The sequence below is a fragment of the Callospermophilus lateralis genome, unplaced genomic scaffold (genome assembly GCF_048772815.1).
Source record: "Callospermophilus lateralis isolate mCalLat2 unplaced genomic scaffold, mCalLat2.hap1 Scaffold_79, whole genome shotgun sequence".
NCBI classification, from domain to species: Eukaryota; Metazoa; Chordata; class Mammalia; order Rodentia; family Sciuridae; genus Callospermophilus; species Callospermophilus lateralis.
The window spans coordinates 583,466-655,554 of NW_027515935.1; positions in this window are offsets into that span (position 1 = coordinate 583,466).

Sequence of the window (72,089 nt, forward strand, 5' to 3'; positions counted from 1 at the left end):
AAGGACACAGGAAGTCAGAGAAATCCAGTAAGAAGACTTGCTCTTTTTGTAACAATCTGCTTTAATAGGAACTATTTTGTGTCCCATGAAAATTTCATTAACTCTTTCAAGGGCATCTCCCCCAATGATCTAACCACAATCTACTAGATCTCACTTTTTACACATTCTACTATTTTCCAACTCTCTCCCCTAGGAAACCAAGTTCCCAACACATGAGTACTTGAGGGACATACTCAATTCATAATGAAAGTTATATGAGAAAGACAATGGTAAAAATGAGACATAGAATGTCATTTCTTTGTACTTATAAAGATTCTATATACTACAATAAAATGCTTTAAAATATAGAAATTACTTTAGGTGGAGAATTTATTTTAAAGACAATAGGGAATTCAATTAAACTACTTCTTGAAGAATGAATAAATTTAAATATGACAAGACTAATGGGCTAAGTATATTAAAAGAAGGGAAAAGTCTGTGCAAAAACTCAGTGGATGTATAGTAAACCATGCCTAGGTTTATAAAGAAAATGGTGGGCTTTCTGAATATGCTATATCAAGCCAAATGTGTACTGGCTAGATGTGGTGACCCTCAAAACCAGAGCAAATATTCATAAGAAAGATGCAGTGGACATCAGTCTTAAGAGCTTCCTATTAAAATATCTGCTTCCAAAGACTACATGATTATTAGTAAATCTTGGGAGTATTATCTTTCTTTCAATTTTAATTTTAAGCTTTCTATATAGTTGCTGCACCATCTCTTGACCAGACCAATATTTTCTTGAACATCTTCATATATTAATCTACACACTGTCTCACATGTTTGTTTCTAAGTTGTCATGGATCCCTCCTAGTAAATTCTGAGATATATGAGAGGTTTAACAAGTATAAAAATTTGCTTATGAAAATTAAGCCATGTTGTATGTGGGAAGTAAAAGGAGAAAAGATGCAAAAGTCCTCATCCAAACTTGTATATGCTGATACTACACAAGGTTATTTCAATGATGTCTGGTTTGTGGTAGAGAAGCATCTTTTCTTATACACTATGCCACAAATTTCATCAAATATGGTTGTTATAGACATTGAGAACACCCAGAGTTATCTTAGTAATATCTACATTGAAAAACTACTGCTACATTTAAGCAAAACTATTCATTGCAATAAATCTGAAATAGTTCTTTAATATTGCAGAACAGAAAATTGGTGGCATTATTCACTAAATGCCAATATTTTCCAATAACACCTATAGGGGTACTTAACAAAATGGATCGATAATTAAAGTAAAGAGTGAAATGAGACCCAGAAACAACTAATTATGGTAAAAATTATTATTACCTTATTTCAAATACTAGTGCACACTTTTGCTTTTTTCCCAAAAGTTAATTTTTTTAACATTTTGGTATGATATTTCACTTCATTTATGTAACATGATAAATACTATGGTTTTTTCATATGCACTCTCTGATGCATCACAAATATATTTGCATACCCCAAGACCTTAACAGATTTCTATACACATTATTCACTAGAGAGACAGTAGTTACTTCTGAAATCTATATTGCCCTTTTTAAATGAGGTCTTGCATTTTTTTCAAATTTCTGAAATAATTAGGATGATCTTAGTTCTAATTATCATATAGTTAATTCCTGATAAATATTTGTGAAAAGGATGAAGAAATAATAAGAGCATTTATATAATCTGTACAATAGGTTATGTGGTATTTCATGTTTTTAGCTACAACTTATTGAATATTATAGCAATCTTACTATGTGGGTAAGATATGGGTATGATGAACCAATAATAAATAAAAATTGCATGCTGCATTGTTAGTAATTTACCAAGAAATTTTTTTTTCAAAAAGAGACACTCTGATGTGTGGTATTTATCAACTATGATATTATGAATGAATGAAGTAAAGTAAATGAATAATTGGAACTACATACTTGCTTAGGGTGCCTATAATTCATTGTTAAAAAACCTTTAGCTATGTAAGATTTTAATACTGTATCTCAAATTGTGACTTAATGGAATTTTGATAAAATGTGCATTAATAATGCTGAAGTCATTCATTGAATCTTATATCAGTTTATGAAATAAATATGCTATAAGTGATTTCCTCAATTCTAAGTGTCTTATGTTTTAAGAAACTGTATGGACAATTCAAATTAAAGTTAACATAACTAATATCAAGAGCAGAAGCACCACAGGAAAAATGAAAACAAAGAAATGGGAGATTCCACCATTATAGATGTAATTTTCTCAACATCTTTTCAATGTACCTAAGCCAGTATTGATACCAAAATTAATGAGCAACCTCTTCTCATGCTGGGTGTGCATGATGCTGTTATATAAAATGAAAATAACTGCAGATGTTTCAGAGTTACATCTTACAACAGTATCTCACTGTGTTTGACCGCAGCAAATAGCTTCTCAGTGTTCAAATGGGTAAAAATTAAAAAAAAAAATTCAAGTAAAATCCATGTTAAACAATAAAAACTGTTTTTTCATAAGAAAACTGTAAATGATTTTTTTTGAAACAACATGACAATAAACTGTGTCCTACCACATAAAGGAAAGCAACAATTCTTCATTTTATTCTTTGAATATGCCAAATATTCTTTGGCAAAATGTCATGTTTTAATTTCACAGGTGTGAATTATATCTGTTTTTCTTTAAATTGCTACTTATTTAATATAAATTTGTTAAAAAATTATTTTTGCATGTGCTAATTAGTGAAATATAGTGAGGAATGAAAGTCATTTAAAGCTCTATGAATTGCAATCTCAGAATGGTAGGAGGAAGCTGTATATAATCATCAGAAACATATTGAGTACTATTAATTTGTTCCAGATATTTATTTCCCTTAGTATCCAGATTTCACATAAACTAGTTCTTTTAAATTGAGCTGACTACTATATATCATAGGAAAAGCCATCAAAGCAATCAGAATAAGAAATTTAAAAGGGAAACAATCAAATCATAAACATCTGGTTGAAACAACTAGCCAACTGTTGGATCTTACCTTTTGACTTTACTAAATTCCCTTCTTTTTTTTTTTTTTTTTGATAATGACTAAGAGTAAGGTACTTCTATTATGAGCATAACCAGGACAATTTATGGCAATTTGTTTTTCTGAAACATATAAAATTGACTTACTAACTCAGAATACAATCTACTGAGTATACCTTTTGGGGTAAAAAAAATGTACAACTACACAACATGAATATTGGCCTTTTGAAAAAAAATGTGATGGTGAAAACCAATTTGGAAAGTTAGTATTGAATATTTTATATCAAAGAAAAAGCAGAAATATTTAAAATACTTTTGATTATTAGATTCGTGTAAAAAAATAAAAGGAAGTGTCCAGGTTGATGTGGTGGTACATACCTGTAATCTCAAAAATCATAGAGTATGAGGCTGAATGATCACAACTTCAAGGCCAGGCTTGGTAACTGAGACCAGGTCTCAAAATAAAATATTGAAGAATTGTGAATATATATGAGTAATAAAGCACCCCTGGGTTCAAACCCCAGGACTATATAAAACTGTAGTTTCCAAAATTTACACCCAAATCAGCAGCCTCCACTCTATCTGCAACTATGTAAATTTCTGAAAGGAAACTAAATTTAGCCATACCTACTATTAGTTGTCTGATATTGACCATAATTTTGAAATAAATACATGGAAGACCCTTCACAAAGTATTAGGGGTTCCCATTATTTTTTGAATGGCAATGAGAGAGGGAAGAAAACCAATTTGGCTTATGGGGCCACTTCTTTCTCTTAAGGCCAATGAGTCAAATATTAAAAGGCTTTAGTGTTTAATTGATTATCATTTATGTAATCATTATTATGTGATTTTCTGCTTTATCTGCATTGGGCAGTTTATTATTTCTGAGTATGAGCATCTGTACAGACCACTACACCCCAGTCTATTATTTAATAGTTACAAGTCCTTGTGTTCATTCATCATCAGTTAGTTATTCTATTTTAAAAATAATTATGTGTTGCATTCTTTGTCTACAGAAAATTTATGAAGGTTAAAAACCAGTAATCATTTTCACAAATTTGATTCTAAACTAGTTTTCATCGCAAAACACACACCAGAAGTAAGAATGATTTCTTTCTCTAATTTATTAGCCTTTCTGACATCCAATATCAGGACATGAATGCTGCTCATGGAGGGATGTTCTTACCATCAAGAACAATCAATACTACTTTCTTCTATCGCATCAAATGCTACAAAAAGTGCACATTTTACTGTGTTTCATACGAAAAACTTGACTTTCTATTATTTGTGTTTAGTGGGTTTTTACTTTCTTTTTCATCACTTTGTTTTTCTATATATTTTGTAATATTCAATTTTTTTGTGTGTGTGTGGTGAAGAAAATAGACCACTAGAATCTTCTAACTTTTGCTACATTCAATCACTTGACTACTCACTAGCTAATATTTCTATTAAAGCATCATTTTAAAGGTAAGACTGAGGTATGCTAACAAAACTATTTTCAAGGTCTACTGCAGAATCAGCATAACTTTCTTCAGCTCTGTAGTTAGAGCCACTGTTTCATCCACAAACTCTGCTTCCTTTGTGTGATTTTTCTTCTATATTGAGTAACTCTCTTTGAAATGAGGCACAGAATACAGCTTTTTAGAATTTTATCATTAATGAAAATCTATTAATATTTATCATTAATGGACAGTCTGCTTCAGTTAAGAATACCAGGTTGAATACTAGTTTTCCTTTAAATCTTGAGGTAATTCTGTATTTATCATCTATAATCCATCATTAGTGATAAGTACTTGGGGTCTATTCATGCTTTCTTGAAGCTGACCATGGTTTTTCTTTTCAGGATATTCTCTTTGTTTTAAGCATAGCTACTTGAGAAATTCTGGAGATATATTTAGCATATTTAAATTTTATTTTCTTGATTATAGCATTCAATCAAAATGGAATATTTTCAGACCATATTTTCTTTCCAGTATATACATGTAGGAAACTGGGTAAAATATTGAAAATACAATGTTGGTTTTTTAGACACCAAAAAAAGGCATAGCAGATGAGTGAAACCATAAGCAATAAGTGCAGACTGGTGAAGTGAACTATAACAATATTTTTAAAATTGTTCTTAATAAGTGCAGTTTGATAAAGTGCTGTTACCATAAATTTTAACTTATGGGTAAAGGGGAAGTAAGAAGAATCAAAGTATACCAGTGAAAGAAAAACTTGAAGTCTGGCACCTGGGAGCAGACTGTGTGGGAAAGTTCATGTTATGATACAAAAGAATCCCCCACTTTCCCTTCTCCCTCTCACCCACTTAACCTCACAAGAAACCACAAAGACACTTAGAATAAAATGTTTCAATTCAATAGTCACACTCTATACAAATACAAAAAGAAGTTAAAATTCAACTGAACACAGAATCTTGTGTGCAAAGTTACGGGGATCTGAAACATCATATAAAATGTTAGGTTAAAGATGATTTTGTGTTTTATTTTTGTGTGTGCGTATGTGTGTGTTCTGTTTTTTTTCTTAGGGTGTGGCTATTCCTTGGTCACCTGAACTCAGCAAAGAAACTTTTTTTTGATGAAGTATCAGTGGCTGACCTACATTAAATACAGACAAATATTAAAAAAATTTAAAATGCCTAATTATGAAAAAATATATTGCTGCTTTCTCCCTGCACATTTTTCTTTTTAAAGTATTTTTTAAAGTTTTTGATTTTTTTTAATCTTGAAAAATAGTGAAAAAATTTGGCAGAATTTACAACCAACTGCATAAGGGTCTGGGAAGCTGACAGGCTGGATCAGGGCTGAGAGGAGCAGACAGAAAGGGATCTTTCCCTTTGTTACTGGAGGCCAACTATAACTAAAAAGAGGCAAATATCAATAAGTGTGTGTAAACCAGGAATTGATACAGATTATCAAGTTATTATCAGTTATAAAAAATTCATATAATCAAGAAAATAGAGAAATCATGAACAGGATTAGAAAAAAATAGGTGTAAATTTTATTTTTAGAAATTTATTGATGATACATAAAAAATAAAGATGAATTTTATATTTTCACTTTAAATGGATGGCAGAGAGATATGTAAGTCATATAGTAGTTCAAAAACCCTACTTAAGTTTCAAAAGCATAATCAATTGATAGCTTCTACTTATTTTACTCTCTATCTTTCTTGGCGTTTCCCCTGAGGTCACACTTGTAGAGTGTGACCAATCACTAAGCAAAAAACTAACCAAGAAGTTAGTCACTGAACCTACACTCTTTCTCAGAAGACCCCAATCAATTTCAGAGCAAAGGTGTGATACAACACCTTTTTATTTCCTTGTTTGGGAAAAGGTCCCTTTTGCAAATCATATAGAAAAGTAAATTGGCCAACCTCTATCAAAATATTACTAGAAATAAATATGAGTTATCTTCATTTAAAGTAAACTGAAATAAAATAACACCATTGTACAGCATCTTTCAGGGTTAGCCATTAAAAAAATGGAAAAAAAAAACTCTTTCTAAAGAGCAGAATACGTGGCAGCACACTTCATCCACACTTTCATGTAGAAAAAGAAGTTACCTCAGGTAAGAAGGTACATAAACTAATAGAAAGAAATCAAGACTTGGTCAAGGGTCTAGAAGGAACTTTTGATGACTATAAAATTTGGGGGGTACAGTAATAAGGATGCATCTCTGAGAGAGTCAATGCAGTGTTAATATCATGGAATTTGATGCTATCACATACCAAAGCACATACATCATGGACAATGTACAAGACAACCAAGTTGACAACTGGACTTGGCTAGTTGTTTTTATCCAGCCTCGGATGCTGCACAGGATGAATGAGGACTGAGTACCATAATGGTTTCCATCACCACATTTTATCTATCAAATTCCTCTTCCAAATATCCACCAGCTAGGAGGAAAGGTCTATCTCTAGGTTCTTGTTAGAGCATAATTCTTTTCATCATTCTCTCATAATAAATTAACAAGTGGACCTCAGAAATAATTTTAACCAGAAAACCCCAAACATTTTTTTTTACCTTTTGCTTTTACAGATAATTAATGCTAAGCAAGCATCACTAATAAAGTATCAATAGATCATGCCTAAAATTGAATCAGACCACATTTAACAAAAATAAAGATATTACTATTGTCTATGACCATGGTTTCCACTGTGTTGTCATCTACAAAAGAAGCAAAAAGCTACTGGCATGGTAGGATATTGGAAAATGTGATGGTGTTGCTAACACTTGTTAAATTTCACATCATTATATCAGATTGTGCTACCAAGAGATAGACTACATAGATCCAGGAATCAGTGTGTCAAAGTTGAAGAGTCTTCACTCATGATCACTTTGATAAATTGGCAATTATATTTTCTTACACCATTCCTCTGCAGCCTGCAGTTTTAGAAATTCTAATTATTTAAGAGGACACTTTTCCAACAGGATGTTGAACAAGATTCCAAATAAAATTTAAACTGCACCTGAGAACTTTAAATTCTATGTACTTAGAAAACACAAAGGAACAGAAATTACAATCCTAGCTAGGTCACTTCACTCTCCTTACCAGAAGGAAATTTATTCCATGTTGCAATAAAGACAAAAATCAGATGATTCAATCTGAAAACAGATGATCCTATTTTCTACTTTTTAGTACTCACTTGCCCTACAGGAATTGTTAAAAAAACAGTGTTGTAGTTGTTTCTTGAGAAAATTATGGTGAGCAGGCTCAAATGATTTGGGGAAGAGTATGAGTTTCACTCACTCAGCTAAGTTATAAAGATCAAAAGAAGTATTTTTAAGGGATTTAAAATGAACAGCAGAAAAGACATAAGATGACCATTAATTTGATATTCAGTTTACACAGGTGTCAAAACTGTAATTAATTGCACTGTCTTCCCTTTTTATAAGGAATACAGTCTCACTAGTACCATAAACTACGTACAGAACTTAGACTGAACAGTAAATTTTTGTGGTGTCACTATAGGGAACTGTTTTTTTATGGCACAATTAGGACTGAAGAATTCATTTCCCAGACAATTGTTGAAAGTGGTCTTTTCAAAATACTTTCATCAGTAGAAGAGAGTTTTTCTGGCTATGACCATTCAAGGCTTTCTACACTAAAGACTGTTTGAGACTCATGTAAATCACAGTCCATGTCTCATGTAGAAATAAAAATGAGAGTGCAAGACAGCCCCAAAATTTCACTTTGAGTAAGCAGAAGCCTCCTTTGAGATAAGACTGCAAACCCAGATTCTGTGATGCTTCCTTCTCTTTATTTCCATTGTGCTGATCTGAAGCACACTCACTTATGGACTTCCAAGATGCCTAGTCATGGTCTTAATCTCCCTCCGGGGGAGACCTAATTAGAACTCAAATGCATCCTTCATCTGCTCCCAGACTTTCTGTTTTCCAAAGTTCTTTGAAGTCTTTTGTCACTGGAGATCACCTCCTTTTTTCATTGTGAATGTTTATCTCATTTTATGTTTCTCTTTGACTGTTACTTTAATTCATTGTGGGTAAAATAGACTTGTATATTTGAAAATCCAGATCTCTAGGTAAAATAGTTAGCTGAGTTTATAGGCTTATAGTCAAAAATATTTAATACATTTTATTATGAATTTAAATCCATGATTAAAATTGGAGGAAATAAAATACTTTATAAGGATGTAATTCTGCACTACAAAGTTATCATTGTTTTTCACAAAGGATAAGAATTTTGGAAGATAACATAGCACCAAGAAAGAGAATCACTATTTTTTATCTATAGTTGTGCTTGAAAGAGAATAATAATGTCACCATAAATTGATGATATAATATAAAAGAAAAACCTTTATGACCAATTCTGTTTATTTTTGTCAAAATATATTTGAAGCAAAAATTCAAAATCCATGAATCTCCTCAAAATACTATAAAGATACAGTTAATAGCATTTCTTCACAAATCATGTAATTTTTTTGATATTGTCTAAATTTTCTAGACATAGATATAGAAGCTAAATACATTAATATTCTTTCTCAAGGCACATTTATTTTGAAGCATATTTCCTTAAATCTACAAATACAATTAAATTTTATTTATCATACACAGATCAGTGCATCAAAAATGACCAAATACCTGGAAAGAATTCCATTGGCATATTTCTATCTTTTAAACAATAAGGTCTAATATATCTTCTACGTTTTCAGTGACACATAATTTATAAATTTTAAGTAAACTTCTCCTTTAGGATCAAAATGCACATTCGGCATCCTGTAGGCTTCTAGGATTTGGGATTCTGTTTCATTCTTCAAGTCTGGGAAGTTTTCTCGTATTATTTCATGGAATAGATTGCTCATTCCTTTGGTTTGGAGCTCTATACCTTCCCGTATCCCAATGACTCTTAAGTTTGGTCTCTTAATGTTATCCCATATTTCTTGGATGTTCTGCTCATGGTTTCTTAACAGTCTTGCTGAGCTGTCTATGTTCTTTTCGAGGTGAAATACTTTGTCTTCATTGTCTGATGTTCTATCTTCTAAGTGTTCTACTCTGATGGTAGTATTCTCAATTGAGTTTTTAAGTTGGTTTATTGCTTCCTGCATTTCTAGGATTCCTGTTTGTTTGTTTTTTATAACCTCTATCTCCCTGTATAGTTGATCTTTTGCTGCCTGGATTTGTTTGTGTAATTCATTGTCGAAGTAATCTTTCATTATCTGATTTTGCTGTCTAATGTCTTCCTTGAGACTCCAGATCATCTGCAGCATGTATATCCTGAATTCTTTATCTGACATTCCATCTGCTGCAGCTGTTACCTCTTCTAAAGTTGAGTTGACCTGCATTGCTTGTGGTCCTTTCTTTCCTTGTCTTTTCATATTGCTTGCGTTTCTTTCTGCTTGGTGAAACTGTTGAGTTTTTGAAATTTTTTTCCCCCTATATATTTATATTGCTCTTGTATAGTTGAAAAGTCTCCCTTGCAGGGTTGGGCGGCGGTCTGCCTACCTTGCAGGCGTGGGCGGTGCTTCTGCTCTGCCCATACTCCAATTGGGGTGATGTGACTACCGCTCCGGCGGGCCGCTGGGCCTGTCTCGGGCGCGGGCGAAAGCTCTGCTCTGCCCCTCCTCCAATTGGTGTACCACTCCAGCAGGCCGTTGGGCCTGATCCGCCTGTCTGTCGCAGGTCTGCCTACCTTGCAGGCATAGGCGGCAGCTCTGCCCTGCCCCTCGTACCACACCCGAGGACCGCTGGGCCTTTTCTGCCGGTCGGTCGCAGGTCTGCCTACCTTGCAGGTGTGGATGGTGGCTCTGCTCTGCCCCTACTCAAATTGGGATTACATGACTACCACACCACCAGGCCGCTGGGCCTGATCCGGGCGTGGGCGAAGGCTCTGCTCTACCCCTACTCAAGTTGGGGTGACGTGTGTACCACGCTGGCAGGTCGCTGGGCCTGATCTGGCGGTCTGTCGCAGACCTGCCTACCTTGCAGGTGCAGGCGGCGGCTCTGTCCTGCCACTCCTACCACGCCCGCGACCACTGGTCCTGTTTTGCCAGACGATCGCAGGTCTGCCTACCTTGCGGGCACGGGTGGCGGCTCTGCTCTGCCCCTCCTCCAATTGGTGTGACTTGTCTACCACACCCGCAGACCCCTGGGCCTGTTCCAGGCGCGGGCAAAGGCTCTGCTCTGCTCCTACAATAATTGGGGTGACGTGCCAACCACCCCGGCCGGCCGCTGGGCCTGTTCCACCGGTCAGTCGCAGGTCTGCCTACCTTGCGGGAATGGGCGGTGGCTCTGCTCTGCCCCTACTCCAAGTGGGGTGACGTGTCTTTTTTTCATGCCGGCAGGCCACTGGACCTGGTTGGTCGCTGGTCTGCCTACTTTTGGGCCCGGGAGGCGGCTCTGCTCTGCCCCTACTCCAATGGGATGTCGTGAATACCACTCCGGCAGGTCACTGGGCCTGTTCTGAGTGTGGGCGGTGGCTCTGCTCTGCCCCTACTCCAATTGGGGTGACGTGTGTACCACACTGGCAGGCCGCTGGGCCTGATCTGCCCATCTGTCGCAGGTCTGCCTACCTTGTGGGTGCGTGTGGTGGCTCTGCTCTGACCCTACTCCAATTGGGGTTACGTGACTACCACACCAGCAGGCCGCTGGGCCTGATCTGGGCACGAAGGCTCTGCTCTACCCCTACTCCAGTTGGGGTGACGTGTGTACCATGCTGGCAGGTCTCTGGGCCTGATCCACTGGTCTGTCGCAGGCCTGCCTACATTGCGGGCGCGGGTGGTGGCTCTGCTCTGTCCCTACTCAATTTGGGGTCATGCCGGTGGGCCGCTGGGCCTGTTCCAGGAGCGGGCAGCAGCTCTGCTCTGCCCCTCTGGCTTGATGACAAAGTGAGAGAGACTTGGGTGTTTGTGACTCACTTTCTTTACCAGGAGACCAACTGTTTGTGTCGCCGCTGGTATCGATGAAGTTCTCTCCTCCGCCGCTTTCTGATGACATCAGATCTCTGCCGTGTTGGTATCCCACGCGAATGGCAGCATTTCGTCTCCTTTGCCGGCTGACCAAAGCAACGGGTGAGTCCTGACTCGTCCTCACAAGCCCCGTCTTCTGCGATGGAAATCCTTCCTCTAGCTTTTGGAACACCCCAATTTTGCTGGAAATTCCTAACAAGATAGCTTTTAGCCTTTCTAACTCATCATTCTCCCAGCACAAAGATGCGATACATGGAGGTAATGCACTCCCTTCGCCGCCATCTTCTATTCTGTCAAGTATTGATATTGTGATATCTCCTGTAGTTTTATTGCATGGAGTAGCTGATTTTTTCTTAACTGGATCTTTAGTTCTTTGTATGTATTTTTAATATGATTTTTAAAAAGTGGTTTATAGACTTGTGTACATGTTCTAAGTAATATCACCCTTCTTTCTCAGTTATTTTTGCATGGATCAGGAATCAATAAGTCCTTACTGTTCTAGTTTTATCTTCTTGACAAAATACAAATGCGCTTATAGGAAATGTTTCTCTTGAAACTGAAATAGCAATCAATTCATCACCTCTTCATGTGTTCCAAATGGTAACAAGATATCTGCATTGGTAGCAAATCATAATTGATTATATAAATTTAATTTAGAGTAACATGTTTACATAAACTTTGTGAGAATAGCCAAGCTTTCTGTGTTTATTAATTTCTCCTACAATAACAGTAAGGGTGGTGATTAATGCATAGGAAGAAAAACTCTGATATTCAATCATTCTTTTGGGTGATAACATACAACTGAATTTTTAACATGTTGTAATTTCCCCACAGGATAACAAAGAAGAAATAAATTTATTACCTGCACTTTATTGAAGGTAAAGCTGTTCTACAAGGGGTGAAACATTTCATTTTGTTTTTATTTACTTAAAATGGCATAGACTAATTCTGAGAAAGTAATTAAGCACTTTATTTATTTATATATATTTTTGGATGTTGATGGGTCTTTATTTTGTTTATTTTGTTTATAGGCAGTGCTTAGATGAAACCCTGTGCCTCAAACATGCTAAGCAAGTGTTCTACCATTGAGTCACAATCCCACATCCAGGCACAGACACAGGTCTTTCAGCTCTTTCTTGATGTGTAGAATTTCTCACCCATGCCTCTGCTATCTTGATCTAAGTATCCATACATTTACTTCACACTGATACAGTGATTTGATGCACATACAGAATACCATTTACTGCAACAATACAGCATGGTTTACAACTTAAATCAATTTTAAGCATTTAAGCTAATTAGAGTCATAAAGCTGTAAGAATAGGGCCTTTTAATCCACTGGTATATTAAACTATTTAAGATGGTTGGGCTTTTTATACAAAAAATCCTGAAGTAGTCCTGAAGAATATTTGGATTGAAACAGGTGAAAAATAATGGTTGAGGCCCACTGCTCTTTTGTGTTTCACTAATATTAATTCAGAGACCATTAGGAGCAGCACACTAGCTGAGCTGAATAAAGATGGCCAATTTCGAAGAAAATCATATTTTATATAATACAGGACCTTTTAGATCACATCAGGTTGACTCTTTTGGAAAGCAAATGTGTAAGCCATGCAGTTCACAAGACATGACATGGATCATCCAAATTCCACATGGCTTTTGAGGCCTCTGTTTGGCAGCAGAAGACCCTCAACACTGGCTCCCACAAAAGAGATTCCTGCAGTCCAATATTGGGATTACAAAATTGTAGTAAACTATGGTGAAAGTAATTTTGAAGACAGATGCATTCTGTTTGTTTCCAGAAAAAAGAGTAAGAAAAATATGAGTTAAAAACTCCTTTTCCATGAAATCCGATTTGTTTTGCTTTGTGAGCATACCCTATAGAAGAAAATAGAATTCTGACTTTGAGGGGAAATCTGGACCTCCAGTGATTGTTATAGAAGAATAGGAAATGTTGACACCAAGGGTATGCTATCAAATACTTTGCATAGGACTGCCTACTTCTTTGAGAGAAGGCTCTGTGGTAAATAGAAAATGCTGATAAAATCTTTTCTTTTGGTTTCATTAAGCCAAAAGTTTTATTTGATGTTTGAGATCCATTGTGCTTTGAAATATAATCTTCTTAGCATCCCTGCCATAGGTTTTTATGAAAGGTGATTTAGCGTACTGTGGTGGGCTAACATCCATTTCTTCTTTTTATGGGAAACATTTTCTACTTAAAAAAAATGATAATGGCCAATACTCTTTAATAGGGAATTTTATTCATCATTGAGTGGAGGCTTTCTTAAAATATTTTTATTCAAACACATTTTTTTTGAGAGAGAGAGAGAGAGAGATAGAGAAAGAGAGAGAGATTTTTAATATTTATTTTTTTAGTTTTTGGTGGATACAACATTTTTATTTGTATGTGGTGCTGAGGATCGAACTCAGAGGCGTGCGCATGACAGGTGAGCACACTACTGCTTGAGACATATCCCCAGCCTCCTCAAACACACCTTTTATTTAAAATATAGAAATGACTGGCTTTACAAAGCCAGTTATGTAAAAAAAATTCAGACACTTTAAAATAAACAAATCACTCACATTATGTTTTCTACAAAAATAGTTTATTTACTATTATATTTAGAAAAATATAAAAGAATCAAATTATTTCACATACATATAAAAGTTAACCTCAGATAAAAAATATATACATTTATACATAGTGTTCTAGAGTGCACATGCAAATACATATTCTAAAATATATATAAGATTTCATCGACTTGGAGAAAAATTTCAGGAAGTATCTAGTATTGATATTATTTAATACACATTCATGAATAAGTAATTACAAAATCGTGTCTAAACTTGTGAGAAATAGTTTCATATGTTATCTTTATCCAAAAAAAAATAAGTATTCATATATTTATCAGAGGATACATAATCTGTCATTCCTCACTGTCTTATCATGCATTCACTTCTTTTCTTATTTTTAGCATGGATTCTCTAGGACGTTAAGACTTCTTTCTTCATTTGTATATTTAGTTGTTCACTTTTACCTATTTTGTTTTACTTTCTTAATCACTCTTTGTATTCTGTCTTTCTGCATCTCACTCAAAGAATAGATTTAAATGAGACAATATATTATTTTTAATAAATGAATATATTTTTGTTGCTTCAAAAGTATTTGCTTTTCTTCATAATATGTTAGTTATTCTTGAGTATTACAAACTCCACAATGGAATATATACAACATTTCAACATATATAAACATGCTTTTTTATTTTTGTATTTAAATATTTGATTTCCTCTGAATTTGCTCACAATCTTTTATGACATAATTTTTAGGTTTTATTCTAATTTATTATAAAAGACAGTTGAATGCATTGTAATTCATATTACCCAAATAGAGTACAATTTTTCAAATCTCTTGTACACAACAGAGTCACACCATTCATGTCTTCATACATGTACTTAGGATAATGACATCCATCTCATTTCATCACTTTCCTATCCCCATGCTCCCTTTCTTTCCCTTCCTCCACGCTCCCTTATCTATAGTTTTTTCTGTTCCTCCCATGCTTCTCACTCCTTTCCATTATGTATCAGAAATTTTATGTCAGAGAAAACATTCAGTATTTGGTTTGGGGGATTGGCTTACTTCACTTAGCATAATATTCTTCAGCTCCATCCATTTACTTGCATATGCCATGATTTCATTCTCTTAAATGAAGAGCATTATTCCATTTTGAATAAAAAAACATTTTCTTTATCAATTCATATACTGAAGGGCATCACAGCACACTACATTAATGCAGCTACAACAATGTTTATACTACCACAATTTAAAAAAATGATTTTAACTATCAGATTATAAATGCTTTTTCTAAAAATCTGATATAAAGGTATGAAAACTCTACATGGTTTCTATTGAACATTGTAGATGTTGAAGGTTTTGAATATTTTCTTATATATGTATCATCAGAAATACTATGATTTCTACTAATAAAATATTTCTAAAATAAAAATATTAAATGTAGAAGCCAATAAATTAATAGCCTTGCCTCATAATGTATTAGGTGTAAGACTTTGTGAATATTATAGTATTTTTTAGGTGTAAAACCTTAACTAGATTTCATTAGAATCTTAGCTTTTCTCATTTTGTAACTTTATAAACTATGATATATCACTTAACTCGGGGATTCTCAGATTGCTTATCTGTCAATCATTAATAATTGCTCTCAGATTTTTCTGGAAAATTTGAACATGTCCAACATTGTTTTCTTTTTCTTTTTTAAAAATATTTATTCATTTATTTATTTTTTAAAGAGAGAGAGAGAGAGAGAAAGAGAGAGAATTTTAATTTTAATATATATTTGTATATATATATATATATATATATATATATATATATATATATATATATATATTTTTTTTTTTTAGTTTTTGGCGGACACAACATCTTTGTTTGTATGTGGTGCTGAGGATCAAACCCAGGCCACACACACTCCAGGCAAGCTCACTACCTCTTGAGCCACATCCCCAGCCCTGTTCTCTTTACTTATATGTTATAAAAGAAATTTTCAGAGTTCTCTAAAGTAAAGTAGCCCTGAAAAAAAGCAAGCGCTCTATACAATGTAGACATGCAGTGGTCATAACTTTTGAGATCAGAACTACATGAACCTTGGTTTCGTATACCCCATCAATTCAAGTTTTGTAAACAAGGGATAATACAATGTTTTTGTACCATGAAGAAGACCTCATAGCAGGACAGGTAGATACTGCAGTCATGTATCCCCATGAAGTCCCAATATCACATCCACTTATCACTTGCACCATATTTTCAAAAAACATCTCATTGCATCAAAACTGGTATATGAGATGTAACCTCACTAAAAGTCTCACAAAGCTCAAAAAAATTTGGACACCATACATCGGAGGGAGGAAGCCAGGACCAGATCAAACAGAAACTGCTTGCATTAAGACCTGTAGCCACCTTGATGATGTAGCTGAACACAAAGAAAAATGAAAGCATGAGTTTTGGGGTTTAGAGATAAGTGTGCAAAAGGCATATTTGTTCTAGGACAAGGAAGCAATGTAAACCATAATTGTAACTATACACTTATAAATCACAATTTTAAACAAAAGGACAGAAAACAGGCAGAAGTATCAAATTAAAGAACAGGATAGAGTTTTTAACTCATAAAAGAAGACTTGACAATCCTTACCAAAGGGGTGAAAATGTCCAGAAATTTTCCTTTATGAAGGTAATTTGTGGAAGGAGTGAGTTTTTCATTTCTGAAGAAAATTTTGGCAGAAAGTATAGAATAATAGAAGGAATAGCAAAAACACAAAAGTCACAGAAGGAAGCTAGATTCTAGTAAGATGTTCAGTTATAGGGTTGGGGATATAACTCAGTTGGTAGAGTGCTGGCCTCACATTCACAAGGCCCTGGGTTTAATCCCCAGTACCACCAAAAAAAAAAGTTCAGTTACAAATTTTTATTGTGTTTATCATGATGTCATTTAGAACTATTATTAGTATTATTATTTAAATCAGGATTTGAACCCACAGGTGATTAACTACTGAGCCAAACCTCAGCTCTTTCTTTTCTTTTTTCTTTCTTTCTTTTTTTGTTTTTGAGACTTAATCTTGCAGAATTTCTGAGACTGGCTTTGAGCTTGCAATTCTCATGCCTTAGTCTCTAGAGCCAACCAAGATTACAGGCATTCGCCACATGCCCAGCTTGGAATTTTTTTAAGTTATTTTATTTTTATATATCAGGACTTCATCTGACAATGATTGTATTTTTTTTTGCTAATGTTTTGAATAGAATCTATGCCTTATACCACAAATAACCTAAAAACTCACTCTTTATGTAAATATGATATCATCTTGGCGTGAGTGGAATGACTCTACAGTTCTTTAAGTGACTCCCTAAGTATCATCAAGCAAAATGTCAAATCTTTGACATTGTTCCATAAGAAATTTGGAAAAGAATGTGGCACATTAAATGTATATTCTAATAAAATTAAAAAGCCTTGAAAAATATGTCCCAGATACTTGTGCTTTAATCTATTAGGACTAATGTTTTAGACTGTATAGCTGAGAAAATAAATGTTGTTTAGAACCCCACATCTCAGTGATTTATTTAATCAATGTTTATTTTTCACTCTAAAAGGTCTAAAGTGAAAAAAATCTAATGGTCAGGAAGGTATACTGTGTGGTTTACATCTGAGATAGTTTTCAGAACTCTGGGGTTCCTGCATTTCATGGGTATTATCAATCATTTTTTCTCTGCAATTTGTTAGTATCACAAGAGTATGTGTTTCCATCAAAAATATCCACCTTAGTCTCCCAGACTTTAGAAATCTTCACTTTGTGATGGTGTGCTGTGGGATAGGCATTAGCTTTCAGAATCAGTTTCAGCCTTCAGCACACTTCTTTGTGCTACTTGCCATCTTGAAGTATTTTTTCCAGCAAAAAGTATGCTTAGAGAGTTATTTTGTGTATGGAGATAAACTTGAATTTTTATTTAACTTGCCTCTTGGCTGACTCATGTCTCTTAACCAGTGATGAATTTCTATTAATAATTTTACATGAATAATAAATGAAAAGGCATATTTAATAGAATAAAATTATAAGTAAAAATAGAATGAGCCATTACGTCTTCATTAGGATTTCCAAATGAGAAAGAAATTTAATGTAGTTAAAATATTTGTAATTTAAAATTATTGTACTTAAAATATTATAGCAAATACGGTAACTTTAAAACTGTTTCTTTATCTTAAAATATATAATTGAAACTTTATAACTTAAAGATTCTTTTTTCAAACCTGAACTCAATGAATCACACCTCACCAGGTGCAAAACTCAAAAATGAAGGCAGATAATTTGTATATTAAGAACAAGTTTAAATTTTTTTAAAAAAAATAGATGGCTATTACAAAACCTGAAAGATAATGTTGAAAAGATCCTTCAGAATGAAAACAGAAGATTAGACAAGGACATTAAATTTTCCTAACATGATTCTAAAATGAGAGAAATTAGATATGGAAAAGGGGAGATAGAACATGAAAAAATAAAATTTGGTTTAATACTAAACACACAAGCCAGTTAAGCTTTCTTTAAACTAGGAGCTAAACATAAAGACCATGGTGTCTACACAGACTTTATATCCTGTGATATTACTGTGTCTGTGTTTTAAACAATTTCATCTGTTGCTTCATGAATTTTTAAAAATGACCGAATTCTGTAATGGAGTCCTTTGTAAATTACCTGATAAATGTTGAATAAGAAAAAGTTATCTACCATATCTAGAAAGGCATTAAAATTAATTAATCTATAGAACTAGAAGTAAAAGTGTCCCAGAAATGAATGTAAATTTGCTAGTTTACATTTAACTTCTGGATTCTTACCATGTATCCATTAAATTATAAGATTTGAAGAAAAATATTTTAAGACAGTTTGTACTAGTTATTTGTCTTGGCTAAGGGAAGTCAGACCTCTTAAGACCAACTCCATTCCTCTTTGATATACCCCTAAATGCTGTGTGGTCCTGCACTGGCTTTGGCCTTGTTTTTCAGTTCCTACTCTTCTGTAGCACTTTTTGTTCTGACATTATTTAAATAGTGCTCTCATTCTGGGTGGTTCTACACATTCTGTATTATCAGCAACAAGCACAGGGTAATCATTAATTCTTGAAGAAATACGAAGGCAAATTACTTCTAAAAATAGATAAAGAGAGCTAATTATTTTCTTTAACTTTTTTAAGACCTAAGTATAATTACTCAAAAACTTGTTCTTCATTTTTTTTGGATGTCACACTGGAAAGACATGAGAGAGACACATGGACAGACACAGGGGATGTATAAAATTTTCTGAGGTTAAACCTTGTTGTGCACACCCATTTCTCATGTATTTGCTTAAAATTCTGACTTCTTTTCTCTAATATATAAAATCATTAAGATTTGGTAAATTAGAATGCTTATTAGTTTTGACTTTACATCAAAATTGATTGATATTTTCTACCAAGAATTTATTTATTTCATGATCCTCAGATTTTTGAGGCTTACTTAATATTCTTATCATCTTTCTCTTATGCTTGCATTACTCACAGACAGAATTGCTGTATTCTTTCATATGTATTTCTTAAGAGCAAAAACTTCAGAGTATTTGTTTGGGTATCAAAGGTATTTTAAATTAATCTCATGGTAAAACAACTCTAAATACTCCTTTCTATGTTTTTACATTTTCAAATTGAGGTTTTCTTCAGAGCATATTTTATTGAATATTTGTGTTTCACATAACAGACTCAGAAATTTCAGTCACTAAATGCCATTTATTTACTGATATATGTACAATTTGGATTTTTAATTTTGTGTAGCTACAATCATATTTGATTATAATATTTATGATGCTTTCATGAATAAAAGTATATTACAAAAATAGATGTATTTCACTATACCTTAATAAAAATGGACATGTATATGTATCATTATTTAAATGTTTATTTTCACCTCTGGGTATATTTTACCAATATTATTATAAAATAAATCATATAACATTTATTAATTTATGTTTATTTGTTTGTACCATATTTATTTATTATGTTATTGTTGTATACTTATTGCTGGTTAATACATTCTGTTTTTTTAAAGAGAGAGAAAGATAATTTTAATATTTATTTTTTAGTTTTCGGCATACACAGTATCTTTGTTTGTATGTGGTGCTGAGGATCGAACCTGGGCTGCATGCATGCCAGGCAAGTGCGCTACTGCTTGAGCCACATCCCCAGCCCCAGGTTAATACATTCTTAAAAAGAAAATGCTATTTAATAACCATAGTAATGGAATATTAAAGAGCTTTTTAAACTACTCTTTTAATACATATTTTCTTTTATCTTTCTAAAATCTTCTAGAATGTGTAAATTAATAAATATAAACATTGAGAAACAATAGATCCTATGGCAATAAGTAATATATCAAAGTGTCAAAACCTGATAAATTCAGTGCTAGAATTAACAGGTTTCCTGAACTGCAGGTCAACGATGTCTCTAATGCAGACAGTAAGCAAAACATTAAAATAACTAAATAATTGTAATTGAAATGATTCAGCAAACTATTTGGCATGGCCATATATGTCATCAATTTTAATCAAATATATATTAGATTTATTTATAATATATAGGTTAATTTATTCCTTTATGATCACTATCTCTTCTTTGAGAAATGACCTCTAGTAAACAGCCTCATTTGGCCTCAGGATATGTGTACAGTAAGAAAAAAAGTCTCAAGAGTTCTATTATATTCATAATATACTCACATATTCCCAAGGCCTTTCACATACTGGTCAGTCACACACAGCAACCAATTTGAAAGTTCATGAAGTTTTGCAATATAACATTGTTATCCTTCCAAGCCATTTCTAAGAATTCTGTGTGATTTATTGAAAACATCAAGGAAAATGAATATGTCTTTTTAAACCCAGAACTTGAAATGACACTGGACTCAAGAGATCAAGTTTATGAAGACAGGAGTTATGTGTTATGGCTTCTGTTTATCTGCAGAAGAGCTGTCAAGGTGAAAGGGGTTGTGTGAGAATGGCCTTAGGTCTGAACCTAAGCAACTCGTGTAATGCCAGATTCATGAGACCCCAATAGACCTCCAGGAGCTGAATCTGATGCAGTCACACAAGAGTGTTTATTGTAAGCTCAAGCCTGGACTCACAACCATTTCAGATTTAGTGGTTCCAAAGAGTGAGTCTTGACCCTTAATTCATTGAGGATTAATAGATTTTGTGGGATATTGTATGCATCACAACATCACACTGCCAATCATTTCACATCACAGAAAAGTCAAACAACAACTCTTAACATTGATTAGCACATTCATTGGCAGAAACAAGTTGTGTAAGGGTGATTGGTTAGTTCAAGTTGTGGATACTTTTGAACCGATTGGTTTAGGCCATGAGAGGTTGCAAGAGTGTATATGATAAACTTGCCTAATCATGTTACCAATCAACAAAACTACTGGGAAGGTCACCTGGTGTTTCAGGTATTTTCTGTGTCTCATGATTTTTGTGGTAGCTAGGGGGTTGCTGTGGGTCCTAACCTAGTGTAACTGAGTCAGGATCACTTGGCATGGAAGATCTCTCCAGTTATTTACAGACAAACAACTCAGCAGGATTGGTATATGCCTAGGAGCACTAGGAGTTTTTCCATGGACAAGGGTAACTCCCCCTTTTGGACAGGCTTTGCTCTGAAGTGGCTGGTTTCTCAAAAATGGAGTCACATCAGTTTCTCACTCCATTTAAAAAACTCCATTTTGAAACCTGAGGTCATTAATAGAGGTCACTTTTCACCAGGCACGCCCACAGAGCCCTCTAATATTCTCTCTAAAGGTGAGAATATCAGGATGGAGACCACCAGACCAGATATTTCTGACCTCAGGGTAAATGAGAATTCTGGTGGCACCTGGTAATTACAAGGTTTGGTAAAAAATAAAAAATAAAAACAAAATTTAGTATAAAAAATAGAGCTAAAAACAGGGATTTAGCCAGCCTAAACGAGTATGTACTCCAGCTGGAGAGCCTGATGAGGACCTACACTGACATGCCATCACTTGCCATCATTTTCCTATTCTCTGTGTGATCCTCACTGCTCTCAAACTCTACCGCCTTGTCTGGACTTTTTTGAGAGCTGCAACTTCTCCCTGTGACCCTCTCCTCAACTGGTCATCCACTCCCCACCAGAATTAGCCTGATTTGGTTTGGGACCTGATTACTGCTGTCTGAGTGAGTGTGCATCTGCAGGACATAAAGCCTAAGGTTTGAGAGTTTTGAACTTAGCATTCAGAGGAAATGTCTGTCACTAGCCTGTCATGATTAAATATATTTTGCAATGTTCAGAATTAATCTAAAATTGCTTTCTGGGAATTAATTAATCTAGAATTGCTTGGTGTTATTTGATTATCTCCACTGCAGAGCCTATCATTAAGGATTGTTTTTTTCGTCATTAGGAACCTATAGAATAAAGTTGTATTAAGAATTTGAGTGAATAAAGAATTGAAAGGGGCAGAAATGCATGGATATTATTTATTTCTCCCCTTGACTGCAATGTCACAAATTTGCTCCCTGGAAACATGTTGTCATTATTTTTAAAGTATTAAATTAAGGAATTCTTATCACTAAAGATTATTATTATCTTCAATTCTAAATGTTGAATTTACTTTTGGCATTATCTCTGTCCTTTGACTGTTATTGTTATGGCTATTTACTGGTAATGAGGCCTTGCTTTTCCAATGCTGAAGTATAACACCAGAGAAGCACATCAAGACAAGTTTAGAGTGGAAAGTTGAAGCTTTATTAAAGGACAGCAGAAAAGACTTCTCCCTGGTGGAAGAGGGGGACCCAATGAAGTGGTACCCCCTTTCTCCACAGAAAAGTCCACTTCACCATGGCTGATTTGGGAGCTGTCAGCCAAAGATTCTCTGCAAAATAGTTCAATGTAGATAAACTTTCTATTTTTGTGTTGCCCTGTTTACTTGGCCACTGGCCAAGGTGCTGGACACCCCCTTACTATTTTCACAAATATATCCAGTATAGTACTATGAAGAAATTGCAAATAAGGCCTCTGGCCTTGAGCTAGGCTTCACAGAGATGTCTACATTTTTAAGATAAGTTACAAATTGACTCCATGGTAACAGCTGGCAGAGGGAGGAAGAAAGGATAGAAGAAGTTCTCCTCTTCTCAAGTGTTGTCCTTGAAGGGTTAACTTGCCCAGACAGTGAAAGAAAAAGCTGCTTTTATGTGAACTTCTGCAGACTGTAAACTTCTGAGCCCCTCTACTTACATGCTGGGTATAAAACTCTGAAATTCCCTGAACTTGGAGGGATTGATTAATAACAGCAAAAGCTGTGCTCTCTGAACCTGGATGTAGCCAAATGAAACTGTTTCTTTCTATCTTCAGTGCCTTGCTTCATTTGTCCCTACAACAAACTGGGAAACAGCACTGGAGGGAGTACTGTCACATGTGATGAGTCAGGTTTTGCAAGAGAAAACACCAACTGGGCTGCTATCCCATACATCTTTCCTTCTTAGAGTAGCAATCTGACTCTGATTATCACCCCCAAACCTCTCCCCACAACAAGAGGCCTTTACATATAAGGGTCTGCTGACTGTCCCATGTCAGTCACATGTTATTTGGAAGCCAATGACAGATCCACATGGCTCCACCACAGATGTTTTATCAGACTCCTGCACTCCACTGCTCCAAGGCCAGTTCCCAGCAGGCTCCAACTCAATGGCATCTCTGTTATACACCATTTTTATGAATTCCAGTCAATAAAGGAACTATCTTGTTCAGTAATGATGAGCAACAGGAGATCGGATGGATCTCCAGTTCAGAAATTCCTGGTCATGAGAATTTCAAATATTTCACTGTATTGGTCTAGACATCATTCAAGGATGAAGTAGGTGGCACTGTGGGTCTTGATTCATTCAGCAACTATTAAGGGATGAGAAAACTCCATTCAAAGCATAATATATATGAGAGAAAGAGAGAGAGACAGAGAGAGAGAGAGAGAAAAAGAGAGAAATATATATATATATATATATATATATATATATATATATATATATATATATATATATATAATACATGTAAAAGTAGCAATAGATATGCAAATCCAAATTCTAAAAAGAACATATATCATTCAAAGATCACAAAAATATTCATTTGACTCATACAAAATAGGGGTAGGAATGTGGCTCAGTGTTAGAGTGCCCCTGACTTCAATCCCTGTTCTCTACCCCGTCAAAAAAAATTGGACTGAGTAAATAGCTCAGCATGTAGAGTGCTTGCCTTCTAAGTATGAGGCCCTGGGGTCAATCCTCAGTACAGAGATTGAGAGAGAGGGGGGGGGGGAGAGGGAGAGAGAGATTGAACTTGCATGTAATTTAAATTCAAGTTAGTCCCACTTCTATTTCTTCCTGCCACACCAGAATAAGAGTTTCCTGAAATGTTTGGAATGTTTCTGTGGTTATTTATTTTATTATTAATTTATTTATTATTTACTTATTTTCATTTGGTGCTGAGGATCGAACCAAAGACCTTGCATGTGATATGTGAGTGCTCTATCAATGAGCCAAAACCACAGCCCCTTCTCTGGGTTATTTTAATGAAATGGTCTGACCATAAATAAGTAAATAAACAAATTAATTAATAAATAAATACACCCTCAATTGATGACCCATTACAGTTTTTAAAAATTTTTTAAATGGGACACATAGACCTCATTTAGGAGAGATTTATTCTTTTTAATGTCACCTAATATTATTCTGCTTTTTTCTCATGTGAAAAATCTCAGAATTATAAAATAAAATAATTTAAAAATGCCCTACAGTTCTTGAAGAAAAACATTATAAATGATGCCTATATTTGAAATAAAAAGTGGGGAAATAATGATTAATAATGCTGAAAGTGGAGTTTTTAGATGAACCAAAATTTCTCAGTTTTCCATGAATCTGGATGCTTGTTTCATAAATTTTGAAGAAAAAAAATATTTAAGCAAGAAGAAATAGAACGGCCACCATGTGTATGAGGATTGATATCAGAAAAAAAAAATCATTTTTGTGTGCCATCTTAGAAGTTTACTGATGGTTTTGGGCAGAACATGGAGCATAATGCATTTAAAATAGGCTTTGGAAAAGGCATCCTGACTACCATATGGGTTCACTTTTATTCTTTCTGTGACCCATCCTTTTTCCTTCAAATTCAATAAGGAATCACTTCTGGGACAAAGGACTTTGTAGAAGGTGTTCCCACAAGAGGGATTCAACGTCTTTTACTTTTGAAATAGGCCTTAATGGTGCTCATTAACATCTTTCAGTTAGCCACCAGGTGTCTTTGAGTGAGGCCCATTATCTGCATTGCATGGTCATTATTAAACTTATTCTCTGTGAACAGAGAACCCTAGTTTTGATATGTGAACAGAGAGTTAGAAAACTAGGGGTTTATTCTGAGACCTATGAGAGATAAGCTGAAGTTCTGGATTTCAGGTTTTTGTTCTGGATTTGAGATACTGCTTCTGCTACATTTAAAAATCTCAGGACTCATGAAGAGAATGAGTTAAAAGCCAGCATCATCAAATGTGTGAGGCCCTAAGAACTTCAAAGTGACCCTGTTTCTAAATAAAAATATCAAAAAAGGATGGGAATGTGAATCAGTGGATGAACACCTCTGGGTTGAATTTCTCGTACCAAAAAGAAAACAACAAACAAACACACACACACACACACACACACACACACACACACAAATAATAAACAAACAAACCAACAAACAAACCCTCATGAGTAACAAGCCCTAAAATCAGCAGCCTCTCTCATGCTTGAATACAACAAATGTAGTTGTGGTTCTCTCCTGGTAATTATCTCAGTCTTCATTATGCATTCTGGAGCCATGCTGGAATCATGGGACATGGAAGCCCACAAAGGGCTTTAGAAAAAAGCTGGAAACACCTTACAATTATGGAACAAAGTGCCCATGTTTTCAACTGTTGATCTAAGCCTCACTAGACTAGTCAGAGGGAGGTGATAGCTAAGTCACCACAGAGAGACCCTCTGGCCACAAGACTCTGGAGAGGACCATGAGGACTCCCTAGCCATGACTACAAGTTTCCACCATTGCCACTTCTGTCAGCTTTAAGCCACCTTCCTACCCAGTCTCAAGATAACAAGGCACACTTAACATTTCCTGGCTCTCAGGGTTCTCAGTGTTCTCCCTGTGATTTGTTTTCAGTTCCTGCATAGCACAGACACCTGTGCTTGGATCCAGGACAGAAGCCAACAAAAAGACTGAAAAAATGGTGGGCTCCAGACACCAAGGGAACAGAAGATTGTGGACGCCCTCCCCCTCATCACTGGCTGCATGAGGGTTGGAAAGTTCTCACCTTAGAGACTGATTGGTCAAGGCTTCATGCCCTGCCTCCAACCTGAGCCAAGTGGGCGCAGAATCAAAGGCTGAATGACTGGTTGCTCCATTGTCACTGTTAAAAGACTATAGATCAGGGCTGAGGATATAGCTTAGTCAGTAGAGTGCCTGTTTTGCTGATTAAGGCAATGGATTCAATCCCTTGCACTACACACACACACTCTACTCCCCCCAAAAAAAATAAGTAAAGGACTATGGGGACTAGGGTTATGGATAAGAGGTAAAGCACTTCTCTAGCATGCGTGAGGTTCTGGGTTGAACACCCAGCACTGTATTAAAAAGCCACCCAAGAGAGGATATGGCTCAAATGATACAGCACTCCCTGGCATGTTGGGGGCCCAGTTTTGATCATCAGCACCCCATGTTGTGTCCGCCAAAAACTAAAAGTAAATATTTTTAAAAAGCCAACAAACAAACTACTAATGACATTTGCCAAAAATGAATGAGAACCAAATCAAGATGAATACTCTGACCTCCGTCTTTATATTCATGTGTCAATAAGCAAGAAGGTAAACTTCTCTGTGTCTAATCACTAAAATAAGGGGATAGTGATCGTTTTCTTCAGTGGGAAGTGATTAAAAATCATTATTATGTATAAAGTACTTTAAATGTGAAAAATCTATTTTGGACATGTATAATGGTATTGGACATGTATAAAAATATTGTATAACTAACCATGATTTGTAATTTTATTATATAGTAGTTAATAAGAACCACAGAGATTCTATACCTATAAAGAACAGTCATTCTTTTCTTTTAATGAAAAAAAAAGACATCACCATAGTTTGAACTTATAGTTATTATGAAGCTAGTCATACTTAAAATTCTTTCTCCATTCAGTATTACTATTTCAACAATGTTTGTTAGATTATGTTCACCACATTATGGTGTTTCTTTTTTTTCTTTCTTTTTTTTTTCTCTTTTTTATTGGTTGTTCAAAACAATAAAAAGTTCTTGACATATCATATTTCATACATTAGTTTCAATTGGGTTATGAACTCCCATTTTTAGCCCAAATACAGATTGCAGAATCACATCAGTTACACATCCACATTTTTACTTAATTCCATTAGTAACTGTTGTATTCTGCTACATTTCCTATCCTCTACTATCCCCCCTCCCCTCTTCTCTCTCTACCTCAGCTACTGTAATTCATTTCTCTCCTTGTTTTTCTCCCATTCCCCTCAAAACCTCTTATATGTAATTTTGTTAAACAATGAGGGTCTCCTTCCATTTGCATGCAATTTCCCTTTTCTCTCCCTTTCTCTCCCACCTCATGTCTCTGTTTAATATTAATCTTTTCCTCCTGCTCTTCCTCCCTGCTCTGTTCTTAGTAGCTCTCATTATATCAATGAAGACATTTGCATTTGATTTTTAGGGATTGGCTAGCTTCACTTAGCATAATCTTCCCTAATGCCATCCATTTCCCTGCAAATTCAATGATTTTGTCATTTTTAGTGCTAGTAATACTCCACTGTGTATTAATGCCATATTTATTTATCCATTCATCTATTGAAGGGCATTTGGGTTGGTTCCACTGTCAAGGTATTGTGAATTGTGATGCTATGAACATTGATGTGGCAATATCCCTGTAGTATGCTCTTCTAAGGTCTTCAGGGAATAGTCCAAGAAGGGCAATAGCTGGGTTAAATGGTGATTTGACCCAGATTTTTTCAATCAACAATTCTAAAGTATAAATCATCTACTATGACTGTTTAGCCTAAAGCAAGATACTCATTGAATACAGTATAAGAAGAAAGCCATAATTTTTGTCAGAAAGATAACACTTGTAAATTCAGGTACTATCTATAGTTATTGGCTTGGTTAGGTATCTAAATGTTACGATCTATATAAACCAATCAATTGAACAAAAGTTTCAGGCAATTAATACCTGAGTAAAATAGTGCTTTTGTTTATGTAGTAATACTAAGTTTATATATCTTTCTTTTCTAACAAGCTGAACATAGCATCAAAACCCCAATGCCTCAATATACAGGAATTTAACCAAGACTTTTTACTGAACAACCAATTTATTCAGTTAAGTGAGTTTAGTGATTGCTGCCTGAGCCAAAATGTTTTTTTCTCTGCATGCAAATCTGGGTCAGCTTCATGTAACATAAGGTCAAATGATTATAGGAATCCTCAAAGTTCAGCACTGCAGAGAAACAGCATGAGTAATTTTCTTTCAAAAATGTTAAAAACTGATGTTACCAATCTACCATTGCATTTATTGAAAATCACAATGTTTTACCCAGGAGACATCTAATTTTCTGCACCACAACTCACTTTAAAAGGCTCCAGTGTAAATTCATTGCAGAATGTATTTCTAGGTAAATAAATAATTTTACCCATGTATGGAATTTTTGAATAGATGCCAATTAAACAGGAGAGAAGAGCTGAAAAAATAAATTGTCATTTTAATTTTAAAGTAGTTGATCTTGAGCTATTACCATTGACAGTAGTTAGAGAGTCGGGCCATTTCTCTATTGAGGGCTCTTAATTTGTGAAAATAGTATCATACTATCAGCACAGTAGAAAACACATCTTTTGAATTCTCTAAGGCAAAAAATGTATTATTTTCTCAAGTTTCTTTGAGTGAATAATTGTCTCAAAAAAAATTTCTTCTCTAAAATAGTGCTATTATATAGTCTTGCTCAATCCACTGTTTTCTCAATAGACTGAAAACCATTACACATTGTTAGCAGTCTTACTTCAAAATTCCTTTGGTGGTATTCCTGAAAAATATGAATACTGAGACCTTTTTCTTCCTACAGGGAAATCCTCTTCCATCATCTTATAATCCTAATAAAGAGTGGAAACAAGTATCTTGTTTTTCAAGTTTTTATACCTATATATGTTTGTATACAATTATATATAAAATTCTTTAAAGTAATTTATATATACCCCCACACATTGCCTACATAAAAATTACTTTAAGGATAATATGTTTAATATACCTGGAGAATTTAACTGCAATGTGTTCTCTTGTACATGAATTCATGTAGCTGGTTTCAGTGGTACACGCCAGAGTCTTGGAATGCTGAGGCAGGATGATTGTGAGTTCAAAGCCAGCCTCAGCAATTTAGCGAGTCCCTCAGCAACTCAACTCAGTGAGATCCTGTTTCTAAATAAAATACAAAAAAAGGGCTGAGTATGTGGATCAGTGGTTAAGCATCACTGGATCCAATCCTTGGTACCAAAATAAATAAATAAATAAATAAATAAATAAATAAATAAATAAATGAATAAATAAGGAATGCATTCCTGCAATCATGTAGGCATGCATTATGCATAAGTACATGGATTCAAGTTAAAACAAAAATAAACATGGTAAAATTTTACTAAACTCCAATAGTTGGTAAAAAAAAAATTAAAGAAATTAAGTGTTAAAATACTTACATATTTACTGGAATACCATGAACTATTATCAATTATGTTGTAAACATTGACAACATGAACATTTAATAAACTGTAATGTTATCAGAAAAAAATATTTTTTAAACATTACACTTAACATTATCACTTGCTATATAATAACAGGGAGGCATCATTTAATCTTAATGCCTTCACATTTTAGGGTCTAAGTTTTAGATAGAAGAAGACCATCACTAGTCTTTGGCTATGTGGGCCTACAGATACCTAATGTTAAAAAATCTACAGAATTTCCAGTTTTTGAATGAATTAATTAGGGAGTATTATGACTATGGGTAATTAATTTTTTCTTTGATTTACCTTTTTTTAATAGACTTCACAGGATGTTCTACTTTTGTAATAAGAATATTCCCTTTCAGAAAATTTTTAATACAATTAAAAGTAAATTAAGACTTGGAGTAGATTTAGTTTTTAGTAATCAAAAAAAAAAAAAAACTTCGGGGCTCAGAAAGAAATATAGTACATGGGTTGAAAGTTTGCATTTTAGAGTTATGCTTTTCTGAGTCTGAATTCTATCTCTGCCTCTCCTACTTAACAAGGAACACAGCTCTCTCGACAATGGTGTTGTAAACCTCAAATACAATAGTGCTTGCATGGTACTTTTCACTCATAGTTAGATTCAAAGGATAGTTGCTTTTATTATTACCTTAACATCTAATTTTAATAAAATGAACAACCTACAAACTATTAGACATTTCACACTTTGTACTCTTTTTGACAATAAAATATTTCTAAACCTTTAACTCATACTTGGACTTGGGCAAATACTCTCTCAATTTATATTGTATTTTCCACTTAACATATTATTCTAGGGTAGTGAAAAAGGCAACCAGTTCTCATGGCAATGACAAACATGTCTACCTGGAAGTCTTCTTTGATACTGGAAACTTGAAACTACTCATTCCTTTAAATAAGAAACACAACCCTTCATTTGAAATACTAGTTATATTATACTCACAAACATATGGACAAAAGTGTTAGGGAATAATTGGTTGTGGTTGTTTTTCCTTTTCTGTGAAGGTGAGGATTAAACCCAAGGCCTTACAATTGCTAGGCAAGTGCTCTACCACTGAGGTATACTCCCAGTCCCAAATATATGTATTGCATACAATCTCTTTAAAAAATCTGTTATGTACGTCATTAGTAACAAAATATGCTTATTACAAGATGAATTTTTTTTTTCAGAGTAGAAATTAGAAATTTATTAAAGGACAGCAGAAAAGACTTCTCCCAGAGGAAGAAGGGGACGCAAAAGGTGGGAATCCGTGGAAGGGCTGTTCTTTCCCCTTTTTATAGTTTTGGTGATGGAATATAGGTTGAAGGGGTTAGGACACAGGTGGACCAAATTATCACTTTTTGGAATGGGCTTATCATTTCTCTAGGATGGGCTATCTCCAAATCTGTTGGGGGCTGTTTCCTGAGCTCCATTTACATTTCTTTGAGGTGGACTTTGGCCTAGGGCCTTTTCAGGACTTCATTAACATTCCATGAATTGTCCTGCGTTTTCCCTGAGTCATTCCCAGCATGGCCTCCATTTTAGATTTCACTCGATATTACACCCGATTTACCTAACTACACTGACTACCTAACTTTAAATCTGGCTTCATTCCCCCCTCTAATTTGGGAACTCCTTACTGCTGTAAGCAAGGGGGCGGAAGAAAATCTTTCTGGCTTCTTCAGGCTGAAAAGGGACGGTGTGGGGCAAGCAGTTTGGAATCTCCCTTTAAAAATCGGGTCTATCGAGTGGGTCCATGATAGAAGTCTGATTGAGAAGTAATAGACTGGAAGGCCACTTGAGTGATGGGTGGTCTATAAGAGAAACAAGAATTCATTAGTACTGGAACCAGATTGATGCAGCAATAAATCCCATAGCACAGGAATATGCCAATGAGTATGATGGCAAAGACAAAGACTAACAATGTTTTCCACCACGAAGTACGAAGAACCAGGAGCTAAGATATTGTTTCCATGACAAATTTGCTGAGGACATGGCTTCTATCTGAGCATGTAAATCTTTAAGGATATTCGTCACATTGCCAGAATTGTCAGGGGTGTAAACACAACATTTAACTTTTAGGGTTACAGATGTCCTTTTCCTTAAGATACAGTTTAATAACTTAATGTCATCTGAACTTGCAAAATCCTTTTACTAGTATGACCTCTGTGTCTAATAGAGAAATATTTAATTCTGTTACTTAGGGCTGGATAACCATAGTAGCAAACATTAAGCCTACCTGAGTAGGTTAGAAATAAAGGCCTTGAACTAAAAACTACTCTGGCAGTTTCTTTTGATAGTAATCAGGCATTCCTGTCTGAGAATCTCTTTTGAAGCCTCCTGTTTACTTATTTATGGAAGTTACATGTAACCATTATTTTATTGAAAATGCCCAGGAATAGCTGTGTTTTGGCTTTGACTGTCTTTACTAAGTGTTTAAGATGAAGCAAGTCAAACTGACTTTTGTTTCTATCGTTAACAGTCAGCTGAGATTCCTTGGGAGTCCTCAGGAACTTGCAGCAGCTTCTCAGATCTGCCAGTGCCATTTGTGCTAGGATGGGTCCAGGCCTTGCTTGATCATGTGGCTTCCCTCGGAAGCATCAGGGATGTCTCCATTTTCTGATGACCCTCCTCTTCACAGCAAATGCACTGATTGGCTTTCTGTCCTCCACTGGTCTCATTAATCTTCCTTATCGGGAGGTTATGTGGCCTAGAGTTGCAAAGCTCTTTGGAAAAGTCCCCTATCCCCTTACTCAGACTGACTCAGAGGGCAAGAGACAAATTTTTAATTTTAAAACTTAATCTTTTCTTAGTTCAATATTTATTTCCAGATAATCATATGAATAAATAAATCATGTATACTAATTTTATGATATGCAATGTAAATAAATTGAATCATCTTCCAGAATAATTAAGATAAAATCCCTTTGCATAATAGCAATTTTTACCATCCAAATATCTAAAATAATAGCTTTCTTCATTTTCATACCTCTTAGTTAATAAGTAAGCTCATGTGTTTTTAAATAATACTTAACCTTACTGATTGAATATAAGTCAAGGAAAAGTAGGATCTTTTAATTTGGCAATAGGAAGGAAACATTTAAAATTAAAAGGAAATTAAGCTTTTTAAAGTATTTCTTCAAAATCTCCCAAAATCAATATTACATAAGGTAAAATTTTTATCTTTCTGTTCTCCGAAAAAAATACTAGTTCATCCTTAGTTACATTATACCCTAAAACAAAATCCTGATTCAATGAAATATGTATTTTTATCTTTAAGGGTTCTAAAATGGTAAGATATTTCTTACTGTTCATATAACTGGAAATATAATAATTATGCTTAAACATTTTCACTTTAGATTCTAGATTATAATATCTTGTATTTTCAAAAACTCTCCTAGTAATTGAATTTCTACATTTATCTCAGTTTTTAAATACACATATTAATTAGTAATTCATACTTTAATATGTAGCATGTTATAATGAATTAAATGCTTAAAAATTACAAGACAATGATAGCGAGGGTATTTTAAATGTTCTAAAGATTAGTATCTCCCATTTATATTGCTTTGCTACATAATTTAAAAAATGGAATTGGAGACTCAATATAGCAGAGTGAATCTGTGCTACCTCATCATGCACAGATTTTTCTAGCTTCATAAATGACATTATGATCTTGGATTTGGATTTCACCTTTCTGTGTGCTAAAGAACTACATCTTGGATTAACTGAATCTATTTCACAAGACTGTTGGAAAAAAAAATTTCAAAGTGGCTTTATAGAAATATACTAGACAAATTTAAGATATAATCTATTAGAACTTAATTTTGTTTATTTCACAATGTTACATTACTGAAACTCATATGCCAAAATGCCCCAAGACAATTGATACAAATCCACTGAGAATATCACATTCAGAGAACTGTAATTACTGGTTTATGTAATTACTGGTTTATAAAGTTTACGGAAATAATATCATCTCATGGGAAGGCTGGAATATTTTAATATCTGTCTGACTTTTGTTGTGTGTTTTCCGCATCTGCAAAGGTAAATGTAACTCAATAGTTTTTGTTTTATAAGCTAGCAATGAATTTGTAAAATTGGAGAGACCATTAAGTGTATTTCATACAAAAAAAATAGTTTTAGATCCCTACATATTCTGGACCCTTTATCATGTAGTTTTTGTACTTTGGACTTTTCAGATATTTTCTATTTCATATGATGGTTCAGTCAAATGTGAAATTTCTTTGAAATTAAGGTATTACATGATTTCTTCTATATAAAATATTTTCTTTAGAAAATTTTACATACCCTTATCAAGTCTGAAACCAAGGTTGTAATTTTAAAATGGGAATGAATACTTTATGTTGAATTTATTATCCCACAAAAATAATAATGCATAAATATCATGTTTAAACAATCATGGATAAACCTTCTGTAAAGGCAAATCTTAATGTGTCTATTCATTGGGAGCACACTCTCTCTCTTATAAGAAACAATAGAGCAAATGCAGAGATTTTCCTATACAAATCGAAACATGCCTGATTGAACAGTGAGAAAGTCTCAGGAGATGTCTTCCTAAAATATCTTCTGTCAAGAAACTTTAGCTTTAAAGACTGGAATTGAAAGATCTCAGGCCCACCCGTGAGGAACTCATGTTTACATAGATCTGTGCCTGACAGTTGGCTGGGTGTAAGAGCCAGAATTCAAAATAGGCCCAAAGAGGAGCAGATTCATATTTCTGAAATCTCCTCTCTCCTTTACAGAAAAATATTTAACTGTAACTTGATATTGTGTATAATGTAATTTCCATATACCTTTTGAAAAAGATACCACCAGGAAACAACTAAACATTCTATAATACATTTCTCTGTTTTTTTGCAACAAGGTTAATTCACCTTCCCATGGATTTCTCAAGATCATAAATAAAAAGCACTGCATGAGGATACACAAAGAAAGCAAAGTAAACTAAGGACAAGATAAATTTCCTGTCTATATTCTTCATGGTGGTAATTTCTTAAAATATAATGATGGAATTGTTTAGTTTCATCTTTAAGTATTGAAATTGATGAAAAGAATTTGACAACACATAAAAATATGTAAGCTAGTATGTGACTAGAGATTGCCATGTAAACTAAATGAAATGATTAAATGTAAAAATGAAAATGTAACAGGATTTATGTAGTCTTTGTGTTTTAACAAATTACAGTTTTCATTTTGGGTATATGTGGATATTATTGTACGTGTACCTTAAAAACATTAATTTTCTGATGGCAGACCATTAATTGGGTCCAATTCACTCTTAACATGAATTGTAAACTCTCTATTATTCAATCTTCCCTCAGTCTGATAGCTGTGAACTCCCAGGTTATCATGAGTATGGCTAAGATGTACTGTGCAGTGCTCATTCAACAATTTGCTGCTGTGGTGCTTGAGTTCCTGTGGTTCTTGATACCTGAGGTAGTTTTTATTCTTTTGCCCAGCTTGCATTCCATACTTTCATCAAAGTTTTAGAGATGTATCTCAATGCCACCTAGAAAATATCTATTTTCTTAGTAATGGACCCCAACAACACATTGCAGTAATATGTTAAATTTATAAATCCTTCAAAGCTTTTAGCAAGTCTTACTAAGAAGGACTAGACATTTGTAAACTCACAGAAATGCAATAATGTATTATTGATTTTAGTTAATGATATGCTCATACTGATTACAAATTTCATAATGTTATAATTGAATATGACATGTAGTAACAATACAGTTACATAGAAAATGACAAGTAAATCAGTACTATGTATAACTATTTCTAATTTACATGGCAAGTTTGAGGCTAAATTTATTTGAATTTGCATTTGTCTATCCAATAGATAACCAAATTGTTTTTTCAAGCTTTGTGTGTATGTGTGTATGTGTGATGTGTGAATGTGTGATGTGTGTATGTGTGTGTGTGTGTGTGTGTGTGTGTGTATATATATATATATTTTGTTTTTTCATTTCCTCTTCCTGTAATGTTTTGCCAAGGATGTTTTGAAGAGCTGGTTTTCTAGCTGCAAATTCTTTTAAATTTTGCTTATCGTGGAAGATTTTTATTTCATCTTCAATCCTGAAGCTTAATTTTGCCGGATACATGATTCTTGGTTGGAACCCTTTTTCTTTCAGCATTTGAAATATGTTGTTCCAGGATCTTCTAGCTTTCAGAGTCAGTGTTGAAAGATCAGCAGTTATCCTGATTGGCTTACCCTTAAATGTAATCTGCTTCCTCTCTCTTGTGGCTTTTAAGATTCTCTCCTTATTCTGTAGGTTGGGCATCTTCATTATTATATGTCTTGGTGTGGATCTCTTATGATTTTGTATATTCGGTGTCCTGTAGGCTTCTAGTATTTGGATTTCTTTTTCATTCTTTAAGTCTGGGAAGTTTTCTAGTATTATTTCATTCAATAGATTACTCATTCCCTTGGTTTGGACCTCTGTACCCTCTTGTATCCCAATAACTCTTAGGTTTGGTTTCTTGATGTTATCCCATAATTCTTGGATGTTCAGCTCATGATTTCTTAACATTCTCGCTGAGCTGTCTATGTTCTTTTCAAGTTGAAAAACTTTGTCTTTGTTGTCTGAAGTTCTATCTTCCAAGTGTTCTACTCTGCTGGTAATACTCTCATTTGAGTTTTTAATTTGGTTTATTGTTTCCTGCATTTCCAGGATTTCTGTTTGTTTGTTTTTTATATCCTCTATCTCCCTATAGAGTTGATCTTTTGCTTCTTGTATTTGTTTATGTAATTCATTGTCAAAGTGATTTTTCATTGTCTGAATTTGATGAATAGTGTCTTCCTTGATACTCCTGATCATCTGAAGCATGTATATCCTGAACTCTTTGTCTGACAGTCCATCAGCTGCAGATATTACCTCATCTAATGTTGAATTGACCTGTATTGTTTGTGGTCCTTTCTTTCCTTGTCTTTTCATACTGCTCATGATTCTTTCTAGCTTTGTGAAACTGTTGAGCTAATGTTTTTCCCCTTATATATTTGTATTGTTCTTGAATAGCTCCAATATCCCTCTTTTTCGGAGAAAGACAATGTTAACAGATCCCAATAGCAACAGTACATTATCTATGGACAAGTTTTCATTATTAATACATTTATAGTTAGATTTTAAGACTATAGATATTGGATTTAATTATTACTTAAGAATATATTCCTTAGTTTCATAAAAGGCGTACCATATCTGGTGGCATATAGAAAACTTAATTTCAGACGAAGGATGTTATACTTAAAGAGAAAGTAGTGAGGGAATGAGGTTAAACTAACTTAGCACCTTTGGAGAACTCTAACCACTCGACTGGTAATTTATGGAAGAATGTATAGACTCAACCTCCTATTTAGATAGTTACCCTATGTATAGATAGCAAAATTTAGGAGATTGAAAGTGGTATAGAGAGAATATGAATTAAAAAAAGAAAAGAAAAGAAAAGAAATAACAAGGAAGAAAAGAGAAATAAGAGAAGGGAAAGGGAAGTAAGATAGAAATACAGAAAAAAAAATGGGGGGGAGGTGGGATATATGCAATTCCTCTATATTATATTACTTTGGTAATTCAGTTGTTCATGCTCAGTTCTTGGTTTCACATATGCTGAAGTTGTGGAAGAGAGAGAAGAAAAGAGAAAGAGAGGGAAAAAAAAGTCTCTCAGAAAACTGTTTTCCTTGCTTCCAGTAGGTGGCGTTGTCTATTCCTAGTTTGAGCCTCTGTATTCAGGGTGGTGGGTATAGCCAGTGTGAAGGGAAATGAGCTTCCACCTGCATCTTCCCTACTCTAGTCTCTGAGGTAGAAACCAGGTGCCTCTACAGTTGTTGTTTTGTGTTGATAGCTACAATCCCCAAAAGCTTGTGGGAAATATTTTGAGTTATCGCAGCTAAGGGCGGGGGAATTGGAAACTGGGTACCTGGATCAGCCGCAACTGTGCTGGTAGCCACACCCACTTTGATGGGTTTTAAGGGTTGATGGGCTTCCTGGAGACTAGCGCTCGGGGCGGGACCGGACTTCCTCCTCCGGTCTGGCTGAGCGGCTGGCACCTTCCTGCTCTGGTCTGGCTGGCGGCTGGTGTGGCTTCCTGTTCCAGTCTGGCTGGGCGGCTGTCGTGGCTTCCTGCTCCAGTCTGGCTGGGCGGCTGTCGCGGCTTCCTGCTCCGGTCTGGCTGGGCGGCTGTCGCGGCTTCCTCACACTTCAGATAGAGCCCTAATATCCAGAGTATACAAAGAACTCAAAAAATTAAACAATAAGAAAACAAATAACCCAATCAACAAATGGGCCAAAGACCTGAACAGACACTTCTCAGAGGAGGACATACAATCAATCAACAAGTACATGAAAAAATGCTCACCATCTCTAGCAGTCAGAGAAATGGAAATCTAAACCACCCTAAGATACCATCTCACTCCAGTAAGATTGGCAGCCATTATGAAGTCGAACAATAACAAGTGCTGGCGAGGATGTGAGGAAAAGGGTACTCTTATACATTGCTGGTGGGACTGCAAAATGGTGAGGCCAATATGGAAAGCAGTATGGAGATTCCTGGGAAAGCTGGGAATGGAACCACCATTTGACCCAGCTATTGCCCTTCTCGGACTATTCCCTGAAGACCTCAAAAGAGTGTACTACAGGGATACTGCCACATCGATGTTCATAGCAGCACAATTCACAATAGCTAGACAGTGGAACCAACCCCGATGCCCCTCAATAGATGAACGGATAAAAAAAATGTGGCATTTATACACAATGGAGTACTATGCAGCACTAAGAAATGACAAAATCATGGAATTTGAAGGGAAATGGATGGCACTAGAGCAGATTATGCTAAGTGAAGCTAGCCAATCCCTAAAAAAAAATGCCAAATGTCTTCTTTTATATAATGAGAGCAACCAAGAACAGAGCCGGGAGGAAGAGCAGGAGGAAAAGATTAACATTAAGCAGAGTCATGAAGTGGGAGGGAAAGGGAGAGAAAAGGGAAATTACTTGGAAATGAAAGGAGACCCTCATTGTTATACAAAATTACATATAAGAGTTTGTGAGGGGAATGGGAAAAAAATAAGGAGAGAAATGAATTACAGTAGATGGGGTAGAGAGAGAAGATGGGAGGGGAGGGGAGGGGGGATAGTAGAGGATAGGAAAGGTAGCAGAATACAACAGTTACTATCATGGTATTATGTAAAAATGTGGATGTGTAACTGATGTGATTCTCCAATCTTTGTAATGTTTTGAATAACCAATAATATATATATATATATATATATATATATATATATATATATATATATATATTTAAAAATATTTCTATATACTCTCACACTCTAAATAATATTACATAATATTATTGTGGTAATATTTCCTTACAAATGAATTCTTAACAACACATATGATTTATATCAGAATATATTCTTGAAAATGTTCTGTAAAATATTTTAGCTGGATAATTTAAGTGTATAAGCAAAGCTGAAATTTAAAATTTAAATTCCAGGTAAGATTATGATACAGTAATTAAAAAAAATACTATGTTAACAAAAAAAAATAAAATGGCCCAGGAATTTTTAATGATTTGTGTGCAGACCTTTGTAGTTAACCTCAGAAACACAAATCTGAGCTAGATGTTTTTAAATAGCAGATGATTATTAACCAACTTAAAAGTCTAATGGAAATTTGTTCATAATTGTCTATTATTTAAAAGCAGTGCTCTTTATAGTTTGAATCTGGTGCTACCAGAATCATTACACTAGGAAAAATACTAACAAGCATGAGCTTCTTCTAACCTATAGATATTTTCTGACATGTTGCTCACCATCTCTAGCAGTCAGAGAAATGCAAAGCAAAAAAACCCTAAGATTGGCAGCCATTAGGAAGTCAAACAACAACAGGTGCTGGCGAGGATGTGGGAAAAAGGGTACTCTTGTACATTGCTGGTGGGACTGCAAATTGGTGCGGCCAATTTGGAAAGCAGTATGGAGATTCCTGGGAAAGCTGGGAATGGAATCACCATTTGACCCAGGTATTGCCCTTCTCGGACTATACCCTGAAGACCTTAAAAGAGCGTACTACAGGGATACTGCCACATCGATGTTCATAGCAGCACAATTCACAATAGCTAGACTGTGGAACCAACCCAGATGCCCTTCAATAGATGAATGGATAAAAAAAATGTGGCATTTATGCACAATGGAGTATTATGCAGCACTAAAAAATGACAAAATCATGGAATTTGCAGGGAAAAGGATGGCATTAGAGCAGATTATGCTAAGTGAAACTAGCCAATCCCTAAAAAACAAATGCCAAATGTCTTCTTTGATATAATGAGAGCAACTAAGAACAGAGCAGGGAGGAAGAGCAGGAGGAAAAGATTAACATTAAACAGAGACATGAGGTCGGAGGGAAAGCGAGAGAAAAGGGAAATTGCATGCAAATGCAAGGAGACCCTCATTGTTATACAAAATTACATATCAGAGGTTGAGAGGAAAATGGGAAAAAACTTATTCTAACCTATAGATATTTTATGACATGTTGCTAGAATAAACATGGTGGTTACTTATTGCATGAGAATCAGAAAAAATTGGCAAGCAGTTACATTAACTGTTATTATTATTTGCAAAAAGTTAAATACAAATGTCAATACACACACATATATTCTGTGATAAAATTTCTTTGATCTTACATTTATTTTTATTTTGTTTATAATGACATTTATTTTAACATCTTCTATAAATCAGGCAACAGTAAGAACCACTTACCCCCTCGCACGTATGAAAACACTTGCCTGTTAACTGCTAAATACCTGGCACTTAGAATGTGCCTCATTCATTTAATGAGCTCAAAAATAACCTTTGCAAGAAATAACTGGTGGGGCTATGGTATTCAGTGATAGTGTTTTAATCCTCAGCACCACATTAAAAGAAATAAATAAAAGAAAGGTATTGTGCACATCTGTAACTAAAAATATTTTTAAAAAATAACTGATGATTACATTATAACACTACTTTTCAACTTTATTTTGTTCAACAACCTGAGTTACCATGCCCTTATCAACCTTCCTGCCTATATCAATATAGTGTTTCACAGATAAACTTTCTTTCTCACATGAAGTTCCCTTTCAGAAGCAAAATGCATCCTATTCCCTGGTTCCTACACTCATTGACTTTTTTTTCTTCACGAAATCTAAAATTACTGCCAATATAAGTTTTAGAAAGCCACATGAACCCTGAGAACTGAAATTGTAGCAGTCTTGAACTCAGACAGTTAGCATGAAAACCAAAGAAGGCACTGACCTCCTGGTGGACTCCCCAGAAGCACCCAGTTAGGAAAAATGAGCTCTGCTTGACATCACTGACCATCCAGTGTTCCTAGCTAAGTTCTTGAAACCTTCTATTCAATGCCAATAAAACTCCAGAAATTATTCCTTCTAACTATAAAACTATTCCCATTGACAACTTCCCTACCCCTTCTAAATCTGGCCTAACCACTGTTCTACTCTCAACTTTTAGGCGATCAACAGGTTTAGAGTTTATTGTTTCTCACTGAGTCTTTTTACTGAAAGTAATGCTTTTACATTGTATTTGAAATAGAGATAATAGATAATAAATCTCGAGAGCTTCTGAATTAGATCATTTAAATAAACAACTCATTTTAAAAACCTAAAAAATGGGTAACAAACAAACAATCTTAGAGAAGATATTACTTTAGATGTGGATATAAATGTGCATGTCCAAGTGTGTACACATGTTCATGTACACAGTAAAAAAAAAGAATTGCAGGGGCTGGGGTTGTGGCCAGTGGTAGTATGCTTGCCTAGCACATATGAAGCACCAGGTTCAGACCTCAGCACAACATAAAAATACATAAAACAAAGGCATTTTGTCCAACTACAACTAAAAAATATTTAAAATAAATACATGAATAAATACATAAATAAATAAAGAGAATTGCAATTCAATAAAAAGAAGAGGATTTTTTCAATGAACAAATTTGCTTCATTTGAAAATCAAATTGGATCTTGATAACATACCATAATTAATCCCAGATGGATTCAACATTTTTGGGGGGTCACCCCACCAGCTGTGATTACAGGTGTGTGTCACAGCATCCGGAAGACTCAACACTTAGATGACAAAATTAGAATGAAAGAAGTGAAATCAAAGAAAAAGATGTGGATAACTAACATTGGAATAACTAATTTTGCAATTGAAAAGAAGGTTGTAAGACTAAAAATAGAGGAGGAATTCACAAGTTTATTATATTTTGCAATATAAATAATAAAACATTAGAATCACTGAACAGACTCATATGGAATAAAAGAAATAAAAATTAGATAATATCATATATATATGACATTATCTATAACTTTTCTATATATACAACCTATAAATAAATAAATATTTTATATAAATTTATATTTGCATGTGAATGTATATATATATGTATATATATATCTTACTATTTTAAATTTATATATGTATGTGTATATATATATATATATATATATATATATATATATATATATATATATATATATATATAACTTAGTAATTTGCTTAGGGCCTTACTAAGTCTTTAAGCCTGGCTTTGAACTTGTGATTATTCTGCTTCACCCTCCTGAGCCAGTGAGTAAAACAAGTTAAACTGATATAAGAATTTTCACTTCCTAAACTTTCTGAAGAAAAATTTGCCAAAATTTTGGAGTATGTGTGTACTTTTATTAATCTGTATACTTTTGATCTAGTAATTCCAATTTCAATCATTCTTGATATTCAGGTTAAATATTTATATAAAAATGTGTTCTATAATTTAACTTGTATGAATTATAAATAATAATCTATTGGTTAATATCTTACACCTTATTACTATGATAATATACGGAAAAATAGTTTGAAAATATTTTTGAAGATTATTGATCTGGAGAGACATTTGATTACAAATGTTCAAGTTAATAAAATATAAAATATGTTCATTGGGTGTTTGGTCATATATAGACACTTAAGCATATAAGTTTAAATTTACACTATTTTAGTATTTAAAAAGGAGTCTTCATAAACACACCTTACATACAGATGTATGATAAAACACTAAAATACAAGCCATGTTAAACTTAAAATACAGGTGAATCTATTATCATATTTATGGTTTTTGTTTTTCAAAATGCTAATTGAAGGATATTTAAAAACTTCTCCACTTTTTAATAAAAGTATTGTTGGAAGACTGTATGACAGAGGTTGTCTAAGTAATTCTTTCATGATGAATTGAATATACGTTGGAGGCTATGTATGAAAATGGGTTGTCTCTCTGAACTCATGAAGGAATTTAATTACAAAAATCTTATGTCAATATATTAAAGAAGGTAGAAACTAATTGGACTATGGTGTTTAGTGGTAGGGCCCTTGAAAAATGTTTAGGTTTGATTCCTTCATTAGGATGGAGCCCCTTTGATGAAGTTCTTGTGGTTTTTTAAGGAGAAAGAACTAAGATATAGATTTGAGAGATACACAACATGGCGCCTGCCATGTTGTGATGCATCCAAGAGGGACTCCTCTCAGAGCCTTAAACCTGTAAAGATCTGAAATATCTGAAATATGGGATAAATGGCCATGACCAGAATGCTGATACAAATACAGACAGTAAGGACCATGCTGATGAGAACTCAGATGCAAATGAAGATATTCTACTGGAAACTGGAATCAACAATTGTCACACCTCTGCTGTGAATGTGGCTGAACTGTGTCCATGCTCTGAAGCTTATGGAGGGTCAAATCTAGAAGTGATGGACTATAATATCTAATGGAGAAAATATGTAGTCAAAACAGCATTCAGTCTCCTTCCTGGTTACTTTTAATTGTATTCTATAGAATTTGGAACCAATGGGATAATCTAAAGCTGAAATGCATAATTTTAAAGAAAAATATGGAGAATTTACAGCCTGTTTAGGGAGGGAGTGAGAAAAAGCACATTTGTGACAGAAGGGTAGAGTGGAAAAACCACTTTCTAAATGGCATGTGCTCATTAGTAAGACAATTGGGAAAAAGCCTAATTTCTTGACCACTGAGCCACATTTGCAGCCCTATTTTGTATTTTATTTAAAGACAAGGTCTCACTGAGTTGCTTAGCACCTTTTTTGTAAAAAAAAATATATATTCTTTAGTTTTAGCTGGACATAATATCTTTACTTTTTTATGGTGATGAGGATGGAATCCTGTTCCTCACATGTGCTAGGTGAGTGCTCTGTTACTTGAGCCACAACCCCAACCCTTAGATCCTCGCTTTTGCAGAGGCCAATTTTGAACTCACAATACTTCTGCCTCAGCCTCCCAAGCAGCTGGGATTTCAGGTGGGCATCACCGTGCCTGGGTTTATCTTATGTTTGAGGTGAGGTCTTGCTTATGTTGACCAGGTTGGCTTCCAACTCCTGGGCTCCAGTGATTCTCATTGTCACAGCATCCTGTACAGTGGGGACAGCGGGTACTACAAGGTCATGCCACCATGACTGGCTTCTTATTTTTTAAACAAGGCTGTCCCGGAGCTGGGTCTGGGGCTCAGTGGTAGAGCTGCATGCTTAGCTTGCATGAGGCACTGGGTTCGATCCTCAGCAGCACATAAAAATAAGTAAAAAAAATTAAAAAAAAATACAACAACATGATTTAAAATAGACAAACAAGCAAGATTGTTCTGATGTCCCAATTTAACAGATGAAGCCATGGAGGCTGGGGCTGGGTAACTTGTTGTAGCAGACGCTGTGGGTGCTCCACCCATGACCCCCACCTATCCTGCTCAAGGCTCTGACGGTGCAGGGGGAATAGAGAGCCGGGCCATGTTATTGGTAGAGGCTGGGACACATACACTGGCAGAGGCTAAGCAACTTTCCTAAGTTTCCCCACTTGTCCTGGGGAATCTGTGTCTTGCAGCATGACAGATGAGCCATGTCTTGCAGGCATGGTGGACTGTGTGTGGACAGTCAAGGGGGTGGGACTGGAATGAGGGTGAGCAGGAGAAAATAAGGTCCCTGTGGCCCCCAGTTTTTCCACTGTCATTAATGTGTTTGAGAAGCCAAAGCCATCATGTGTCACAGAATCAGAGCCCCAGGCCTAGCACCCCACTTGCAATCCCAAGCAATCCTCCCTGGGAAATTTCTTGTGGGGTGTGCTGCCTGGGTTTTTTTGTTTTGTTTTGTTTTGGTTTGGGGTTTGGTTTGGTTTTTCAAACACAAAGCAACTAAAACAAACATATAGCAATTAAAACCTCCAAGTGAGGGCAGCCACTGTCCTCGGGCCAAGGGTGGAGCACAGTCGGCCCCTGGGAAGCTTGACCTGTTGTTCCTCATTGGAACATGCTGGTGGCCAGTGGACTTGTCTGTGTTTCGAGTGTCAACAAAAACAAGTTGACTTACAAAGTACTAAAGTCCCAGTTGTGGTGTCACACACCCACAATCCCAGTGACTTGGAAGGCTGAAACTGGGTGATCGCAAGTTCCAGGCTTGCCTGGACAACTCAGTGAGGCCCTGTCTCAAAAACAGTAGGGGCCACACACGTGTGGGAGGCTGAGATGGGAGGATTCCCAGTTCAAAACCAGCCTCAGCCTCGGGGAGGTGCTAAGCAGTCAGTGAGTCTCTGTCTCTAAATAAAATACAAAATAGGGCTGGGGAGGTGGCTCAGTGATGGAGTGCCCCTGAGTTCAATCCCCTCCCAAAATAACAGAAGGGGCTGAGGGTGTGGCTATGTGGTCAAGTGCTTCTCAAGCAGGTGTGGCCCTGGGTTCACATCCAGTACCAAAAAAGAAAGAGGGAAGAGAGAAAGAGAAAGGAAGGAAGGAGGCAGAGAGGAAGGGAAGGAAAGAGAAAGTCCTGAAGTGGTGCTGAATGAACGGGTTTGAAATTGTTACCAACACAGACCACAGCGCGGTGCAGTGAGAGGAGGAAAATGTCTGTGTCTGTCGCACATGTGGTCGAACACGCAATTGACTATTACCAGGCATCAGAAACTAGAATGGCGGTTTCCTCTGGGAAAGGCAGGAGGGTGGCTGAGGGTTGTTTTTAATTTTATCCCGTAAGCACTCATGAGCAGTCAGTGTTTTTAAAAGTGTGTGTGTGTCCTCATTACAACCTCTGCCCCATCCCCACGGTGCCCATATTCCCTTGAGGACAGGGTATTGTGGTGCTCCACCTCGACCCCCTCTCTCCAACCTGTCCCTGCTGGGTGGTGGGGTCCTGGAGAAACTCTTGGCCTCTCTGGACTCCCTTTTCCCTGTGGTACAAGGTGAGACTGGACCAGGTTTCCCCCAAGAGCCCTCCCATCCCAATGTCCCATGTGCTGTGACTTGGTAAACCCAATCCAGGGCCCAAAGCTGGTCTGATGTGCAAAAAACCTCTCCACCCAGCCCACCCCACGACCCCGACCTAGGCCACTGAAGCCTCCCAAGATGTTGGGACAGCACACCAAAACAGCAGCAGTGCTTGGGCAGGTGTCCCCGCCTCCAGGCAGCCTCTGCCCCGCCTCTGCTGCCAGCACCCTGACTGTGCCCTAAGACCCAACTATTCCCTGTGCGGACCTTGAAGGACTCTCCCTTTTAATGCAGGATAGTGCATATGCTTCCCCAAGCCCTTGTTCTGAGGCCCAGGGACACAGCGACACCAGGAAAAGGGCGTCTCCCCACGATGGGGTTCCCTGGAGGGTGGTCCATTCCTTGGTCCCCTAGGGTCTGGAGCAAACCAAGCCCTAGTCCTCCTCCCATTCATCCCAGCAGCTCTCCCCAGCCAGGAAGTCCCTCTTGGGCCTATGTTGTCACCTCTGTCATGTGCACCCTGAACCCTGATGGACAGGAGAGCGCCCTGTTACTAAGACAGCCGTTAAGACCAAGAACATCTCCACACACATCCCACCCAGGAGCCACCTGGGAAGGGTGATCTCAGCAGGCCCGAGAGCCTACAGCCCTCCACTCTGCCCTGGAGAGTCAGGCCCAGGCCCCACCTGGAGGAAGAAAGCAATCTCTTCCTTCCTGGAGGGCTGTTGGGCTCACTGAAAACCCACTTTCTTTCCCTGGAGCCCAGAGCACTCAGGAAGCAGCGAGCACAGGAAGGGCAGCCTGTGCCCAAGGACTGGCTAGAGGCTGCCAGGAGTTCCTGGCAGGTTCCAGGCTCCCCCAGCCATTGGGATCCCAGGCCTGGGATGGACGAGGCCGTGGAAGAAGTCACAAGCTGTCCTCAGCAGTTGAGGACATTGGCCAGAGCCTATAACATTAACCTTTACAGATATCACCTGTAAATGGGAGGATTTAGCCCCTTTCCTGAGAGGAGCTGCAGAAGGGATGAGCTGCAGGGGGAGCCTGGCAGAGGAGGTTATACTTACCCTTTCCATCAAAGGGACACAGGCTGGGAGTGCGAATGGACAGGGGTTCTCCTTTCTCACCTGGGAGAACCAAGACTCAGACAGAACACGCTGGGTCCTGAGAACTACAAGAACCCCCATTCTTCAGGATTCTCGTAAAAACCATAGCAGTTGTCTGGGCTGCAAAATGTGCCTTGTGGAGCTCGGTGAGCAATTGTTACACCTGCAAAGAATCACAAGGGTGTTTTGACTCGATGGGCCTCGTGTGCATCTCCCTATCCCATCCAGGGGCAGCGCAGAGCACCACCGACCCTTGCTGTGCAAGAACTCAGTCCAGGGCTGCCAGATCTCCTGATCACCTGGGGCCCGGGAGCCCAGCCCGGGTCAGCCCTGGGGGAGGGAAGCCTCGTCCTGAGCACAGAGCCTGAAGGGGACTCCCCTGTGTGTGCCTATGGCCTTCAAGGAGGGCTAGTGCAAGAGGTGGCAGGGTCTGCCAGGGCACTGGCCTCCCCTTTGCTGCAGGACACCTCTCTACACCCACCTCCTCCCAAGCCACCTAAGGGACAGAAAAAGTAGTTAGGGCCTCACTGTCTGTAATGACACAAACATGGGCTCTTGGCCACTTGTAGCTGTGTGACTTCTGGCTAGTTACTCAGCCTCTCAAAACTTCACTTTCTGCATCTGTAGAACAGGGGAGGAGAGCCTCTCTTTGTAGGAGAATAATGCTGCTCATCAAATTCCATCATTCCTATCTATAAACACATTATGGTTCCAGAAGCCTTGGCGCATGCCTGTAATCCCAGCAGCTCAGGAAACTGAGGCAGGAAGATCACCAGTTTGAGGCCAGCCTCAGAAACTTAGAACACCTTGTCTCAAAAATAAAGGATGTGGAGTCTGTGGATAGAATTCAGCAGTAAAACACCCTGGGTTCAATCCCCACTACCACAAAAGAAATAAAAATAAAAAAGGTATTGTCCCTTTTCTGTTGTAATACACCTCACGGCCCTGGCTATGGGGTTAACACAAGTAGTTACCTGGGAGTTTTCCAACCCTGGATAAACAGGGAGTCACCTAAGCAAAATCTGATGCCCAGGCCTAATTCATAAAGGAGAGAAGGGAGACAAGGCAGCCCACCTCTCAGCCTTGCCTTGGCTTAAAGTGGGAAACCACTGATCTAGTCTATTGGCCTCCAGACAGATAGGGAAACTGAAGCACAGAGAGGTGGTGTGACTGGAGCAAAGTCACACAGCAAGCAGGAAGCAGGGCTGGACCAGAAGTTCCATGCTGACTCCTGCCTGCTGCCCCAGCTCATCTAACCCTTAGTTTGTTAGCAAAACTCAAGGCCTCCAGGGCCAGACACAAAAGGGGCAAAGAGGACTCGGCTGCACTCTGGAGTCGTGGAAACTGGCAGGACAGTGCCAGCGATCCTTGCTGTGTAAGAACTCAGTCTGGGGCTGCCAGATCTCCTGGTGACTTTGAAGGACAGTTAGAAACCTGAGTTTTTGTGCAAACTTTCCTGAATCTTAAGAATTACGTTCTAGGGCTGGGGTCATGGCTGAGTGGTAGAGGGCTCACCTAGTATGTGTGAGGCACTGGGTTCGATCCTCAGCACCACATAAATATAAAATAAAGATATTGTGTCCACCTGAAACTAAAAAGTAAATATAAAAAAAGAATTGCGTTCTAATTCCAAGCAAATTTTTTTAAATATTTATTTTTTAGTGGTAGTTGGACACAATACCTTTATCTTATTTATTTATTTATTTATTTATTTATTTATTTATTTATTTATTTATTTATTTTTAATGTGGTGCTGAAGATCAATCCCAGGGCCTTGTACATGCTAAGCAATCGCTCTACCGCGGAGCCACAGCCCCAGACCCCAAGCAAATTTTAAACCTGAACAACCAACCAACAAAACCTGGAGATAGGTGCGCTTCTCTGGTTACCAGTTTGGGACCTCAGTTCAGGATTTCATGGTAGAACCTGGGGATAATTTTTTGGCTATGAGTCAGGATAACATGAGAGTATCTTGGAAAGTATCTTTCTCTATAAATCAGTGTCTGGTGCTGGTGGCTTATATTCTGCCGTTACCTATTTGCTCCTGTGAGCCAAACAGTGCTCTCCCCGGATATTCTTGCCAAAAGGTTTTGAAGAGTTTATTACAAATATCGTTGTCTAGAGAACAGATTTAGGTACTGTCCTGGACCTGGTAGAACAGAAAAAATTAATGGAGAGTGCACTGCATCACATGAGAGGGAGGAACCAAAAAGGCCGTGCTGTGGCATCTTCAGCCTCCCTCCATTGCTTCAGTGTGAAAGAGGGTAAACTGAGCCCCCTTGTGGAGCAGACCCTGAGGTCACATATCTATCTCAGAGCCCTAAGACCCTTCTTCCCCACTGGGTCAACAGTAACTTCTGACAGAATTACTGGATGCCTCTCCTGACTCCCTTTGCTTCCTGTGGATACACCCACCATGCCCTCTGCTCCTTCATCACTGCATCTCCTGGTTCCTAGGCTGTGCTCACCTAAGGGGTCCCAGGTGGGATGCTGCTTCTAACGTGCTTCCCCTGTCTTCTCCCCATCCACTGTTCATATGGGTTGGGATCCACTCACTCAGCCTGACTCTGCCTCACCAACTCTGCCAAACAACTAAGCCCCACTATGTCCACTCCACTTTTTTTCATAGGCTCCACCCAGCATCTGGCCTCTTACCTGCACTGTTCTGCAGAGCCATGCCCACTCCACCCATTTGATCTTCTACATTGTGTCCATGTGGCTCATCTTCCACAGACATATTTAACACTCTGGGATTGCAGGATTTTCTCTCTAGCTCTGGAACCTTTGTAGTATGGCTTGTTTGATATAAGAATACCTCAATATTGTGATTAACAATGTTTCTCAAAAGTTAAAAAATAACATTAAAAAAATCTGAGGATGAGGCTCAGTTGTTATGTTCCCCTAGTTTGAAACCCTTGTACAAAAAAAAAGAAAGAAAGAAAGAAAAAGGAAAAAAGAAAAAAAAAGAAAAAGAAAAAAAGAATAAAGAAAGAAAAATAGGCAAGTCAGAAAAAAATGTGGTTCCTTTTTCTTATGTTATGTGTTACAAATTTAGCATTCATGTTTACCTGTTGTGGAGGCTGTGAAAAGTCAGTCTTTCATACATACTTCCATGCCCACACGTGACCTTTTGCTGTAAGGCTATTGCTTTATGTCAAGGTCTATAATTTACCTGCCACCTCACTTAAATTGGAATTTTTTTTCAAATCCTAGGTTTCTCTGGTAGCAGGGTTCTTCTTCAGTCCTTGGAACCTGACTTCTTCCTTCAGTGCTCATTTAGTTTCAAGTTTTTTTTGTTTTTGGTTTTTTTTTTGGAGAAGACACACTTGAAAATTGGGGACAGTAAAGCTTGCTTTAACTCACTTTCCCAATGGCCCATCAGTGCAGAAATGGAGATTGGGACCAGTGTCAGCTTGTTGTGGAATAGTTCTCAGGAGAACCATGGAAGCCCTGAGATTTTGGACTTGAGTGTTGGCATCAAGAGAAAAGATACTCACTCTCTGTGAGCATTCTGCAGCAGATGAGGGACCGTGGAGATGACTCAGGCCTAACTCTGTCCCAATGGCTCAGATTAGGTACTATAGAGGTTCTGTGTTGTACTTTCATTCCATCCTCAGAGACCTGAAAAACAATTGGTGACAAAGATGGCTGGTTTTCTTGACCTACATTTTTTCTGAACCTGAAGACAATGAACAGAAAGCAGAACAAGGAGGAAAATCAATGCATCTGTCTTTCCAATATTAGAAAGGTAAACCCATCAAATACTGAAAAATATTTCCTTTTACTTGAAAATCAAGAAGCCCAGTGATTGGTAGTCTGGGCTGCTATGGCTATCCAGCTATTCCATCATGCCCCAGGGCCCTTCCTGTTTTTCATTGTGCCATCCATTTAATACAGCAATCAGGGGAAAAAGAAAAAGGAAAAAAAAAAAAACAAAGAGCAAGAGTCCCAGTTGCTTCCAATGTTATCTCATTGGCCAGCACAAAATCACAGAGACCCCTACCTGCAAAGGATATTGGGGAATATAGTTGTTTTTCACTTTTATTTTGGGTTTCCTTTTGTATTTGGTTGTGGGGACTGAATCTATGATTGCTTAATCACTGAATAACCATCCCCAAACATTTTTAAATTTTAGAGACAGATTTTTAGGGCTTTACTAGATTGCTGAAAGTTTCCTTAGACTTGTGAGCCTCCTGCCTCAGCCTCTATAGTCACTGGGATTATAGGCATGTGCCGTTAGGCTTGCCTGTGTTTTTTTAGGTGCTGGAGTTGGAACACAGAGACAGGCACATGTGAAATTTGTTTACTACTGAGCTGTAATTTCAGCCATAAACTTGTCATGTTGAATTATTAGCAACCCATTTTAAAAAAATATAAGGTCCCAGTGGAATGAATGAGGGATATCTGCCACCTGGACCTTAGCAACCAGTTGTGCTGGTGTGCCTTAGTGCAGGCCCAATGCATACTCACAGGGTGGCATAAAAAGATGGGCATCAAGTGAGGAATGGGTTCGGATGGCCTGTGAAAGTAGAACTGCTGGATAGGTGGCAGACTGAGATACTGTTCTTTCATGTGTTGTGATGGGCATCTCAGGTAAAGAAGGGGTAGAGCATGAGTGCATTTTGGTGGTTACACACTGAGATACATCCCCATTTTTTAAAATATTTTTTTCTTAAAATATTTTTTCCCCTGGGATGTCAGGCCTGCACCACTGAGCCAACTCTTATACAATTTTTAAAGTTATTTATTCCATGGTAATATTGATCTATTGAAACTTACAATATAAAAATATACTTACAATATATTCACTTATTATAAATAAAGTTATAAGAATTAGAATATGTCATTTTCATAAAAATAGATGTCACAACACTTGTTCCCAGTGACCAAATATGATCCATAAAATGTTAAACACATATGGACATTTGATTTATATATTTTATTCTTTTTTCCATATTTATTATTATAGACAAGTTCTAAACACTAAACGAGTGAATGCAGAGGTTTATGCCAATTTCCCTAATTACTAATTGAGAATAATATTTTATTTTTCCTAGTAGTGGCATTTATTTTCCCACAAATACAGCATGTGGAATTTATGTGTTGAAGCTGAAAAGTTAATTACACAGAAACTGAGAACAGAAACACTTCCCGGATTTATAATAAGAATGAGAAACTGACTGATTGTGTGTAGGGAGTGCAAAAACAATTAAGTCCAGAAAGTAACTCTTAGGTTTTAGAGCACAATAAGGTGATTACATTGTATAATAACTACTTAAATAAATCAAAATAGCCAGAACTTAGAAAGTTTCAAACACAGAATAATAATTTTAATGAGATGAAAATTACCCTGATCTGATAATTACAGACTATGTACACATGCCCAGTTATAATAATGGGTCTCATATCCAAGTACAAAGAGTAGATACCAGGTAAAAATAAAAATGAATAGAAGTAAATTCTTTGATGTTTTAGCCAAATATCTACATTACCTCAGATTTTTAAATGGTATCCTATGTTCATGAATGTTTCACTGTTTTGGTTTCCCTTACTGTCATGTCTTTTATATCTGCAAGGTCTAAAGAGTCATGGAATGATTTAGACTTATTTACATGGATTTCTCATGACTGTTATTAATTTTCAAAACTTGTTTACACTTTATTTTATTATTTTATTTTTATGTGGTGTTGAGGATTGAACACAGTTCATCACATGTGCTAGGCAAGCATTCTACCACTGAACCACAATCTTAGCCCTGATGACTGGTATTTTTTAAATATGTGGCTGGAAAAAAGCTAAAATACATACCTACTATTTCAGGTACTTGACTTAAAATCCAACATGCCTTGTATAAAAAAAAATATTCCATCAGATTAACATCAATTTTTTTGTATCAATTTTATGCATGGTTTCTTTACTGGAGAAATGCATCGCTTACTTCAAGCAGATGAATATTGGGACTCTTATGGAAGTTTGTCTTGTAGTCTTGGGTCAAATTCTTGTCCTTTAATTTAAAAACCTTACAATGGAATGACTTTGAGTCTCTCGGAACTGTGACTTTAATTACACCTTTATTCCAGATGACTAAGGAGAAAACAATAATAATATATTTCTACTGATATTCAATAGCTGGACTTTGGTCACTTAAGATATTTTTTCTGGTCATGATAATAGCATATATGCAAGGTGGATAGGTACATTGGGGATTCAAAGACAGGCCTTAAATACTGTCAAAGAGCTTTCTACACATATTGCTAGAAAATTTTAATATCATGAAAATAATTTGAATCCACAGCATATGTAGCCATTATGAAAAGAAAAGTTTTAAATCTATTAAATCACATAGATGATGAAGTACATAATTAAAAGATAATGGCCAGCATTTCTACTGAGTACTTTTATTTCAGAAACACATCCATATTTGATCCTTATTCTTCTTTCATACACAAAAGCTCTAGAATATATGTAATAAGACTCCATATATGTAATACAAGATGATCAGATTTAGCACCAACATAACATTGAACTCAATAAAACACTACAAATACAAATTAAAAAATCATCTTAGAGGATATGCTTCTCAGTGTCATCTTAGATGATGTATTAAAGGCATTAAGTCTGATAATAAATGGTCAAAAGATAGATCTAAAAAATTACATCTATGTGCACACCTACTACATTGAAATTCATTTTTTGAGAAGGTAGCAATTCTTTACTTTTGTACAATCATTCCATTTCAATTCATTGAAAATTGTAGAGTTTTCAATATATTCCTACTGCTTAATCAAGAAGAGAAAGATGAAATCAACTTAACACTCTACCTCAGAAAATCTCAAAAGAAGATAATATCAAGAAATATTTTGAGAATATATGGTAATTCTGAATCTATAAGAAAGGCTATGTACAGTGGGAGCACAGCTACTATTACACAATCCAGACATAATTTGGTAATAATATTCGAATGGCACTTGGAGAATATTAGAGAGCGTTGATAATTGAAGTGGGAAAAATGTGTGTTGGGTGAATCCACATATATCCCTAGTAATAGGATAGGCTGAGATTGATAAAGATGACACTATTTGAAATAAGGGCTTCTGCTTCATTTTCTCTTAAGATATATACTATTAATATGGAATTTGAAAATAAAGATCAACAAAATATATTATTTTATTAGTATAAGAAACATTTCCTCTGAAGTTCATCTTGAGATCTCAGCTAACACCATAATTTTCTTCTGCAACTTCACGTGCCTTTTCTAGCACAAGTTCTAACCCAAGAACTTTACCATTGGTATCTTGGCCGTAACATATCTAGGGATGCTGATAATTATGGGGTTTATAGTTACAGATGTTTTTGTCTCAGAATTTTGGAGATGACATCAAATATAAATTAATAATCTACTTTCACAGGTTTGGAGAGGGGGCTTCTCCATTTTTACCATCTGCCTGTGAGTGTTCTCTATGACATACACCTCAGCCCCAGAAGCTCTTGTTTGGCAACCTTCAACCATATATTGTCACATCAGAGCCTGTGGTTCCTTGTTTCCTGTGGGTACTCTGCATGTATGTGACCTGATGTGATCTTATATATATTACTGTATGCTGAATAATCATACAGATGCATTACTTTCTAAGGAATTTATTTTAAATATTTGGGATGTTCCAGAAATTCTTTTTATAGGGTTCATGTCCTCAGGTCTTTCTAAAATTCAATAAATAGAAAAACCTCTAACTAAAAAATAAATGATGTCATCACTATTAAAATGTGAACATTAATATAAATAAACAATATTTAAATCTCTCAGCCCATAGGTATAAGGACTTAGATTACAAAGATCAATTTTTTGGGAGACACAAACTACCAAAATGCATTGTGTCCTTGGTGATCATTGTACTGGGAAGAAACTATTGGTTTCAGCATTGGACTCTAACCAAGCCATGCATTTATTAAGGGTAGGACACTGATGTTTTCTTCTGTAACCATGACATGGTATCAATCCTATGTAAAAAGAAAAAAAAATTACAGAAAGAGAAAATGGTTCCCACAGAAAAAGAAGGCATTACCAGCATTCTGTAATAGTGCAAAGAATATCCAAAATGTGGCCTCTGTCTACTGGGGCATCTACAGAAAGCATGAACTTGTATACTTTCTGGAAGAAAAATAAATGTTCTAACCTTCCAAAGAATTGGGCTTTATTACTTGAAATTATAAAAAGTATCTGTTGATAAAGCAATATTTCTTGCAGGACTGAACATTCAATGTACATTTGCAAGAATATAAAATAGATTCCCAGAGCTATTCAATCCAGAAATATTGTTAATACATAAAGCTCAGGAATAGCCCAAATGTCCATCATTTGTTTAGTTCCAACTTTGGTCTATCTACACCTTGGAAAGGTAAGATTTTTGCATATGTGGGGTGTTTTCCAGGTTGTTTCATTGAGTAATAAATAAGGGGCAGACAGGATATACAGGAGCACTCCCTTTTGGGTAAGAAAAAAATTTACATAATAACTTATTATTGTTATTGACTCCTACCAGAACAAGAAACAGTAAGAATATATACTAAAAACAATTAAAACAGATGTTCATGAAGGGCAATGAGAAAAGGTTACTGGGATGGAATAGAGTTGAGTCTTTAACATGGGTTTATATTTGAACCACATAAACAACAACCATGTTGAAAACATAGAATTAAATCAATAAAAGAAATCAAGCCCAAAATGTAAGAGTCTGACAACCCAATCATGAACCACACTATTCGGTGACTAATATCTTTGTTTTTCTTTTTTTTTAAGAGAGAGAGGGAGAGAGAGAGAGAGAGAGAGAGAGAGAGAGAGAGAGAGAGAGAGAGAGAGAGGGAGAGAGAACTTTGAAAAAATATATATATATATTGTTTTCAGGGACACAACATATTTATTTTATTTTTATGTGGTTCTGAGGATAGTACCCAGTGTCCTGTGCTTCCCAGATGAGCATGATACCACTTGAGCCAGATCCCCAGCCCCTAATTAGTTTCCTAAGCTTGCCTGATTTCCAGGATCTTTTTCTCCCATGTGAACAATAGTTTACCTAAATTTTTTACCAAATGCTTGTTGCAATGTAATATTTACTGATCAGCAATTAGCCATAAAGGAGCCCAGGATTCATATGCAATGTTTAGTGTCAGTGCAGCAAGGGACAACATGGGTTTTATGCTTTCTCCATTAGACAGGAGTTTACAATGGAAGGGGCCACTTCTTATTTTGAGTGAGCAGCCTGGTGAATACACAGATACGACTATTAATATGCACTGAAGAATTCTTTGAAAGTTTATTGCCAGGAACACATAGAGAACTTGACAGTTACTTCCAGGTCCAGATTTCAGAAACTTGGCTATACACACTTGGGGCAAAATGACCAGTCCTACACCCTGTGTGAATGTGTATTATAATATTGTGGTAGTTTATCATAAGCCTAGGCAGAAAAAGGTTGGGTCCTGAAGGTTATTCAGTCATGTGGGTAGAGCTATGGAATGGGATTATTGTCCATTATTTAAAGAGAGCTGAAAAGAAACTTCTCAATTTATCCTGTGAGGACACACATGGTGCACTTCCTTACTCTCATCAAGCTGCTATAATAATTTATGGTAGACTGGGTGGTTTATAAGCCACAGACACTCATTTTTCACATTGTATGAGATCAAGGCACAAGGCTATTCAATGCTTGTTGAGAAAATTTATAATGGGTAGAAGCTCCTGGCTGTGTCATAATATGGTGGAAGAAGCCAGCTAGCCTGTAGCACCTGTTCATTAGAGCATTAATTCCACTGATGAAGTCTTCAGCCTCAGAAACTCAACACCTCTCCAAAGACTCACCTTCTAATACCATCACCTTATTGGAGAGAAGTTCAACCAAGATACTCAAAGGGACTTAACCTTCATATTACAGCTTTCTATGAAAAAGCAGGATCTCAATAGTCAATTAATCTGTTGGAAAGTTGATCTTAGAAATCTGAGCTTTCAGAAGTCCACAAATAAAATTTGTTTTTTGCTTGTAAAGTATGTAGTTTCTAGAACTCCCTTAGAGCAGTCCAATCCGACTAAAGTATATTTCAAATGATGATATTGTCTTTTCAATTGTTCCTCCATTATGAACAGTTCTCTGATTTTTACACAGGTTATCAACTCTCTGGGCATCTCTCTCTCTGTATGTGCCTATGTACATGCACATACAACAGAAAGGAGTTTGGGACTTTCTGCCAAGCCCAATCCTCATATTCTGCATTTCTACATGTCAAATTTGAAAACCACCCACTTGGCCCCATCCTTGCAAGGCAGGCCCAGGCCTCCTGTGGTGTTACCCTCTGAGCGACCTCTTTATGGTTGGAGTGAAGCCTACTTCTACCCTGTACTCTGTACTCTGCTCTCTCCTCCTCAGTCCTTGCCTATACCCTGGTTAGAGCCAGGCCTTCCATTGCACCTGTACCTCCTTTTACTGCTCTATAACCTGATCATTATGCGCCAATGCTTTACCATGCTCATTTGTGCATTTCTTCCCCTCTGTTCCCACAGCTACAATGAAGCTGCCATTTGCTAGCTGTGTGACCTAAATCAAGTTAACTTGACACAGCTGAGCATCTTTGTCCTGCAACATGAGTGTAAACATGGCTTCTGCTCATGGAGTTCTTATTGCCAGTGAAGAGGGCAGGGATAAAAGTCTCAAAAACAATTGTCCAGTACATGGTCATCAAGGGCTCCTGATGTCATTAAACGTTACCACTACTAGCTGTCAATCTCATTTCACAACTTGGGAACATGAATCCCTGAAAAGTAAAAAAATAATAATTATAATTAAGTTCACCTGGCCAGTGGGACCAGGTCTGCTCTGACTCTAGATTCTCTGTCCCAACCAGAGCTCAGGGCCAAAATAAATACAAAGGTGCCACATTAATAGAGGACTAATGTAAACCTGGTAAAAGCAGTTTCATGAATCCACAAAAGGGAAAGAATTGTGGGAAGGAACCATATCCTATATCTGACACCTGAAGAATCAGGAGATTTTACCTTCACATTGATTCCCTTCTCTTGAGAACAAAACTGTACTGAAAACAGACCCCAGAAACAGGTTAGTCATCAATGCAGACAATAAAGGACACTCTGGAAGTAACCAGGCTGTTTGGTGCATGTACAAGCAGTAAGAGCCACAGATCAGAAGATTTCAAATGGTTCACATGAGACCTCATTATTCCTGCATCTTCATTCCCTGGCTCACACAATGGCAGGCTGAGCTTGGAAACTCAAGGTTTTGTGTGATGGCAGGTGATATACCCAAAAAATAGCATCTACACATCTTTTCACAAGTTTACTCATTCCACTCAGCCATAAACAACAGAGGAATTATATCATTTGTGGGAGATGGAGGAACCTGGAGCACATCAAATTAAATTAAATAAATCAGCTGCAGAAAGTCAATTTTCAAGAGCATTCTCTGATATGTGAAAGGTAAAAAGAAAAATGGAGTGAAAAAAGAAGTGGATCTCGAAAAAATTGGAGAGAGAATAGTTGAGTTTAGATTGATGGAAGAGAGGATAAGAGAGATGATTCAGGCACTGAGAAATGAGACTGATCAATGACGTTATGCCCATACATGTATATATTACAAATGAATATACTAATAAATTAATATAATGTCCTAATATAAATGACATTTTTGGCACCTGTGACTGAAATTCAGCATGCTTCACAATTGAGCAACATTTCTTCACCACTCCTTTTATGTATTTTTTTTTAAATAGGTTTCTGCTAAGTTGTTCAAGGCTTTGCCAACAGACAAAAAGCTGGGTGACCACGTTTTGTCTTTGTAAAAATACAAATTTCTGTCATCCCTCTGGCTTATGGAGCACTGACTAGGCAACAAGTGCCGCCATTTATGACTTCATTTAATTCTCATAATAGTCTTGAGAAGCAAGTGGCATCATCCCCATCTTTAACATAAATAAATAAAAGTGGGGAGAAATTAAAGATCTATTCAGGCTGAGTGAGGTGGCACATGTCTGCAACACCAGCAGATTAGGAGGCTGAGGCAGAAAGATTGTGAGTTCAAAGCCAACCCCAGCAAAACTGAGGTGCTATGCAACTCAGTGAGACACTGTCTGTAAATAAAATACAAAATAGGACTGGGGATGTGACTCAGTGGTTATGAGCCCCTGAGTTCAATCCCAAGTACCAAAGGAAAAGAAATCTATTCAAGCCTTAAAAATATATAAAAGCCAGAAAACAAATATATGATATGTATTCAAGACCTTGGTCCATTAACATTTATTTTATACTAATCATAACATCTAGGAACCTCCCTGAAAGCTTAATAAATCCAATGCTTGAGAGTACTCCCCAGAGATTTTTGGTTCACTGATTGGAGCTAAAGTCCAGGTATCAGGATAATTGACGCTAATGCTCACAATTAGGAATGGAATCACTTTTCTATTAAAAATCAGGGAAGCACAGACAAAGAGATTGGATTCACCTGCTCAATATTGTGTGTCAAGTCGACAGGAAAACCAGGGTATGTGTATATACTTCTGTAGCTCTCCAAAGAGCTCTCTGTGGCTCCAAAGAAAAGAAGACTCCACAAAGCTGGAGGCGGAACACAAGCCAAACCCTCTGCCACAACTCACCCCACAATACTCCAATTCTCCTAGACAATAAGTGTGCATATAGGAGACAATTCCAGATGGTACCTTGGTGATCAATGGGTGACATGCAAAGAAATAGGGCACAACCAACTTTAGAAAAGGCAGAGGTGTGGCTGGGCCAGGGTGGGTACTAGTCTAGAGGATAAACTTTTCCAGGGCGCATGAAGTCCAGGGCTTCCTCCTCCCCAATTGAGCCTTGCCTTATCACACATATGCTTGTTCAACTATTTATGCCCTTCTCCTATTTTATATTTCTCTTGCACATGGCTTTGGAGGTCTTGTGCTTTGGCATTTCTTATATTTTTTAATGCATCTTTCAAACTACCACAAAATCAACCATGAGGAATATTACCTGTACAGGTTACAGTTTTATTTTATTACCATTTAGCTCAAGTTTCCAAATCTCTCTGAAATACACATTTTTTAGTTTTTATAATTTTATTATCCCTTTACATATTGACAATGCTTGTGATAAATCAGTATTCTCTGATTTCAACACTTGGAATATCAGTGACCTGCTTAAACTGATTGTACTTTCTTTTGATTCTCCATCATAAGCCTCCTTTTTATTTTTTTACAGTATATATAAATTTATATATAGTACAGAAAATCCCAAGCTAATATTACATGGTTTCTCTCAGAGAAAGGGCAGGTACCTCCATTAGTGAGTATGAGGGCTCATCACAGCTTCCTTAGTTTGGCCTTCCACCATGGGCTCTGACTCTGCTCATTGTTCAATCTTCCTGTGATCTCCTCAGCCTGTTTCCTTCAGCTCATCTTCTTCTTTTAAAAATTTAGATTAATTTTAATATTTTACAAAGACCCTGAATGACAAAAATGCCAGTTTGAAAATGGTGGCATACATAAACAACACTACCCAGAAATCAGATGCTTCATGTGGGAACAACCAAGGGAAGAGGAGCCTATCACACATGATAGAGAGAGGATCCTCAGAGCCATAGTGGAACCATTGGAGGATACAGAAATGCCTCACCTCAAAGTTGAGACATTGTAAGTTGTTAAATGGGTCTGAACTAATGTTATCATACAATCAGAACAATAGCAACTGTGATTGGTACATGCTTCCAATTGAGATGCCTTTCCAAATATGTCCAGAAAAATGTTTGGAGACCAGTTATCCCAGGATTGGTGTTATCAACCAAAAAAGAAAGTAAAATAAAGAGACAGCTGACATGTTACACTGGGAAAGCCACAGTTCTGTGTTTTCCAGGGGGTTGTTTGTCATCTTTCTATAGACATTAAAATTATAGGCCTGCAGAGAAAAACCTTAAAGATGTCTTTCCTTAAAACATGCAACTCTTGAGGCTATTACCTGCACCACATTCTTCCTGGCCTCATCCATCTGGGTAATTGCCTCTGCATTCTTAGATTCAGAAGTAGTGTGCAGTTGGGTAATGGAAAGGCTGTGGAAGAAGGGAATTTTAGTATATTGCTGAGGTTTCTTGTAGATGAAGAAGAGAGACTTCAGCTCCAACAGTTCAACACAGCCCAGAAAACTTTGTTCCGTATGATACATTGAGGATATTTTCTTCTAACAATGTTTGCTTCTTTAATTCATTTCCTCCTAAAATGAGTCATTTTTTAAATAGGGAGTGATGATTAATTTTAGTTTCTCATTTGTTCTAAGTTTAATGAGTTCTACTGATACAACTTACATATAGAATGTCATCTAGAGATTTTAAACATTACTTATTTGTATACATATTATAAAAGAAGACATGAGTTTTAACTTGATATTTTATAAACATTTATTTTATTTACATGTGGATCTGAGGATCGAACCCAGGACCTCACACATGCTAGGCTCACACCACTGAGCCATATCGCCATCTGTAATTTAGCATTTTTATTTATAAACTGGCTTCTGTAATATTAATAAATAAAATAGAACTACTATTGATGTGATTTCTATAATTTGAGTAATTATATGTTTTTAAACTTTTAGAAGAAAATGAGATTTTATGTTCAAAATTTCATTTCATAGAGGGCAATATCACAATGCCAGAAACTACATATATTTCTTATAAAATCTTTGGATCCAATTTAACTCAGAGAATTAAAAATTTCCTGACCCTGTACTCTCTCAGTTAGGAAGTGTCAAATGAGAGGATCATAATAAAAGTGTTTGGAAGCACACTGAAAATTTTTGAAAATCAAATGAACATACTAGTAATATCCTAATCCTGGATTAAAAATACACAGGAATATAATTTCCAAGTTTAGAGGAGGAATATTGGTATTGATTTTTTCTTTATGTATTAGTTTTATGTGTATATATATGTGCATATATACACACATATGTCTTTTCCAATTTCTATTACAATGGAAGTGTCTGACTCTAACTTTTCTTAAAGGAACATTTAGGTCAGTGAAATCTCATCCTACCCTGTCACTGTATTTCAATTTCTGATGTTTTCACAAACTCAGGTTATTTTCTAGCTGTTTTTTTACTTGTTTGCTTCATTCTTTACATGAACAAGTAATTGTGAACCTGTCTCCTTCTCTGGTCACTGAAACACAAAGAACAAGATGACACAGAAAAGCCAAAGTTTTGGGGAAGAAAAGCAGGACTTGAATTCTAAATAACTACATCAATCAGAGAGACGCACTGCCCTTTATGAATCCATGGGTTTCCCAGTAATGAAAGCTTGGCATCTGTGAAGAAGCACTCTCTGGCGTTTTATTTCTTTACTTTAAGATTAAACAGATGTTAACTTTATGAACCATATAAATTTATTGACCATCAACTATGTGAAAAATTTAAGGCTAAACTCTTGGATGAAGAGTTCTTTAAGCCACTGTGCATTTTCTAGCTTTCATGGTAATTGCTCTCTAATTTAGAAACTGTGAAGAACAAGAATTTCTAGACAATTCTATAATTAGAAAGAGGCATATAATTTCAAACTACTCATATAAGCATATATTACATTAATACATCTGAATAAATGAAGCATGTGAGATCACAAAACAAAAACATGGGCCTAAAACTCCCCACACAGTAATGAAAAGTGATGTAATGACAAAGCAAAATAATTGTCTTTTGGGTCCAAAGCATGAGGTTTCAAAGTCCTGTAGCTAATAAATGTCTATACCCTCTTTATTTCAAATTTATTGCTGTGCATGCATTATCATAATTTGTTTGAAGGATCATGTGTTGATCTAGTGTTTCATTTCAAACAACTCTCTTAAAAGTACTAAGAATTTTTCTTCTAATATCCATCACTAATAGTATTAGTACCATAGTTATATGGTGATTTTTGAGCCTAAAGGAGAAGTTTACTTAAAATTTAAAAATTATGTGTCACTGAAAAGGTAGAAGATATACTATATTAAAGCTGGCTTTATTGTCTAGGAAATAGAAATATCAAAGGAATTATTTCCAGGTATTTGGTCATTTTTGATGTCCTGATCTGTGTATAATAAATAAAATTTAATTATATTTGCAGATTTATGGAACTATGCTTCAAATTAAATGTTCCTTGAGAAAGAATATTAGTTTTTCGCTTCTACATCTATGTCTAGAAAATTTACACAATATCATTAAAATTATATGTTTCCTGTAGAAATGCTATTCACTGTATTGTATTTGGAGAAGATTAATGGATTTGGTATTTTTGCTTCAAATATGTTTTGTCAAAAAAAAGAGAACATGGTTATAAAGCTTTTTTTACATTATATTATCAATTTATGGTGACGTTTTTATTCTCTTTCAAGCACAACTATATATAAAAAATAGTGATTCTTTTTTTTTGGTGTCATGTTATCTTCCAAAATTCTTATCCTTCATGAAACAAAATGATAATTTTGTAGTGCAGAATTACATCCTTATAAAGCCTATTTTATTTTCTCCAATTTTAATCATGGATCTAAATTCATATTAAAATGTATTGAACATTTTTGACTGTGTATTATAAACCCATAAACTAAGCTAACTATTTTACTTAGAGACCTGGATCTTCAAATATACAATTCTATATTACCCACAATGAATTAAAGTAACAGTAAAATAGAAGCATAAAATGAGATAAACATTCACAATGAAAAGAGGAGGTGATCTCCAGTGACAAAAGACTTCAAAGAACTTCTGGAAAACAGAAAGTATGAAATCAGATGAAGGATGCATTTGAGTTCTAATTAGGGCTCCCAAGGAGGGAGATTAAGACCATGACTAGGCATCTTGGAAGTCTCTAAGATAGGGTGCTTCAGATCAGCACAATGGAAATAAAGGGAAGGGAGCTTGCTTGGGTGCACAGAATCTGGGTTTGCAGTCTTATCTCAAAGGAGGCTTCTGCTTACTCCAAGTGAAATTTTGGAGTTGTCTTGCACTCTCATAATGGGTCCTACTTGAGACATAGAGTGTGATTTACATGAGTCTCAAACAGTCTTGAGTGTTGGAAGCCTTGAATGGTCATAGCCAGAAAAACTCTCTTCTACTGATGAAAATATTTTGAAAAGACCACTTTCAGCAATTGTCTCGGAAATGAATCCTTCTGTCCTTATGGTGCCATAAAGCACAGTTCCCTATAGTGACACCACAAAAATTCGCTTTTCAGTCAAAGTTCTGTACTTAGTTTATGGTACTGGTGAGAGTCTGTTCCTGAAAGAAAAAAAAAAACTTATAAAAAGGAAAACAGGGCAATTAATTACAGTTTTGACAGCTGTGTAGACTGAATGTCAAATTAATGTCATCTTGTGTTTTTTCTGCTCTTCTTTTTAGATCCCCTAAATGGACTTTTTTGGTCTCTACAACTTAGCTGATTGAGTGAAACTCATACATATGTCCAAATCAATTGAGCCTCCTCACCATGATTTTCTCAAGACACAACTACTTCACTGGTCTTTTTACAATTCCTGTATGGAAAGTGAGTACTAAAAAGAAGAGAATTGGATCATCTCTTTTCAAATTGAATCATCTGAGTTTTTATCTCCATTGCAACATGGAATCAATGTCCTTCTGATAAGGAGAGTGAATTGACCTAGCTAGGAATGTACTTTCCCCTCTTGCTTTCTGTTTTATTTTTTTTTAGTACATAGAATTTTGAGTCTTCAGGTACAGTTTAAATTTTAGTTCGAATCTTGTTAGACATCCTGGTGGAATTGTGTCCTCTTAAATAATTAGGATTTCTAAAACTAGAGGATGCGGAAGCATGGTGTAAGAAAATGTAATTGCCAAGTGGGTTAATGGGAGTGATAGAGAATGAAGAATCTTCAACTTTGACAGTCTAGCTCCTGGACCTATGTAGTCTATCTCTTGGTAGCACAAACTGATATAATGTTATGTAATTTAAAAAGTATAAGCAACATCAACACATGTTCCAGAATTCTACCAGGCCAGTAACTTTTTATTTATTTTTTTTGTAGGTGAAAATACAGTGAATAACATGGTCATAGACCCATAAAATATCTTTGTTCTTGTTAACTGTGGTCTCATTCACTTTTATGCATGATCCCTTGGCACTTTATTAATGGTGCGTGCTTAGGATTTATTGTCCCTAAAAGCAAAATGTAAAAAAAAAAAAAAAAAAAAAAAAAAAAAAAAAAAAAGTTTGGATTTTTCTGGTTAAAATTATTTCTTCATTAAAAGAGGTCCACTCGTTGATTTATGATGAGAGAATGATGAAAAGAATGATGCTGTCACAAGAACCTAGAAATAGACCTCTCTTCCTAACTGGCTGGATATTTGTAAGAAGTATTTGAAAGATAAAATGCAGTGACTGGAAACCACTATGGTACTCATTCCTCAATGATTCTGTGCATCATCAGTGGCTGGATAAATACAACTAGCGAAGTCAAGTTGTCAAGTTGGTTGTCTTGTACAATGTCCATGATATATTTGCTTTGGTATTTGATAGCATGAAATCTCATGATATTTACACTGCATTATCTCTTTCAGAGATCCATCCTGATTACTGTACCCCCAAAATTTTATAGTCTTCAAAAGTTCCTTCTAGACTCTTGAAAAGTCTTAATTTCTTCCTATAAGTTTATGTACCTTCTTAGCTGAGGTAACATTTTTTACAGTGTAATTAAGGATGAAGTGTGCTGCCAAGTATTCTTCTCTTTAGAAAGAGCTTTTTCCACTTTTCATTTTTCAAGGCTAACCCTGAAAGATACTGTAAAATGATGCTATTTTATTTCCATTTACTTCTAAATGAAGCTAACTCATATTTATTTCTAGTAACATTTTGTTAAAAGATGGCCAATTTCTTCTTCTATATGATTTATAAAGGGACCTTGTCCCAAAGAAGGGAATGAATAGGTGTTGTATCAATTCTTTGCTCTGAAATTTATTGGGGTTTTCTGAGAAAAGTGTAACTTCGTGATTATCTTCTTGATTAGTTATTTGCTTAGTTATTGGTCACACTCTACAAGTGTGACCCTAGGTGAAATGAAGAGGACGATGAAGAGTAAAATAAGTAGAAGCTATACATTTATTATGCTTTTGTAACTGAAGAAAGGTTTGTGAAGTACTTTATGATTTGCATAACTCTCTACCTTCCATTTAAAGTCATAAGATAAAATTCATCTTTATTTTTTGTGTTTCACAAATAAACTTCTAAAAATAAAATTTACACCTATTTTTCCTAATCCTGTTCATGATTTTTCCATTTTCTTGATTATATGAAATTTTCATAACTCATACTAACTTGATAATCTGTGTCATTTCCTGGCTTACAAACAATTATTGATTTTTGTCTCTTTTTATTTATAGTTGGCCTCCAGTGACTAAGAGGAAGACTCCTTCCTGTCTGCTTCTCCCAGCCCTGCTCCAGCCTTTCAGCTTCCCAGACCCTCATGCAATTGGTTGTAAATTCTTCCAGAAGCTTTTTTACTGTCTAATTTTCAGAACTAAAAATAAAAAATAAAATAAAAACTTAAAAAAAACGTTAAAATGCAAAATGTGGAGGGAGAAAGCAGTATATATATATATATATATATATATATATATATATATATATATATATATATATATATATATATATTGCAATTAGGATTTTTAAAATTTTTAAAATATTTTTCTTTTTTTAATGTGGGTCAGCCACTGATATTTCATCAAAATATAACAGTTTCTTTGTTGAGTTCAGGTAACCAAGGAATCGCCACACCCTCAGAACAAAATAAAACACACACATACAAAAAAAAAAAAAGAAAAAAAAACAGAATCATCTTTAACCTAACGTTTTATATAATGTCTCAGATCCTCGTAACTTGCACACAAGCTTCTGTGTTCAATTGAATTGTAACTGCTTTTTGTTTTTGGAGAGAGTGTGACCATTGAACTTGAAACCTTTTATTCTGAGTGTCTTGGTGGTTTTTGGTGAGATTAAGTAGGTGACAGGGTGAAGAGAAAGTGGGGAGTTCTTCCCTATTATAACATGAATTTTTCCTCCACCGTCTACTCTAGGCTGCCAGACCTCAAGTTTTTCTTACACCGGTATACTTTAAGTATTCTTATTTCCCCTTTACCAATAATTTTTAACAGCAGTTTATCAAACTACACTTATTAAGAACAATTTTAAAAATAAAGTTATAGTTCACCTCACCAGTCTACACTTATTGCTTATGGTTTCACTCACCTGCTATGCCTGTTTTTAGTGTCTGAAAAACATAGATATTATTTTCCATATTTTATCCAGTTTCTTACATGTATATACTGGAAAGAAAATCTGGTCTGGAAATATTCCATTTTGATTGAATGCTATATTCAAGAAAATAATATTTAAACATGCTAAACATATCTACAGAATTTCTCAAGAAGCTATGCTTTAACCAAATAGAATATCCTTAAAAAAAAAAAAAAAACTATGGTCAGCTCCAACAAAGCAAGAATAGAACCCAAGTATTTATCATTAATGATAGATTATAGATGATACATACAGAATAACCACAAGATTTAAAGAAAAAATCATATTCAACCTGGAATTCTAAACTGAAGCAGACAGTCAATTAATGAAAAATAATAATAGATTTTCATTAATGATAAAATTCTAAAAAAGCAATTTTCTGTGCCTCATTTAAAAGAGAGTTACTCAATATAGAAAAAAAATAAAACAAAAAGAGCACAGTTTGTGGACAGAAATAGTGGTTCTAACTACAGAGCTCAAGAAAGTTATGCTGATTCTGCAGTAGACCTTGAAAATAGTTTTGTTAGCTTACCTCAGTCCTACCTTTAAAATGATGCTTTAATAGAAATATTAGCTAGTAAGTAATCAAATGATTGAATACAGCAAATGTTAGAAAATTCTAGTGATCTATTTTTCATACCACACACACACACAAATGAGTATTGGAAAATACAGGAAAAACAAATGATAAAAAAGAAAGCAAAAACCCACTAAACAAATAATGGAAAGTCAAGTTCTGCTTATGAAACTCAGTAAAATGTGCACTCGTTGTAACATTTGATGAGATAGAAGAATGTAGTACTGATTGTTCTTGATGGTAAGAACATCCCTCCATGAGCAGCATTCATGTCCTGATATTGGATGTTAGAAAGGCTAATAAATTAGAGAAAGAAAGCATTCTTACTTCTTGTGTGTGTTTTGTGATGAAATCTATTTTAAAGTCAAATTTGTGGAAATGCTTACTGGTTTTTAACCTTCATAAATTTTCTGTAAACAATGAATGCAACACATAATTATTTTTAAAAGGGAATAACTAACTGACAAAGCATGAACACAGGTACTTGTAACTATTGAAAAATAGAGTGGGGTGTGGTGGTGTGTACAGATGCTGATACTCAGAAATAATAAAGTTTCCAATGTAGATTAAGCAAGAAATCACAGAATGCATATCATTCTGATTTCATTAATGATAATCAATTAAACACTAAAGCCTTTTAATATTTGATTCATTAGTCCTGAAAAGAAACAAGTGGCCCCATAAGCTAAATTGGTTTTCTTCACTCTCTAATTGCTATTGGAAAAAATAATGGGAACACCTAATACATTGTGAAGGGTCTTCTATGTATATATTTCAAGATTATGGTTAATATCAGACAACTAGTAGTATGTATGGCTAAATTTATTGCGTTTTAGAACTTTACATAGTTGCAGATAGAGTGGAGGATGCTGATTTGGGTCTAAATTTTAGAAACTACTGTTTTATATGCTACTGGGGATTGAAACCAGGGGTGTTTTATCATTCATATATATTCACAATTCTTCAATATTTTATTTTGAGAACTGGTCTCTCTTAGTAACCAAGGGTGGTCTTGAAGTTGCGATCCTTCAAGGCCTCAGCCTCTATGATTTTTCAGATTACAGGTATGTACCACCACATCAGGCCAGGACACTACCTATTAATTTTTACATGCATCTAATAATCAAAACTATTTTAAATATTCCTGCCTTTTCTTTTATTTAAAATATTCAATACTAACTTTCTGACATTGTTGGAGAGCATCTTCCCCTTCCCTCCTCCCACTCTGCTTGGGGCACACACAGAAAGAAACCAGAAAAACTGGTCTCAAAACATACTAAAATTCACTCTACAGCCATTCATTTCTAAACAGAACAAAAAACAAACAAACAATTATACTGAAGCCAGAGACAGTGGAACAGGCCTGTCATCACCAACAACTTTGGAGGCTGAGGCAGGAGGACTGCAAATTGGAGGCCAGCCTCAGAATCTCAGTGAGAGTCTGTCTCTAAATAAAATATAAAAAAGGCTGGGGATGGGGCTCAAGAGTTCAATGTCCCTGGGTTCCATTCCTGGTACCAAAAACTAAAAAAAAGGCAGACTTCTTGTGCTCATGCTGGACATACCTGGAAATGGATGATTACAGCAAAGACAAAGATGGAGGCAATGAGATTCATGAAGTAGAGGAGATTCTGGTGTGAGAAAACCTCTTTAAGGGCTTGGACTTTGTCTGTGTTCATGGCCCAGAGATGGAACACTACAAGATGGCAACCTCCAATTCCATGTCTGTTGGCAGAGGAGGACACAAACGTGAAGGGAAGGACAAAGGGTTGGACTCCGCTGGGTCTTGGGCCTCCTCCTGGCCAAAGCAGAGGCAGGAGAACAGAATCAGCCAGGAGACTCATGGCACCAACAGTCACAGGGTCACAATCTGGATTTTTTTGGCACCAAGGATGGAACCCAGGGGCCCTCAGCCACTGAGCCCCACTCCCAGCCTATTTGTATTTCATTCACTGACAGCATCTCACTGAGTTGCTGAGGCCTTACTGTTGCTGAGGCTGGCCTCCAAGTTGATATCCTCCTACCTCAGCCTCAGCAACAGGCAGAAAGGGGCCTGGCCTGAGGAAAAGGCAACAGACCAGCCAGGGACACTGCAGCACAGGGCACCAAGGTCTGAGCACTTCAGAAATGACATGAGACTGACTTTAGAACAAGAACACAGTGGGAAACACTGTCACAATGGCCCCTGCAGCCCAGATCGGTGCTTCACTAAACGTGGCATCTGTGGACAGAGTGGCTAACAGCTGGGGACTCAGATGTCCCAGTCACTCCCTGGGACTGCATTTTCCTGTCACCCCAGAGTTGGCACAGCAGGACTCGTGTCACCTTCTGGATGGCCACTCAGATGGGCCATTTGTCCTGTAGACCACATGGACAGGATATCTGTGACAGAAATGCTGTCCTAGCTTTCCCTGGCCCCCTGGCATACTCGTGGTGGTCTTCTTACAGCCCCTCTCCCTGCCACTTGTGGCTGTGTAGGACAACCACTGATGTTTCTATGGTAAAGAATCTGGAGACATGAAACCTTGAGCATTTTGTAAAGGAGGAAGTTCAGCAATCTCAGTGGGAGAGAGTAGGGACTTGTCCTGGCTCCTCTTGCCACCAATGACCTCTCTGAATCCCTGCACTTGCTCCGCTGAGCCATAAGAGGACCCTCAAACAGACCAACTCATCTCTGCCCCAGGGCCTTTGCAAACGCCAGGTTCTCTAGATGGACCTGTATCACTCTTCCCTAGTCACCCCATCTTCCTTCTCTGCTCTATTCTGACCCCGGGGCCCTGGGATGACACTGACGCTCAAACACCTTACGTTCTATCCCTTTGTATTATTAGCACCCACAGAAGCGCCTAGTGCTTAACAGCACCTTACTGACAAATGTCTGGAATGAAAGGTGGGTGACATCAATGGCAGGGTGTGGGCCTTAGAAGCTTTCTGAATGTTTAACATGGTCATTTCTTGCAAATCACTACCCTCTGAAATCTAGGAAATGGGTTGTTTCATGCACTAGTGTGATGGGGACAAGAGCCATGTGACATCTGTACTGTCCACCTCCCTCCCAGCCTGGACTGTCCCAAACCTCAGGGAAGAAGGACCAACTGCACTCTCCACTCTAGGGGCCCTTCCACACCCCACTTTACAGGTCACAAGCTGAGCCGTGGTGGCACTCCTGCTAACAGGAAAGCCTTTCAGCTGAAAGTTACCTGAGCCTGCTCCACCATCCTCTTGCCCGTCCTGGGGCTGTCCCCGTGGCTCCACCATTTTGGCTCCTTAGAGCACCACTCAAAGCCCCCCAGGTAAGATCTCTGCCCCAACGAGGTACCAGAGGTGGCCAAGGCAGCCACCTCCATGTCTCAGTTGTCTGTGGCCTTCATCTCTCCCTAAGTCCTAAGGCCGTCACTCTGATGTCACACTGGCTGACTCAGGCTGAATGGCTGTGCAACCTTGCCAGACATTTTCTCAGTCTGTCTCCAAGGGACAGCAAATCATTCCTTCAAAACTGTCCCCTCACTCACCATCCTGCTCCAGAGCAAAGTGATCCTCTGGCTGGCTGCCACAGCCCAAGCCTTCACTGACTGGTCCCCTGTGCTCACCACTGCTCCCACTCTTTATGAAGGCAGCCTCCCGCTAAAGCCAGGAGGTCTTGGCAGACTCCTTAACTCCTACCCAGATCCACATCCACAGCTGGGGCCCAGCTGCTTTGCCCCCAGATCCTCAATTCACCTTAGATTTTCTGAAATTCTAGGAAGAGTCTTGTGTCACCTTTGCCTACTCTTCTGTAAGTGTCGCCAACACTCCTACCTGGGGTCCAGTCTTTCCCATGGGATCTTTCAGGCACCCTGCAGGGACTCATCTGCAGTTTCCTCAATTTGATGTCATGGCACTGAAAGCCAAGAACCAGCTCCACAGTCAATTCCAAAAAAACACAAAAAATGCACACAAATATTTTCCATGAGA